General features: G+C 56.9%; 7 protein-coding genes across 19 annotated transcripts; 3 read left to right on the forward strand and 4 right to left on the reverse strand.

Annotated features, from left to right (window-relative positions):
- Window positions 1-207: 207 nt before the first annotated feature.
- MLST8 (MTOR associated protein, LST8 homolog) lies at window positions 208-4,258 on the forward strand. 3 transcript variants are annotated; one of them, XM_061208011.1, is made up of 9 exons: window positions 208-241; window positions 763-965; window positions 1,091-1,142; window positions 1,227-1,389; window positions 1,831-1,906; window positions 1,989-2,141; window positions 3,072-3,196; window positions 3,365-3,528; window positions 3,614-4,258. In XM_061208011.1, exons 2-9 carry the CDS (start codon window positions 837-839, stop codon window positions 3,730-3,732), a joined length of 981 nt encoding a protein of 326 aa, XP_061063994.1. In that variant the 5' UTR covers window positions 208-241; window positions 763-836; the 3' UTR covers window positions 3,733-4,258. The 3 variants fall into 3 exon arrangements, with proteins under 3 accessions (XP_061063994.1, XP_061063995.1, XP_061063993.1); XM_061208012.1 differs by lacking the exon at window positions 208-241 and adding an exon at window positions 248-393 and having other exon boundaries at window positions 1,094-1,142; XM_061208010.1 differs by lacking the exon at window positions 208-241 and adding an exon at window positions 249-393.
- On the reverse strand, window positions 4,208-5,678 carry BRICD5 (BRICHOS domain containing 5). Its single transcript, XM_061208013.1, has 6 exons — window positions 5,624-5,678; window positions 5,331-5,480; window positions 4,968-5,123; window positions 4,790-4,891; window positions 4,422-4,575; window positions 4,208-4,317 (listed from the first exon to the last, which is right to left on the reverse strand). Exons 1-6 carry the CDS (start codon window positions 5,672-5,674, stop codon window positions 4,223-4,225), a joined length of 708 nt encoding a protein of 235 aa, XP_061063996.1. The 5' UTR covers window positions 5,675-5,678; the 3' UTR covers window positions 4,208-4,222.
- A 1,032-nt stretch (window positions 5,679-6,710) lies between these two features.
- Window positions 6,711-9,507, reverse strand: PGP (phosphoglycolate phosphatase). The gene is made up of 2 exons (XM_061208991.1): window positions 8,861-9,507; window positions 6,711-8,761 (listed from the first exon to the last, which is right to left on the reverse strand). Exons 1-2 carry the CDS (start codon window positions 9,498-9,500, stop codon window positions 8,436-8,438), a joined length of 966 nt encoding a protein of 321 aa, XP_061064974.1. The 5' UTR covers window positions 9,501-9,507; the 3' UTR covers window positions 6,711-8,435.
- Window positions 9,508-15,265: 5,758 nt separating this feature from the next.
- E4F1 (E4F transcription factor 1) lies at window positions 15,266-25,457 on the forward strand. 6 transcript variants are annotated; one of them, XM_061208985.1, is made up of 14 exons: window positions 15,266-15,449; window positions 17,852-18,000; window positions 18,999-19,104; window positions 21,543-21,736; window positions 21,834-21,954; window positions 22,140-22,292; window positions 22,393-22,562; window positions 22,912-23,121; window positions 23,396-23,504; window positions 23,664-23,881; window positions 24,070-24,268; window positions 24,342-24,484; window positions 24,556-24,618; window positions 24,700-25,457. In XM_061208985.1, exons 1-14 carry the CDS (start codon window positions 15,290-15,292, stop codon window positions 25,054-25,056), a joined length of 2,352 nt encoding a protein of 783 aa, XP_061064968.1. In that variant the 5' UTR covers window positions 15,266-15,289; the 3' UTR covers window positions 25,057-25,457. The 6 variants fall into 6 exon arrangements, with proteins under 6 accessions (XP_061064968.1, XP_061064969.1, XP_061064970.1 ...); XM_061208986.1 differs by having other exon boundaries at window positions 23,399-23,504; XM_061208987.1 differs by having other exon boundaries at window positions 15,361-15,449; window positions 17,852-18,080.
- Window positions 25,452-28,318, forward strand: DNASE1L2 (deoxyribonuclease 1 like 2). 4 transcript variants are annotated; one of them, XM_061208994.1, is made up of 7 exons: window positions 25,452-26,541; window positions 26,636-26,724; window positions 26,803-26,886; window positions 26,968-27,068; window positions 27,148-27,260; window positions 27,404-27,655; window positions 28,027-28,318. In XM_061208994.1, the coding sequence occupies exons 1-7, from the start codon at window positions 26,398-26,400 to the stop codon at window positions 28,078-28,080; spliced, it is 837 nt and encodes a 278-aa protein (XP_061064977.1). In that variant the 5' UTR covers window positions 25,452-26,397; the 3' UTR covers window positions 28,081-28,318. The 4 variants fall into 4 exon arrangements, with proteins under 4 accessions (XP_061064977.1, XP_061064978.1, XP_061064976.1 ...); XM_061208995.1 differs by having other exon boundaries at window positions 25,452-26,096; window positions 26,441-26,541; window positions 26,636-26,886; XM_061208993.1 differs by lacking the exon at window positions 28,027-28,318 and having other exon boundaries at window positions 25,452-26,096; window positions 26,381-26,541; window positions 26,636-26,886; window positions 27,404-27,745.
- Window positions 28,319-29,380: 1,062 nt separating this feature from the next.
- ECI1 (enoyl-CoA delta isomerase 1) lies at window positions 29,381-39,337 on the reverse strand. The gene is made up of 7 exons (XM_061208996.1): window positions 39,244-39,337; window positions 39,027-39,140; window positions 36,198-36,325; window positions 32,482-32,628; window positions 31,554-31,675; window positions 31,264-31,442; window positions 29,381-29,886 (listed from the first exon to the last, which is right to left on the reverse strand). The coding sequence occupies exons 1-7, from the start codon at window positions 39,293-39,295 to the stop codon at window positions 29,720-29,722; spliced, it is 909 nt and encodes a 302-aa protein (XP_061064979.1). The 5' UTR covers window positions 39,296-39,337; the 3' UTR covers window positions 29,381-29,719.
- Window positions 39,338-40,533: 1,196 nt separating this feature from the next.
- On the reverse strand, window positions 40,534-50,213 carry RNPS1 (RNA binding protein with serine rich domain 1). 3 transcript variants are annotated; one of them, XM_061209145.1, is made up of 8 exons: window positions 50,124-50,207; window positions 46,949-47,136; window positions 46,563-46,718; window positions 45,710-45,901; window positions 45,416-45,518; window positions 44,956-45,109; window positions 42,061-42,202; window positions 40,534-41,458 (listed from the first exon to the last, which is right to left on the reverse strand). In XM_061209145.1, exons 2-8 carry the CDS (start codon window positions 47,017-47,019, stop codon window positions 41,359-41,361), a joined length of 918 nt encoding a protein of 305 aa, XP_061065128.1. In that variant the 5' UTR covers window positions 47,020-47,136; window positions 50,124-50,207; the 3' UTR covers window positions 40,534-41,358. The 3 variants fall into 3 exon arrangements, with proteins under 3 accessions (XP_061065128.1, XP_061065129.1, XP_061065130.1); XM_061209146.1 differs by lacking the exon at window positions 50,124-50,207 and adding an exon at window positions 49,732-49,878; XM_061209147.1 differs by lacking the exon at window positions 46,949-47,136 and having other exon boundaries at window positions 50,124-50,213.
- Window positions 50,214-57,135: the final 6,922 nt, after the last annotated feature.

Consider the following 57,135-nt stretch of genomic DNA (forward strand, 5'->3'; position numbering starts at 1 on the left):
GGGGAGAAGGCTGGGTTCGCTGCTTTCGTCCACCGGCGCCACCCGATACCGCAGAGGCCCGTATTGAGGAGACCCCTGCCCCAGAACTCTAGTCTCGTCCCCCGTCCCTGCTCCCCTTAACGCCCCTTGGTGTCGCCCTAATGGCCCATCGATAACTCTACGCTCGGCCTCGGCCTCTATCGACTTGCTCCGGCTCCGCTAGGCGTCCTGGACCGCGGCGGAACGCAGAGCAGCAAGTAAGGTACGGAGGCCGCGGGGCGAGGGCTGGAAAGCGGCTTTCAGTGGCCGGGAGAGCGCGCCCGGGGGAAGCTGGCTCAGCGGGACGGAGTCAGGGTGGTCGACGGAGCACCGAGGAGCTCGAGGGTCCAGCCAGAAAGCGCCCCCGCCCATCAGGTCCGGCCACCGGCCTGCTACGCATGCGCAGCCATAGCGTTCAGGCTTTTCCCTCCGGGCTGTCCGCCTCGCTGCGCATGCGCGGCCCGGCCCTGCGGCGGAGTGGCGCCCCGGACGTAACTGCCCCCTGCCGGCCGCGGGTAGGGTGGCGTTCCGGCGGGGTTCTTGGGACGGGGAACGGAGCATGCGCCTTGGAGCTCGGCACTGTCCTTCGCCGGGTGTCACGCGTATCCCTGAACCTCTCTGAGCCTCAGTTTCCCTGTATCTAAAATGGGGATGATTTTATTTTTTAGCACCGAGTAATCTGTTGTAACTTGTTTAGGACATAGAGGGTATTCCCTAAACACTGCCCTCCTCTCTCTTTTCCAGATGCTCTGATCTCTGACCCCTGCCGGTCAGACCTAGGGCCCTGTGTAGATCCGAGTCTTTCAAGCAGCCACACCATGAACACGTCTCCAGGTACGGTGGGCAGTGACCCCGTCATCTTGGCCACTGCAGGTTATGACCACACGGTGCGGTTCTGGCAGGCCCACAGCGGGATCTGTACGCGAACGGTGCAGCACCAGGACTCCGTATCCTCCACTGTGGAGTTGGGGCAGGTGGTGCTGGGCAGGATGCCTGGTAGGGATAACAGTCTGGGCAAAGGCCTCCGGTGGGAAGGATGGGCTCTGTTTGTCATCCTCCTTAACAGACCCAGCAGGTGAACGCGCTGGAGATCACACCTGACCGCAGCATGATTGCTGCTGCAGGTACCTGTACCCTCTACCCCAACCCCTGATTTCTCATAGGTCCATCTAGGCGCAGCCACACTTCAGTTTGGCCTGTGCCCCTAGGTTACCAGCACATTCGCATGTATGATCTCAACTCCAATAACCCCAACCCCATCATCAGCTATGATGGGGTCAACAAGAACATCGCATCTGTGGGCTTCCACGAGGACGGCCGCTGGATGTACACTGGTGGGGAGGACTGCACCGCCCGGATCTGGGACCTCAGGTGTGGGGTACTGGGCAGGAGGGGTCTGCTGCCTGGGTGTGTGGGGGTGAGGGCCAGGCTGGGAGACTTAGGTCAGGTCTTCTCCAAGCAGAGGCTGAGATGGGGTTTTCTGTGCAGGTGACTTATTGAGGGCAAGTGAGGAATGATAGGGCAGGGATGAAGACCCACAGAGACGAACAGAGCCTCAGCCTGATCCAACAGGCGGCTCTGGAATTAACTGCATCAAACAGTGAGCCCCGCTTTGAGGCAAGGGGCCACCCTTTATGCCCGTCTGAGTCACTTATTGGCTTCAGGCCGCCCCTGGGGAGGGCCAAACCTCCCAAGTATTTCCTATGAGACAGCTCCCATCGTAGAGAGACAAGATAAGTGGCCAGGGAAAGGGCCTTTGGGTGGAGTACCAATGGCATCCACTATAGACAGAGTGTGTCCCCCACCTCGAAGGTCCCGGAACCTGCAGTGTCAGCGGATCTTCCAGGTGAATGCGCCTATTAACTGTGTGTGCCTGCACCCCAACCAGGTGAGGGGGAAGCACAGGGCTGGGCACCCTGGGGCTTTGGAGGGCAGGGGTCCTGCCCCACCTCACCTCCCCTGCACCTCAGGCAGAACTCATTGTGGGTGACCAGAGTGGTGCCATCCACATCTGGGACTTGAAAACTGACCACAACGAGCAGCTGATCCCGGAGCCTGAGGTCTCTATCACATCGGCCCACATCGACCCCGATGCCAGCTACATGGCCGCGGTCAATAGCACTGTGAGTCCCAGGGACGGGTGTGCAGCTCAGCTCCCAGCCCCTTACCTCCCTTATTCCCTGAAGGTGGGCTTATTCCCCAGATGTCCCTCTGGCCCCTCCCCTCCCCCCCCCCCCCCACAGTCCTGCTTCCCCATCCTGGGCTCCAGCTCTGACCCAGCCACCAAAGCCAGAAACCTGGGTGTCACTCCTGATGCTGCCTCTCGCTACCTGCCATAGCCCACCCAGCAGTCCAGTCACCTCCATCTCCAGAGTCTTTCCAGTTGTCCGTTTCCCCCTCTCCTCCCTGTCTCCTCCTGGTCCAAGTTTCCCTCGTCTCTCCCAACAGTGGTTGTAGCTTCTCTGACCTCCTTCCTTCCTCTGTGACCTCCCCCTGCCCCTAACCCATTTTCCCTCTGCTACCAGAGCATCCTTCAGCAGTACCAGCCTGACTGCATCCTTCCCCGGGGTGAACTGCAAGATGCCCTAGGCTCCTTACCAGGACCTCAGGACACTGTGATTTGACCCCTGGACTTCTATCCAGCCTCATTTTCTTCCTTTAACGTCCATTCAGTCTCAGCAAATCAGTTGTTCCCGACATCCCCAGACCACCCACTTCCAAGCCTTTGCCCTGCTGTTCCCTCTATCTGGGTGCCCTCCTCTCATCTTGTTCTTCACATTCTTGTTGGCCAGCAGCATCCTTCAGGAAGGCCAGGCATGGCCTCCTGCCCTCAGCTCATCAGTTATGGCCCTTGGTTGGGGCCAGGTCACCCAGGTGCTCCCTGCAGGCAGGGCCAGATGTGCCTGTCACATGTCCCCTGGCCCCCAGATCCTTGTGCACAGCCACAACGTTGGATGGCAGCCCCTGGATCTAGGTTTTGCCGCCAGGGTATCCTTCCCCTCCTGTCAGACCGGAGGCTCCGGGCCTCCCGTGACTTCCCTCCTACCCCACAGGGGAACTGCTATGTCTGGAACCTGACTGGGGGCATTGGTGACGAGGTGACACAGCTCATCCCCAAGACCAAGATCCCAGCACACACCCGCTACGCCCTGCAGTGCCGCTTCAGCCCAGACTCCACGTGTGTGCAGGGCCTGGGGGGCCGGGAGCCCTTGCATGGCTGCGGGGAGGAGGCAGTGTGCCTGGGGCTGGGGGCCTAATGCGTTGGGCCTGCTTGGAGGACAGCAAGGGGGTACAGGATGGGAGTGGCCGTTGATGACACCCCTGCCACGCTCACACCCACCCCCAGGCTCCTCGCCACCTGCTCGGCCGACCAGACGTGCAAGATTTGGAGGACGTCCAACTTCTCCCTGATGACGGAGCTGAGCATCAAGAGCAGCAACCCTGGAGAGTCGTCCCGAGGCTGGATGTGGGGCTGCGCCTTCTCGGGGGACTCCCAGTACATAGTCACCGGTGAGCCCCGCCTGCCTGCCCTGCCTCCCCGCTCCCGGCCTGGGGCTGCACCCTGAGCTGCCACCCATGCTGTCCCTCCCTGCAGCTTCCTCTGACAACCTGGCCCGGCTCTGGTGCGTGGAGACGGGAGAGATCAAGAGAGAGTACGGCGGCCACCAGAAAGCTGTTGTCTGCTTGGCTTTCAACGACAGTGTGCTGGGCTAACCTGTGTCCCCTCGGGATTGCAGGCAGCTGTCCAGGCGGCACCAGCTGGATGTGTCTGTTCAGCTGCCCAGATCAGAGTGACACCCCATGGGTTGGCCTCTACCATCCTAGGCTCGCTGGACCTGACTGACCTACCCTGGTCCCTGGCCAGACTAGACTGGCCAGGCTGGTCCACCCTAGGACTCTCTCAGCCCTGGTTGCTTACATGGATGTGAGGAGGCTCAGGAGGCCCACCCTAGGCAGCTTGCATTCCTTTCAGAAATTCTGGACCCACAGGGCCTAGAGCCGCTGAGGGGGATCCGAGGCTGGTGCCCACCCCCAAGCCAGGGCCTCCTCCTTCCCCTCCCTGCCACTGTTTCGTGTCCCGAGGCCACAGAGGACACCGTCACGGCCAGGTGGAGTTGTTTATTAGCCCCGCCAGCGGCTACCCTCCATGGACTGGTGATTGCGCCGGCCAGCTGGCTGGCCTGAGGGGCTGCGCTGCAAGGGCTTAGTCCGGGAGGTAATAAAAGCAGACGGACATGCAGATGTTGCTTGGGAAGCAGATGTCGATGCATAGGTAGATCAGCCGCTGCTTCTGGGGCCCTGGGGGGAGGGGCCTCCATGATCCCCAAAGGACTCCTTCCCCACCCCGCCACCGACTGTCCTGCGGGAGCCCAGGCCCCTCCGCACAGCCTGCCCCAACTCACTCTCTGCTCGTCGGGCCCAGTAAATGGGGGTCTTTGCACAAAGGTTCCGCACGGAAGCCCCCACCTGGGCAGGGTCCACCTCACGGCTCCCAAGCACTGCCAGCAGCTCCTGGGCATAGTGGGTGTCCTGGCTGGGGCTGCGAGTCCCTTGGGGCTGCAGAGAAGGACACTCGCACTGCCCCTGGCTGGGTTGGGCCCACGTGTCCCTGGACATGCTGGCATCGTGCCAGCCCTGCCCTGGTTCTTGTCAGCAGCCTCAACCAAAGGAAGATAGAGCTTCTGTTCCCTTGAAACTGGAGCCCCATCCTGCCCCGGGCCCAGGCCACACACAGGACCCTTTGTCTGGCCCCTGGCCGGAGGCTCCTTACCCAAGAGGTGTTCACCAGCAGCTGCAGGGTCTCGCGGTCTCGGGGTTCCATCAGGCGGAGGAAGCAGGCCCGGTGCTCTGAGGGGCGGTAACAGACACAACCCTGGGAAGGCAGGCAGGTGAGGCAGGGCCACCTGAACATCCACCCCCACCCCCACCCCGCTCCCCAGGCCGCTCACGCTCTGCCCGTCGAACAGCACTGCCCAGCTGTGGTTGCTCTGAGCTGGAGTCACCCTGATGGTTGCCACGTTCTGGGCCACATCCACCTGTTCGGTTTGGTTGGTCCGGGGCACCCTGGGGCTCGGGAGGGTCAGACGGAGCGTCTGCAGCAGTGGCTAAGAGTGGGAAGCAGGAGCTCAGCTGGCCAGGCTGGAGCAGCCCCCGACACTCCCCCAGCCCTGCTGCGAGGCTTTTAACCCCGCCACCCCTCTGGTCCTCCTGCTGTCTGCTCCCAGCCCTGGCTCCACTGGAGGGGTGGGCTATACTGGTCTCCTCTTCCTCCCCACTGTCTGTGCCCTGCCCGGGTCCTGAGGGGGCCTCACCTTGAGAGGGCTGTGAGCAAAGCCAAGAAGCCCTCCAGCCACGGCCCCAGCAGTGGCCAGAGCCAGCAGCAGCAGTAGCAGGCCAGGAGCTCTCCAGCCCCCGTGGCAGGGCTTGGTCTTCATGTGGAAGCACATTGCAGTCATTGGGGCCTGGAGTGGAGACCAGGCAACAGGCTGGCTCAGGGAAGGAAGGGGCTGAGGAGGTATGGGAGGTGGACGCTTCTCCTGCCCCTGCAGGACAGGCCCTGGGTCTTTGTCCAAGGAGAGGGCACCGAGTGGTGAGAGGCACTCACCCCAACAGGTCCAGACGCGGGGCTCTCGGCCCGGCAGCTCCCCTGCTCCATGATGCAGCCCTGGTGACAATGTGCTGATTGTCTGCTGCAGCCCGGGAAACCTCAGGACACCTCCGATGAGTCAAAACAATCGTCCTGGCCCCTTCCCCTCCTGCCTCCTCCCCAGCCCAGCTACCTGATATCCGGGTCAGAGACAGGTCACCTGGGGGGGCTGCTCATCACTGTGCCTGGCTCTCCCAACACCTGGCCTGTGCAGACCAGAGAGCGCATGGGCATGGGAGGGCATGAGAGCGTGGCCACTGTGGAAGTCAGGACCCAGCGGCTGGCATAGAGGGCAGCTCAGGCCTGGCCAGGACGACTTTATATAGGGAGTCTAGTTGGGGGCAGATTTAATTTTTCCTAAAGAAGCCTGTTTCTAGTCTCTCGGGTTACCTCTACACTCCCAGGACTGGGTACAAGGCCTGGCACGCAGCAGCCCATCAACAAGTGCCTGTTTCACGAATGACAGGCATCGGATTCTGTGCCATTTCCCTTTCCTCCCCATGCACCCCAGCTGCTTCCCAGCCCCCACCAACACAGGGCACCCCCCAGGTGCCTGCCTGAGACCAGGATGGCTTCCAGAAGGCTCCACTGCGGTGAGGGCAGCTTCCTGAAATCTCCTGCATGCCCCAGGATGGTTACGTCAGCCTCATATCCACTGACCCCTGCCCAGCGTGGCTTTCTCTGACTGGTGCCGTGCATTTCTAGCTGCTTGACACTGTGGATCCCAACAGTTAGTGGCCCCCAGCACTGGCAGCTTTCAGGAAGTGCATTCCTTCACCAGCTTCACCCCATGGCCCTTTCATACTCTGGTTTTTTTGTGCCTTGTTTTTCCTGATTCTTCAGAACCTGACTCTCTGCAGTGGGCCTGAGATGGGGTGGAGTTGCTGTGGTCAGCGTCCCAACTCTGGAATTGGAATCCCAGAATGGCCTTGTACTGAGTGTACCCGGCCCTACTGCCCTCTCCACTGCCCGGCTGTGGTGAGACAGCTGCACCCTGTGTGTGAAGGCTGCTGTCCAGGCGAGAGCGAGGAACACCAGAGTCAGCTGGAGTTTGAGAGTTTAATATACCTTTGGGTTCACACAGTGCAATGGGGTGTAGACATGATGCACAGGGCTCCGGGGCTGCCGCCCAGCAGAAAAGGGAGGTGTTGCTGGCTGCTGCACCTGCCGCGTGTTCCTGGTGTGGGTGACAACGCCCTGACAGGCCTGCTCAATATCCAGACCCACCTTGAGCCGACCTCGCAGAGCCAACGTCAGCACCACCAACCTCACAGGTGCCCGCTGCCCTCGCGTTGCCCATGGCAGAGTCTGAACCCCAGACACCCAGGCCTGGGGGGAGCTGGAGGCTCAGGACACCCTTTATTGCTCTGAGTACTCTTACGAGAGTGAGTGAAGGAGCACTATGACCCTGGGGCTAGGAGAAAAGTCACAGGCTCTGGGCAGATGCCACTGTGTGCAGGGCGAGGCACCAGGAAGGAGTCGGCCAAAAGGAACAGCTTCCCAGGCCCTACCCTACAAGTGCGGCCAGAGGGTCTGCTTATCAGGCCTATTCTCAAAGGTCAGCAACTTAGGGAACAGGCAGAAAAGGCCACGGACCCCTGCCAAAAACCCTTGGCTAGCCAGTGGACCCTGCCAGTCCTCCAGATGGCAACTGACAAGGGACTCCAGGGTCAAAATAGGTGGCCTCATGGACCACTGACATATGACACCCATCCCAACCAAGACAGGAAAAGACTGGGTGTTCTGTAAAAGGACTTCCTGTTTTGAGGGACACCTCTTTCCTCCTCTACCCAGAGGGAGCCTCGGGTGACAAGCATTCCTTAGCCAGCACATGCCTTTGGCCATACTGCTAGCTGCGGGGCACGGAGACTTCTTCAGTGGGATTTTCCCTACAAGACAGAGCACAGCTATTAATCGACACGCTTACGGTTCAATTCCACCACTTGACAAAGTTGTTCAAAAGTTAAAAAAACTTTTGGTACCAATGCTGCTCTGAGTTCCCTGCACGGCAGCCCAGAGTTCAACGAAGGCATTTGTGCCCTCCTGGCGCTCAGCAAACAATATGCTCAGTCCAAGTCACCTGGGTTTATATGCACATTTGGAAAAGACGAGGTTTAGCCAGGCTGAGTTTACAGAACTGCACAATCGTGCATGACGAGTTGCAGCCCTGGGTATCTAAAATGGAACATACACTCAATTGTGACATCAGAGTGGTTTTTAAGGAAGTGTGGGGTGGTGGTGAGGGCAGCACCCCACACCCCATGGACAGGGAGACACCACCTGAGACCAGCCCTTTCCTCCACTCCCAACCTTCAGGTGAGGGGCTGAGGCAGCAGTAGGCTCCTCTGCTGATGACCACACAGACGGGGCCCTGGGTTTCTCACAACAGTCAAAATAATCAGCCTCTCCTCCCCCTGATCCCTGAAATTTTCAATAAAATACATGACACCCCTAGACCCACCTCAGTCCCATTAGCAGGCCCCGAGGTTACCTGAATCCTGGACACATGCTGAACCCAACAGCAAGACCAATTGGCACCTAAGGCCCAGTACCCCCACAATGCCCTCCAAGCTTAAAAGTGCATCTTAAAATATAAGCATTTGTAAAAATCGCCCCCCAAACATTTACTTACAAGGTTAACAATTAGTACCTTGGCTTAACTCCAAGTAAGCAAACTTGAAGCCACCTAACTGAGCGATGCTTAAGCCCCATCTATTAATTTGGGTGATTTTCAATTTTTTTTATTCTGGAGATTAAAGACACTAAATCTTTAACCTTGAAGGGCAGGCAAAAGGTCGGCTATGCTGTCAACATAGAAGTCAGGGACCATTTTCTTCTTAGACAGGCAGTCACTTTCCTGATTACTCTTCACATCCCGTAGAGTGGAGACCCCAGTGAGGGTCAGGATGGTCTTCAGACCACAAGTGACGCCCAGGAGGATGTCTGTGTCCAGGCGATCACCCACCATGATGGTGCGCTCCGGGTTGATGCCATATTCCTGGGACACGCAGTCGAAGATGAAGCGGCTGGGCTTCCCTATGATGTCGGCTTGGCGCTGCGCGGCCATCTCCACGGCTCGGACCAGACAGCCGGTACCTGCGGGGCGGAGAAGGAGAGGAGGAGAGTGCCGTGGGTCAGAGGCCGGGAGGCACCCGTCGCTCGCCCTCCAGCCTCCCTCCCCCGGGGCGCACGGACCCGCGATGAAGCGGCCGTTCTCGAGTGGGAGCCGGTTGTCCATGTTGGTGCCTACGAGCAGGCAGCCGGGCTGCTGCAGGTAGCGCACGGCCTTCGTGAGCTTCATGTAGCTGAAGTGCGGGTCGAAGCCCACCACGACGGCGCGCACATCAGGCTCCAGGGGCTCATCCAGCCAGGCGCTGGGACCGTCGCCCTGCAGCGGCTCGGGCCCCACGCCCACGCAGGAGACGCCCACGGCCTCCAGCTCGGCGGCCAGGGCCACGCTGCCCAGCACGTAGGCCTTGGGGGCCGGCGGACCGGTCAGGCGCTGGCGCAGGTAGAGCGCAGTGCAGTAGGCCGTGCCGAAGACCTCGCTGCCGGCGCCGGGCCACGTCGGGCCGCCGAAGCCCAGGCGCCGCAGCTTCTCGGCGTAGGCCTCGCGGGTCTTGCTGCTGTTGTTGGTGATGAAGCCGAGGCGCTTGCCGTGGGCCCGCAGCGCCGTCAGGGTCTCGGGCGCGCCGGCGACCGCCGTCTCACCGCGCCACAGCACACCGTCGCAGTCGAACAGCACCGTGTCCACGTCGGCCAGCAGCTCCTGGGCCCGCTCGGCATTCAGCCGCACGCAGCGACCCTCGTCGCCGCCGGCCTCCACCTCCGCCATGGCACGCCGCCGCCGCCGCCGCCGCCGCCGCCGCCGCCGCCACCGCCACCGACCGCCAGCTCTTCCTCGCAGCCGCCCGCCGCCGCACCCGCCCCGCCCCCGGCGCACTCATTGGCCACGCGCCTCGCACTTGCCGCCCATTGGACACCGCCTGCGCCAATCCGCCCCCGCCTCCCGCGGGCTGCAGGAGCGCAGCGCCAACCTTCGCGGTCCGGCAAGGGCAGGCGGGCGGCCATTGGCTGTCAGGCCCTAGGCGCCCCGGTGATTGGCTGGCAGGGAGCCAACCGGCATACGGCGTGGGACGCTCACTGCGGAAATTCGGCGGAGGAGCCGGAGAGTCGGCGCAGGACGTAAGCCTGCTGCTCATTGGCTGGCGCGGGGCAGCTCGCCCATTGGAGGCTCTTGGTCAGCCTAGGTGACGGAGGTCCTTAATCCAGTGACCACCCCCCCCACCCCCCACCGGCCGAGCCGGCTGCTGATTGGCTGGCTTGTCTCCGATCTTGCAGGCGGGGCTCTCCGCAGCACCGCGGCAGAAGGGGGCGCCGCAGTCCCCTTTTGGGTCGGAGTCACGTCCGCACCTTTGGCAGGGCGGCGCTGGGCTGTGCCCTCCGCCGTGGACACACTCCGGATAGTGTCTGCGCGTGGGCCGACTACGGCCATTCCTGAGAGTCAGCCCCAGGCTCCTTCGCAACAAGCGTCGCGTTGTCATTTCCTGTCGTTCGCAAAAACGCTTTCCTTGTGCCTTGGTGGTCATGTGGACGAGTAATTACAAGACAGTGGCATTAGGGTCTAAGAGAAGGGCAGTAGTGCCTAGAACACAGCACTCAACAGTTGGTCGCTATTATCATTATTAGGTATTATTAACTTTTATGGAGGTGTAACATACAGTAAAGTGCATAAACTTTAAGTGTGCAGCTTGATGGAATTTTTACATCCCTGTTATGTATGTGTAAACATAGCCCAGGACTTCCCTGGTGGCTCAGTGGTTAAGAATCCACCTGCCAATGCAGGGGACACGGGTTCGAGCCCTAGTCCGGGAAGATCCCACACGCCGCGGAGCAACTAAGCCCGTACGCCACAACTACTGAGCCTGTGCTCTAGAGCCCGCGTGCCACAGGTACTGGAGCCTGCGTGCCTAGAGCCTGTGCTCTGCAACAAGAGAAGCCACCACAATGAGAAGCCCACGCACCACAATGAAGAGTAGCCCCTGCTCGACACAACTAGAGAAAGCCCACATGCAGCAACGAAGACCCAACGCAGCCAACAATAAATAAATTTATATATGTATATAAAAACATACCCCAGATCAAGGTATAGAATATTTCCATCACTCCAGAAAGTTCCCTCAAGTCACTATCCAGTCCATAGCAGTTACCCCTCCCCGAACTGCTTTTCTGACTTCTGTCACCATAGAGTGAGTCATAGCCTCCTTTGCCTGTTCTAGACCGTCTTACAGGAGCTTACCCTGTGTACTCCTCTGAGTCTTGTTTCTTTTGGATCAGCATAATATCTGTGAAATCCATTCTTCTTTTTTTTTTTTTAATTGCCACATGAGTCATTGTAAGAATATACTCCCCTGATTTTTCTCCAGGTGATGGACATTTGGGTCACTTCCAGTTTGGAGCTATTTTAAATAATGTCCCTATGAAGGTTCTTGTTCCTACACACTCATTTGTGGATGTGGGCCCTCATTTCTCTTGGGTATATACTTAGGAGTGGAATTGCCAGTTCATAGAGTAGGTGTATGTTTCTCCTTATTACTTTCACTAGGGCCAGGTGGCAGAATAGCAGGCCCCAGCTTCCTGAGCGCTTACCCTGTGCCAGGCGATCCAGACCTCCAACTCCTAGCGTGTCAAATCCCTGCTCCTCTCTTGGGGCCATAATGTCTACTCTGGACCCCCCTCACCCCCAAACCCATGAGGTAAAGCCAGTAACCTCAGTACCCTTAAGGCCCTGATTGTTTACCTTCAGCCTGTTCTTTGGTCTTGGCTGGCCTGGGAACCCCTGGAGGGCAGAGGCCATGGCCCACGAGGGCAGGATATGCCGTGTTCCTGCCTGGCGCACCCACTAGCCAGGAGGGGAGCAGCACCTTCCTCCCTGTGTCTTCCCACTCAGTTTTGTTGGTGGAGCCGACTGACCCTGGGAAGAACTGGATTTGACAGAAGATCACAAATCCTGCTTTACCACCCAGAAACATTCAGTGTATGTGGTTCACTGGCCAGAATGAGAAAACACTGCTCTGTCCAGCCGTGGGCTGCCTGGTGCAATACTTGCCCGGTTGCCTTGGTTTACTGGGCACTCAGTAAGCACCTAGGCACTGAGTGCTGCTCCTTACCTGCATTACCTTGTCAGAATCACAGAACAACCCTGAGAGGCAAGGACAATTAGTGTCCCCATTTACAGATGAGGAAACTGAGCCACAGAGAGTCACCAGCTGGACAATGCAGAGTTGGGATTAAACTCAGCTGACCCCAAAGCTGAGCTCTGTTTGGTTTAACATCCCCTGTAGGTTGTAGAGTCTGAGCTGGCATAGTGGGAGAGATGGAACGGCCAGTATCAAGAGAGGGGATGGCTGTGGACAAGGTCCTGAAGGAGGCTGGAAAGGACAGTGCCCTTTATTGGGGAGGACTGTCCTTGGACACGGTGCCATGCATCTGGATGGGAGAGGAGCACAGCATGATCAATCGTTTTGTGTCCCTGACACACAGTAGGTGCTCATTATATACCTGCGAATGGACGGCACCAGGGTCCTCCCAAGTGAGGAAGCTGGATCACAGGTGGAGTGGGGCGTGGACTTAGGTGGTACAAGGACACTAATCTTCATAGCATTGCATGGATTTAAATTGTATTAGAAAATACCAATAGCCATTGAAACTGTTTTCACAGATGTTATCACTTCTAATGAGCTAAGCAAAAAAGGGTGTCATTGAAAAAGGACTGAAGGGAATTCCCTAGCAGTCCAGTGGTTAGGACTCCGAGGTTTCACTGCCAAAGGCGTGGGTTTGATCCCTGGATGGGGAACCAAGATCCCGCAAGCCGCACGGCGTGGCCAAAACAAAACAAAACAACAACAACAACAAACCCTTAAAAAAAAAAAAGGAAAAAGGACTGAAGTGGCAAAAAAAAAATTGGATGCAACCTAAATAATCTTCAACATGGGATTGGTTGAATAGATTTAAGTACATCCAATGAAGGGAGATTGAGTAGCCATCAAAAAGGATGATGGAGTTCCTGTCAGGCTCTGGCCACAGAGAAGCCATTATTGACTGTCAAACACACAGTGTGCAGCTGGAGCCCACGCTGAGGGCAGGGCGGGAAAGGAGGCCATCTGGGGGAAGGAGGACTTTGGGGAAGGGAGAAGGCCTGCCCCTGGCCACTCTGCCTTCCAGTGACCTCAGGCCCACTCCTGTTGCCGCTGGTCTGCCTGGGCTTCAGCTGAGGTGGGGCCTAGAGCTCACTGGGTCAGGATTCCCTTTTCTGACCCCCAGGGAATAACCAGGCAGGAGCCCTGGCCTGTCCCTGACAACTCTGTCCCACAGGCTCTGGAGCATGGAGCAGGGCAGGTTGTCTGTCTCCCCTGGGCCAGCTCCTCCTTATGTCCATCCACACCCAGGCTGTGCTCTGTCTTTGAAATCCACCCCCACTCCATTCCTCTGGTGGTCTTCCTCTTCCTCTCTGATGCTGGCTTTCCCATCACTCCCCCACACATCCTCAAGTGAGGTGTCCTCCTGGTCCTCTCTTCCCAGGTGCCCCCTAGATCCCTCCTGCTCCATAAGTACCCACCTGCTCCTCCGCCTGTTTGTCCCTCTCAGAGACTGTCCATCCTAGATCTTCCTTTCCTGCACAGCAGTCAGGAGGATCCTTCTGAAATGTTGTCACTCTCTGCTTAAATGCCTGCAATGGTGAGCAAGCCCCCTGCAGAAAGCAGCCCCATTTTTACCCCAGCCTGACTTCTGGTGATCCAATCTGTGCCTCACACATCCCAGCTCCTGACAGGCTAAGGGTCCTCAGTTCCTTAGCTGGGCAGCCCCAGCATGGAGACAGTCTCTGCTGGTGTCCTTCCCAGGGCAGAGATGCCCACTCTCTGTCCGGGCCCTTGTGTCGTGCTTGGTCTTCCCTGGAGATTGGTCTTCCTGGAGGGAACTGGGTCTGATTCACCTGAGTCTTTGGAATCTAGCACTGGGCTGAGCCACAGAGAATAACCAAGCTGGGAGAGCACGCCCTGTGGGTTTCTAGCCCATGACTCTTGACAGACCTGGGTTAGATCTTTGGTCTGCCCTTGGGCAAGTGTTCCATCAGTTCTGTGCCTCAGTTTCTTCTTCAAAATGGGGATGATTGGTATCTTAAATGAGAAAATCCTATAACGCACTTAGCTTCAAAGAACTAATACTACCTTAAAAAGAATAAAAAGAATCTGTATGCACATGTTCATAGCAGCACTATTTACAATCGTAGATTAGGTGGAAACAACCCAAATGTGCAAAATGAAAATCAGTCTATTCATATAATGGAATATTATTCAGCCACAAAAAGGAATGAAGTACTGCTGCATGCTACAACCTGGATAAACCTCAAAAACATCATACTAACGTGAAAGAAACCAGATGCAAAAGACCAAGTGTATAATTCTGTTTATATGAAATGTCCAGAAAATGCAAATCCAGAGAAGGAAAGTGGTTTGCTAGGGGCTAGGGGGAGGGGAGAATGGGGAGTGACTGCTAATGCGTACAGGTTTCCTTTTGGAATGATGACAACATTCTCTAACTACATGTTCGTGATAGTTGCACAACATTGTGAATGTACTGTCACTAACGGTAATTTTTATGTGTACTTACCACAACTTGAAAACTATGCAAAAGAATGAAAGGGTTGGGCTTCCGTGGTGGTGCAGTGGTTGGGAGTCCACCTGCCAATGCAGGGGACACGGGTTCGAGCCCTGGCCCGGAATGATCCCACATGCCGCGGAGCAACTAAGCCCGTGCGCCACAACTACTGAGCCTGCTATCTAGAGCTCGCGTGCCACAGCTACTGAAGCCGGTACGCCTAGAGCCCGTGCTCCACAACAAGAGAAGCCACTGCAGTGAGAAGCCCGCGCACCGCAATGAAGAGTAGCCCCCGCCCACCGCAACCAGAGAAAGCCCGCACACAGCAATGAAGACCCAACGCAGCCAAAAATAAAAATAAAAAATAAATAAAATTTAAAAAAAAATAAAGAATGAAACGGTTAGTGAAGCTACCCGTGAGCCATCCCCAACTCGGGTTTTCCCTTGTGACTGGGTCAACCATCAAGGGAGGTTCTGCCACCCGAGGGGGTCGGGGGCGGGCAGCGAGTACCACTCTACTGGTCCGAGCTGGGGCGGTGTCCCGGCAGCGGCCCACTCGAGTTCGGCCTACTCGAGCTCGGATCGCGGCTGGGCACCTGCGGCGGCAGCACCGGCTCAGGGCCGGTCAGTTGGCGCCGCCAGTTCGCTAGAGCCTTGAAGGAGCTGCCGGAACCCAGCCCCAGCCACGGCCAGCGGGCCCTCCCAGGCCCCGCGCCACCTCCTGTCAGTCCTCTCCACCTTAACTACACCACTCCCAGCAGTCCCGCCCCGTCTCTTCTCTCCCTGAGCTTGGCCCCGCCTCTGCGGTTCCAGGCCACACCCTCGGGCTCCGCCCCGCCTCCTGCCAATCAAACCCACCCTGGCCCCGCCCATCGTCCTCCTCCTGTCTTCTCGCTAGCCTTGGCGCGGCCCGTTGTTATGACGACACGGTCGTAAATCCGCCATCTTCCTGCGGCGCGTTGCGACATGGAGAGCGCGATGGCAGTGCGGGTAACGGCCGCGCATACGGCAGAAGCCCGGACCGAAGCCGGGCAGGAAGCGGGCGAGGGCGGGGTCGCGGCGGCGGCGGCGGCGGCCTTGGCCCCCGGTGGCTTCCTCGGCCTCCCGGCGCCCTTTAGCGAGGAAGGTAACAGGGCCGGACGGGGCCGGGAGCGGCCAGGGTGGGGACGGCTCAGCTTGGCTGGTGGAGGCCCCGACGGCCTGAGCTGCTGGCGCGACAGACCCTCCCAGGCCAGGTTCCTTGCAGACCTCACGGGTCCCCACGGGACCCCTCATAGCCTTCCACGAGCCCCCCGGTTTCCTCAGACCCTCAGGCCTAACCCTGGCGGGGCGCCCACCACCCCCGTGGGCCCCAGTGCCCACCCGCGGATACTCACCTGTGTCCAAGCCACCGGGGCTGTCAGTGTAGACCTCGGAGATCGCCTCCACTGCCTGCCCCGCCCTCAGGCCAGCGGCCCGGCCCCCCTCTGCCTCCCAGTCTCGACAGGGCCCTGCCCTCCTCCGCGCCCCCTCCCACTTCACCTGACGGGCCACTGGGGCCCTGGCCGCGGCGTGACTGGAGGCTCCGGGAGGGCGGGGCCTCGGGTCTTTACAGCACCCGAGGGGAGGCAGCAGAGCTCTGTCCCAGACCTGCCTCTTTCTAGCTGTTTGATCCTGGGCAGGTAACCACATACCTCTCTGAGCCTCCATTTCCCCTTACAGAATAGGGATGCTACTGTTGAGGATAATGTATCGAGCACTTACCATGCATCAGCCTTTTTCATTCTCAAGACAGCCCTAGATGCCGTTATTATTATTACTATTATTATTCCCATTTTGTAGATGAGGAAAATTGAGGTTCAAATATGTGAAAGTGACCAGGTCACCCAGCTAGTAAGTACCAAGGACTTGTTGGATACCAGGATTGTGTGACTCCTCAACCCACTCCCTTAACTTCTGGGTTCTGCCGCCTCATAGGATGGTGGTGAGAATCAAAATAGAGCATGTATGTGAATCTCTGAGAACAGTTTTGGAGACACACAGGGGCACTGATAGCTTTTGGAGACAGAATTCTGGTCTCTACCCTCTGAGCTTGTCCCAGGAAGCTTTAGACTGGGCCGGGCAGGAGGGGGTTGGTGGTGATATCGGGGTGGTGGTCTTTGTCCCCACAGGATTTGTAATTCTCAGTACATCATTTCTTGCTCCTTATTCCAGCTTGGGTAGGTAGCTTGGCATGGGGGGCAGTGCTATCCGCAGAGGGGTCTCTTTGGAGGTTGCTGTGCCCTGCTGGGCTTGCCCAGGGCCTTATCTCACTCAGTGTTACAGGGGCTGGGTGTGTCCCCTTCTGTGGTGGGGATTCCTTCAATGGCAACACGCTGGTGCTGAGTCAGACTTGGGGAGTGGGGTGGGAGGGTTAGGAGGGTACAGTCACCTCAGTGCTTGGCTTGTGACTGTGAACCATCTGGAAGGGACCGCCCTCTGTCAGGTGGCCTTCTGTGAGTCTCGGCTGTGGTTTGGCCCTTTGCTCATTAATCCAATAGACATCAACGGGGCTCCTTCTGTCCTCCAGGCCTGGGTTTGACCTTGATGTGGGACTGCACTGAGGTGGTGAGAACTGGCAGACTTTTATGAAAGCAGAAGGAGCATCTCCCCATCCCTTAGGGTAAACAGCAGGGTGTCTGGGGTAGACCCTCAAGTTCAGGTTCTGGCCCCAACACTCACCAGCTGGGTGGCCTTGAATCTCAAGTTGTTCTTCTAGAGAGGGAATAGTCACTTCTATTTCCTCAGGGTGCTGGCCGGATTTGCTGATGGCCCCAGTAAGATGCCCAGCACACAGTAGGGGACTCAGTGAGCCGGAAGTCTCTACTGCAGGACCTGGGGCAGGCACTGGCTGGTCAGCCCAGATGGTGAGGGGCTCAGGTGCGGTGGCCCATGGCCCTGGGGTGTGGAACCCCTCTGGGAAGTCCCACCCTGCGCGTCTTCACCAGAGTAGGGAGGTGCCGCCTGTTTGGAACCAGTGAAGCATGAAGTCAGAGTGAGAAAAGAGTGGTCATGGGTGAGGGTGCCCCACCTCTCCCATGTTTGCTGAGGACTGGCCTCTCAGCTAGAGCCTGTACACACACACTGAGTCGGCCCATTTTACAGATGAAGAAACAGACCCAGACCTGGTCACTGAGGTGCCCAAGGGCACATGCAAACCCCAACAGTCTTAAACCCTGGTCCTCCACTGTCCCCAAACCAGCTTGGCTGAATCTCTCTGCCTCCCAGCTGCTCCCTGGGCCTCTCTCCCCGCATCTCTGAAGTAGGGACTTTGGATCCCTACAGCCTAAGTGTATGGTCAGGGTTATCCCCTGCTGGATGCTGCTCTTCCTAGGGTGGGCACTGCTGCAGACCTCCGGAGAAGGGGCCTGCCACCCTGGGCTCCCAAGAGTGTTCTCAGCCCCTTTGGGAGGGCTAGGGAAGGCACCTCTGGTTCTGATGCCACCCTTGGGTGCATCTGCCTGGGGCTGGAATCCCTCCCAAGCCCCACTGACCGCAGGCTCGTTGCAGATGAAGATGACGTGCACCGATGTGGCCGCTGCCAGGCGGAGTTCACCGCCTTGGAGGACTTTGTTCAGCACAAGCTCCAGAAGGTCTGCCAGCGGGTGCCCCAGGAGGCCCTGCCTGCCACCACTGCTGCTGCGCTGCTGGGTCAGGAGGTAGCATCCCCCTACTGCCATTGCACACGTGCGTGCCCTCCACCCCGCCCCTCGGCGGACAGCAGGATGAGGAGGTGGAGGCATGTCAAGACGGACCTGTGCCACCGGGGTGGGCAGAGGGCAGGCATCCGGCTGTGGGTGGGGGACTCCTGGCGGTGCTCTGGGCTTTCCCGGATGGCCTGGGATGCGGGCCCTCTCAGCAGCCTCTGGCTGAAGCCTGCACAGTTGGGGCCTGGGGTCCCTCCTTTCTTGAAGCCTGAGGGCCTGTTCTGGCTTAGGGATATCACGGTGGCTTTTGTCCTTTTGTCTCCTGTCCTGTACATATGGTTCCTGGGGATCCCACAAACAAAGTGTGGCTCTGTGGAGCCCACAACTCTGTCATAAAAATGGTCAACTTTGTTGCACTCGGTGTGTACTCGGGCTGTACATGCACAGTCCTACTGAGGCCCACGGCACCCCTGTGGGCTGGGCGCTCTTGTCATCCTCATCCTATGGAAGTGGGAAAGGAGACTCCAAGAGAAGTCAGGTGCCTCTGGTCACCCCGGGAGTGGCCCAGAGGAGTGGGCCCAGAATTGTCTCACTCTGACTCTGTGCTCTTTTCCTGCCCCTCCCAGAGGTGTCCTCTACTCTGGAAGGCCCCCGGCCCCACATCCCTGGGGGCCCTTTCCCCTGATCACCTGGCTGGGCTATATGGAGGTGCTCACCTTCATCTCTGCAGAGCCAGCTGAGCCTCAAGCTGGAGCTTCTAGTCACTTCATCCTGGAGTCCTCCCTGAGGGTGCTCAGGGCTCCGCATGGGGCCCTTGGTGGCTGGAGGCATTAGAGTGATGGGGCCGACCCCTGGGCCTGGGGTGGAGGGTTCAGGCTGGGAGTCAGGCTCAGAGCAGTGGTCTGTTGTGGGAGATGAGAGGCCTCACCCCAGCCATCCTGCATGGACATAAACCCGAGCTCTGGAGCCCTGGAGACGAGTCTCCTCTGTCCCCTGTCGCCCAATGGCAGGTGGAACCAGCAGCAGCAGGCTCAGAGGAGCCCATCACTGTGGCCCACATCGTGGTGGAGGCAGCCGCTCTCACGGCAGACATCAGCCACGCTCCTGACATTGTCGGTAAGCTGGTTTGGCCCCACCATGGCTGTTCACGCGTGGCTTTCTCAGCGCTGAGGCATTGCTGACCTGTTAGTCATCCGCGGTCAAGGCTGAAAGCTGGGGACCTCTGCTGCCTGTGCCCCTCTGCTGTCCCGAGAGCAAGGCCTGGCCGAGGAGGGGCTGAGACCTTGTGTGCACCTTCCCCAGGGCAGGGCCTGCAGCAAGAGCAAGCGTTGGCCACCAGGCCCTGCCCTGCCCTGCCCAGAAAGCGGAAGCCCAGAACCTGGGCAGCCCTGGGGGACACCTGGGCCTCGGGGAGTCTTCACTTTGTGCATAAATCATGAGCTGGCTGCTCTCTCCTGCTGCTGCCCCAGACTGTCTCTGCCCTGGTCCTTCCGGAATCTTCCCTACTTTTTTGCCACCCCCCAACCCCAACCCTGGTTCCTACTTCCCACCCCACAGTTGGCTCTGGAGGGTCAGGCTGGGGTGTGTGTGGGGTGCACCTGCTGCTGCAGCTCCACCCTGACCTGCTGCCTGACCTTGGCCTTCACCTCCCCAGTGCTCACTCCCTCCGGCGTGGGGGTGGCGATTCCTATCCTGATTCTTACATGGCCTTTAAAAGCATACAACGCCAAGTCAGGCTCTTTGATGGCTTTTTTAAAGTGCAGTAGGGCAGGGAGTGTTGGGGTGTTGAGAGGTCTGGATTGGGTCACGTGCTCCTTAATAGGAAGCAGGTGAGCGTGCAGCTGGGCCATTCAAAGGGCAGCCCGAGGGAGCGGGGGGCTGGGTGTGAGCGTGGCAGTGGAGGGAGGCTGGGCTGGGCCTGATGCCACGGGAGGTTGGGAAGGGAATGGGCAGGGGCCTTGGCAGGGATGTGAGTAGGTGACTGGACAGGAAGCAGGTTTGGGCAACAGGTAGAACTTGGCCTTGGGAAGCCCTTGGGACCAGCTGGAGCAGGAAGAGGTGGGGAGGCGACCTGGGGGAGGGGAACCTCAGAGCAGGCTGTTCTGCCAAGGTCCCATCCCAGGGAAGCTACAGGACCTGTCCCTGTCTCCACATTGTCTTTCCCCCGACATTCCTGTGGACGAAGACGGTTGCCTGTTGCTCCTCTGGGATAAGAGGGCTGACATGTGGGAGGTGGGGCCATGCCCAGCCCTGGTGTGGCATTTGGCTTCTTGGGTGGTGGTGTCATATGGGAAAACAGGTTCCCTGGGTTCAGGCAGCATCTCCAGGCTCTGGCCCCCTGGCTAGCCAGGCCCTGCCTGCCATCCAGCCTCCAGCTGGCCCAAGCCCGTGGCTGGGCAGCTCCTTGTGCTCCAGGGGCTCCTCTCTGGGCACCCCCGGCCTCTCTTGCACCCTTGGGAGTTTCCCCTTTGCAGGCATCCTGGGTATCCCAAATGTCCCCTTGGCGTCAGCTGCTCAGCGATCTGGAGCCCAGGCCAGAGTCCTAAACCACCAGCTGCTGGCATCGCAGGGCTGGGGGTTCTCAGTCCTTGCTGGGCTGGGGGGTGCAGTTCCCAGGGACTGCACAGGGGCTGGATACCCACTGCAGGCTCTCCTGCCTCTTCCCTGGAAACAAATTTACATTTTATCTCTGGACTCAGGGCAGCCACGTTCCCCCCTTCTCTGACTCCTCTGTCTGCTGTGCCACACTCAAACTCAAGTCCTAGCCTGGCAGAAATCCCTGTTCTTTTGGAAATTCACTCCTGGCGGGGAGGAAAGATAAAGCTTCAAGCATGTCAGCCAGGGCAGGAGCGAGAGATGCCCTTAATTGTTTGAGTCACGGCACTTCCGTTCTGTTTTGGGAGAATGGTTTGTCAAAACACGATGCCAGCCTGATTGAGATGGTTTCTAAGAAGCGGCTTCACAACCGATTCCCATGTGTCATTTTCATGAGCAGAAATTGTGAAGTGTGTGTCAGATTTCTTCAACCCTCGTGAGAGCTGCAAAAGCACAGCCTTCCTTCCTCAGACTGTCCTAGGCGTGTCGAGCGCTCCCTCTCCCAGGCTGGGTCTCTTGCCTGCCTGCCTTGAAACCGATGCTGGTGGGTGATCCCCAGAGGCATTTCCTCCTCACGTTAGCCAGAGCAGCGAGGGGGCCAATGGTGGCGAGTTGGCCTGTCCACTGCCTCTGTGCCGGCACTCTGCCGCCCTTGGACACGGCGGGACCCCTGTGCACATCTAGTCGTGCGTGCCTCTTGGCTGAGGGAAGGGGGCATCCGTGCTCATGGTGGGTTTCCCCGCTGAACACATTCTGGAGGCCTGGAGCTCCTCTGGGCAGCTCCATGGAGTCAGAGCACAGTACCTCCCACCCTTTCAGGCTGAGCAGGCGCCATGTACTGGGGCTGGGGGTTGGTCAAGACAAATCCACTGTGCCACAGCAGTGTCCTCGGGCTGGGATCCGAGGAAGCGGCAGGGCCCATGGCATTCCAAGGCTCAGGCCCATCTGCCTCTCCTCAGGTGGTGGACACATCAAAGAGGTCATCGTGGCCTCTGAGGCGGAGCCGGGGGACAGCGGGATGGCAGAGGCCCGGGGCAGCCCCAACCGTCAGGGGCCTGGGCTCTCTGGGGAGGGTGAGCAGGCCCAGGTCAAGCTGCTGGTGAACAAGGACGGCCGCTACGTGTGCTTGCTGTGCCACAAGACCTTCAAGACGGTGAGGCCCTGGGGCCGCGGGCGCACTGGCTGTGGGAGCCAAGCCTTCCTGCTCCTGCCCAGGGAGGTGCCTGAGCCTCGCCGCCCCTCCCCCACAGGGCAGCATCCTTAAGGCCCACATGATCACCCACAGTAGCCGAAAGGACCACGAGTGCAAACTGTGTGGGGCCTCCTTTCGGACCAAAGGCTCACTCATCCGGCACCACCGGCGGCACACAGGTGAGCCGGCCTCGGGCCTGGGGCCGGGAGCTGCACAGCACGCTGCCGCTGGCCCTGGGGGTGCCCCGGCTCCTGGGCTTCGTGGCCCCTTCCTCCTGGTGGTACGGAGGCTGTGGCTCCAGGCCTGCCTTCCCCTCAGCACCAAGCCAGCGTCCTGCCCGAGGCTGACACCATTCTCTCTGCAGATGAGCGCCCCTATAAGTGTGCCAAGTGTGGGAAAAGCTTCCGCGAGTCGGGTGCGCTGACCCGGCACCTCAAGTCTCTCACCCCGTGCACGGAAAAAATCCGCTTCAGCATGAGCAAAGATGTGGTTGTCGGCAAAGAGGACACTCCCACAGGTCAGTGTGGTCGGGGGCTCCCTGCCCTGGCCCTGGCTGCTCTCTGAGTGCCACCCTGGTTGGGTGTTTCTTCATGGACTCTCTTGGTTCTGCCTTAAAGGGCCTGGTGCCTCCACCGTGGGGACTGTTACATCATCGGCAATGACAGGCGGGCCCATGGAAACTTCGCCTGTGATTCACCTGGTGACAGATGCCAAGGGCACTGTCATCCACGAAGTCCACGTCCAGATGCAAGAGCTTCCCCTGGGCATGAAAGCCCTCACCCCAGAGGTGGGGACAGGTCAGGGGAGGCCTTTGTCTGCTCAGCACCAGGCTCTGTTCTGGGCACTGGCTCCACTGGGAACAGGACTGACATGGGCCTGCCTTCCTGGTGCTCAGTCTGGTTGCCGGGTGGGGAGATGGGAGACCCAGGTCATGGCAGGGAGGGGCAACGGAGAGTGAGCTGGGGATGAGGTGGGGCAGGGGAAGGCAGGTGGAGCGGGCTGTGGGGCACCCAGGGGCATTCCTGAGTGAAGACGCCAGGTATGCATGGGGGCCCCTGGGGCTGCCCTGTGCGGTGGTGTCGGGTGGGTGCTGTGTGCCGGGCTGCCTGGCCAGCCTCCCTTTGCCTCCCCTGCAGCCCCCCGGCCCCGAGGAGCTTCCCTGTTCCAGCGAGGGCAGCCGTGAGAACCTGCTGCACCAGGCCATGCAGAACTCTGGCATTGTCCTTGAGCGGGTCCCTGGGGAGGAGGGAGCCCTGGAGCCAGCCCCTCCCACTGTGTCCAGTCCCCAGCCCCTGGGAGATGGTCCCCCAGAACTGCCGCTGCTGGAGGTGGAACAGGTGGAGACAGTAGGTGCCTGCGCTGCCGGCGTGCCCCTTCTGGGGGGCTGGACCTTGGGTACAAAGTCACCATGCTATCCTGGCCGCCACCAGCCTCCTTGCTGTGCTCCCTGCGGTGGAAAGTTGCATCACTGTATGCAGTGACTTTGTCCCCTTATCTGTTTATCGCCTTCCTTGGGCCCATTATGGAGCCTCCCAGGGTGGGGGTGCCTCGGTCTGGCCTCCACGGCGCTGCTCGGGCCCAGCCTGCAATGGGTACTGGAGGTGCGCTGTGGTCCCCCAGCAGGTGGCCAGTGAGGCCTCAGCTGTGCCCAGGACCCACCCATGCCCTCAGTGCAGTGAGACCTTCCCAACGGCGGCCACCCTGGAGGCCCACAAAAGAGGCCACGCAGGTGGGTGGCAGGTTGGTGGGGGTACTGGGCAGTGGACGGCCGTGGGTAGCCGGGAGGGGCTCTCGGGTGTGCTGTGGACGGTCAGGGTTGCCTGTGGGCAGGTGGCTAGGGTGGGGCCCTCGGGTGGTGGTCCTGGCCTGACACGGAGTGTGGCCCCAGGGCCGAGGCCATTCACATGCCCGCAGTGTGGCAAGGCCTTCCCCAAGGCCTACCTGCTCAAGAAGCACCAGGAGGTGCATGTGCACGAGCGCCGCTTCCGCTGTGGGGACTGCGGGAAGCTCTACAAGACCATCGCCCATGTCCGCGGCCACCGGCGTGTCCACTCAGATGAGAGGCCCTACCCCTGTCCCGAGTGTGGCAAGTGCTACAAGACCAAGGTGGGCCCCTGATCCCCCATCTGTGGGCTCCCCGCTCCCTGAGCCAGATCTGTCCCTTGTTCCGTGCCCCCAGACCTCCCTCCTCACCCCTCACCCCTCACCTGACAGCCTGCTCAGTCCCAGCCGGGGCCCTCAGAGGGGGCTGGGAGAGCCAAGGCCAGGCTGGCCCTGATGGTGGGTCTCCACAGAATGCCCAGCAGGTGCACTTCCGGACACACCTGGAGGAGAAGCCGCACGTGTGCCCGTTCTGCAGCCGAGGCTTCCGGGAGAAGGGCTCGCTGGTGCGGCACGTGCGGCACCACACGGGCGAGAAGCCCTTCAAGTGCTACAAGTGCGGCCGCGGCTTTGCCGAGCATGGCACGCTCAACCGGCACCTGCGTACCAAAGGTGGGGCCGGGAGGCGGCAGGGAGGGGGTGGGGGGCCGCGGCTGGCCGGCACTGACTGAGCTCCCCGCCACAGGGGGCTGCCTGCTGGAGGTGGAGGAGTTGCTGGTGTCCGAGGAGAGCCCCACAGCGGCCGCCGCCGTCCTCGCCGACGACCCTCACACCGTGTTGGTCGAGTTCTCGTCCGTGGTAGCCGACACCCAGGAGTACATCATCGAGGTGGGTGTGGGGCCACCGGGGTTCGGATGGGGCCTGGGGCGGGCAAGGCTGACCTCTGACCCTCCATCCAGGCCACTGCGGATGATGCAGAGACCAGCGAAGCCACGGAGATCATTGAGGGCACCCAGACGGAGGTGAGGGGCTGGGGGATGGGCGGGGTGGGGTGGCCTGGCACCCTCACCAGATTCATGGGCTGAGCCTTGAGCCACCCACAGGTGGACAGTCACATCATGAAGGTAGTGCAGCAGATCGTGCACCAGGCCAGCGCCGGGCACCAGATCATCGTGCAGAATGTGACCATGGACCAGGAGGCAGGGCTGGGCACAGAGGCAGCTGCTGCCGACACCATCACTATCGCCACCCCCGAGAGCCTGACGGAGCAGGTGGCCATGACGCTGGCCTCAGCCATCAGCGAGGGCACTGTGCTCACGGCCCGCTCGGGTACAAATGGTGCCGAGCAGGCCACCGTGACCATGGTATCATCGGAGGACATTGAGATCCTGGAGCATGCGGGAGAGCTGGTCATCGCCTCGCCGGAGGGCCAGCTTGAGGTGCAGACGGTCATCGTCTAACACGGGCGCCTGCACGGTCCCGGGGGGCTGGGCTGGGGCAGGGGGCGAGGACCCCGAGCGCCCTGCCCCTGCCTGCCTGGCCGAGTACAGAGAAGATGGGCATAGAACTCAGGTGTTCAGAGGAGATGCGGAAGTGTAAATACACAGAGTTTTTGGTTGCTTTACAATAAAACATGAAAACCCGCCGCTTGTGATGTTGCGGCAGTGCCAGCCTCAGGGGCTGGTGCCACTGCCCTGGCAGGTTCCTCTGTGGCAGCCCCTGCCTGCCCAGGGATCCCAACAGGGCTGGAGGCACCTTGGCAGTGTGTGGGTATCATTGGTATGTGGACAGGCAGCCTCCTGCTGCTGCCTTGCCCAGCTGGAGCTGTGACCCCAGCTTCCTGAGGCCCGTCGAGGTGGGTGGGAGGGGGTGCTGCTTCCTAGCCTGCAATCCTGGGGCCTCCCTGGGGCCGGGGAATGAGGCTGGGAGACCCAGGAGTCTCGGCTTTTTACCTTGAGGTGACAACGTGTGGAGAAGCAGCAGGAGATGCTGGGCCACAAATGGGGCCAGTCTTTCCTGATTGTGTTGCCTTAGTTTCCCTGAGGGGATGCAGCTTGAGAGAGATTCTGGGTGACCTAGTTTCTCGGGGGCAGGGACAGGAGCAAGACCTGGACCGTGGGCATGTCTGGTCCTCTTTCCCAGTTCTGATGCAGCTCTTGGGCTGGCAGGGCCTTCTGAGTCCCTGTTCTGACAGGCTTGGGGGCACCAGAGCAGTCTCAAGGTGGATCCCCTGCCGCCTTGCCCTGCGGGGGGGCGGTGGTCTCTGTGGGAATGGGAGCCAGGAGTTACAGTGCCCAATTTGTGGAGGGGGCGGGACCCAGTGCAGTCCCAGCCCCTCCCTGGACCAGGGCTTCAAATACGGAGCTGGGGCGCCAGAGCTGCTGCTAGACCAAGCCCTTGCAGTCTGTCCTGTGCCGCAGACACACCCCCAGCTGGGACCTCAGACTTCTACTGGGACCCAGATCCTAAGCCTCTGACACAGCCAATCCACATCCCTCAGGTGAGTCGGGGGGGGGGGCTGCTGAGCCGGGGGCTGGATGTGAATGGAGTCTCAATATTTGGGCCTCAGTTTCCCCACGGAGGAGAAAGGCCACGGCCGTAAGCCCAGCCCACCACCCTGGGGAGACCTGGAGAGCGGCAGGGGGAGGATATGCCTTCCTGCCAGCCACCAATGGGTGGCAGAACCTGCCCGGCCCCCGCGTCCCAGCAGCCGGGACTGAGAAGGGTGGGCTGGTGTGTCCGATTCCATGTCCGCGCTCACGCGGCCGTGTCTCTGCCTCTAAGCCCGCCTGCTTTGCGCCATGGGCGGGCCCCTGGCCTTACTGGCCACGCTCTGGGCGCTAGGGGCTGCTGGAGACGCAGCGCTGCGCATCGGAGCTTTCAACATCCGGAGCTTCGGCGACAGCAAAGTGTCGGACCCGGCCTGCAGCGGCATCATCGCGCAAGTGAGGCTGGGGACCCTGGGCGGGGTCGCAGCTGGGCTCCGCGGGCTAATTTGCTGCGCACACGTGACCCCGCACCTGCCGGCCCCTCCCCCAGATCCTGGCTGGCTATGACATCACGCTGGTGCAGGAGGTGCGGGAATCCGACCTGAGCGCCGTATCCACGCTCATGGAGCAGATCAACAGGTATGGCGGGCAGGGCCCAACGTGGGCCCAGGTCTTGGAGCGATGCCTTGACCCCGGGCTTGGCCGGTGTCTCCGCAGCATGTCCAGGCACGAGTACAGCTTCGTGAGCAGTGAGCCGCTGGGTCGGGACCAGCATAAGGAAACGTACCTGTTCATCTACAGGTGAGGGGCGGGGATGCGGGGGAGGGGTGCGCGGGGCAGGAGGGGGCCCGCTTAGGGCGCCCACCCACCCTCTACACCCAGGAAGGACGCGGTGTCGGTAGTGGACACGTACCAGTACCCGGACCCGGAGGACGCCTTCAGTCGTGAACCTTTCGTGGTCAAGTTCTCGGCACCGGGGTCAGGTGAGGCCCTGCCCGTCCCGCAGGCCCCGCCCGTCCCGCAGGCCCCGTCTCAGCCCCTGACATCTACCTCCTCCTGCAGCTGCCGAGGAGTTAATGTTGATTCCGCTGCACGCGGCGCCGCACCAAGCCGTGGCCGAGATCGACGCGCTCTACGATGTGTACCTGGACGTGATAAGAAAGTGGGGCACCGACGTAAGCCCCTATGTCCGCATGGCCCCGCCCTGCCCCACGTCCCCGGGTCCCAGAGGCGCACCCTGGGGGTCGGCCACAGGCGTGAGGCTCTGCGCGCGCGGCCCCTCCCACAGGCTCAGACCCGGTTCCGCGGTGCCCCACAGGACATGCTGTTTCTGGGCGACTTTAACGCCGACTGCAGCTATGTGCAGGCTCAGGACTGGCCGGCCATCCGCCTGCGCAGCAGCGAGGTCTTCAAGTGGCTCATCCCGGACAGCGCCGACACCACGGTGGGCAACTCGGACTGTGCCTACGACCGCATCGTGGTCTGTGGTGCCCACCTGCGCAGCAGCCTGAAGCCCCAGTCGGCCGCTGTACACGACTTCCAGGAGGAATTCGGCCTGTACCAGGCTCAGGCGAGTGCTGGGCCCAGTAGGAGCAAGGCCCAACCTCAGTACACCTGGCGCTTCCCTCCCTGCACTAGTGTTTCTAGAAAAGGCCCTTAGAGGTTCAGTTCTGGCTGAATGGAACAAATCTGGGATGGCAATACAGGAAGCTCTTTACCTCCCCAGAGTGGGGTCCCGAGGCCATGCTCCCACCCAACCCACGCAGCTGGGATGGATAGCCCAGGCCTCGCTGGTCTGTTCCCCCACCCCCAGATGCAGTGGTTTGTGGACACCCAGTGGGCCCCTTCCTGGGGGGTGGGGTGGGGCAGTTTTCTGGGGTGGAGCCTGAGGGAGGACTGGCTGCTCAGCAGGGCCTCAGGGTTGGCCCCTTCTCTCTCCAGGCCCTGGCCATCAGTGACCATTTTCCTGTGGAGGTGACCCTCAAGTCCCACTGACAGCGCTGAAGCCTGGCCAGGGCAGGCTGCCTGCAGACTCTGGCCACAAGGAGCAAGCCCCACAGGGCTGCAGCGTAGGGTCAGCTGGGCCTGGACAAGTGATGGGACTACTCGGAGCCTGTTTCCCCATCGTGAAATGGGCTGCCACCACTACCTCATAAGGTTGTGAGAAGCACCTCATAGAGCACTGGGCACACAGCTGAGCTCAATAAACAGCGAACACTCAGCCAGGACCACACACACGTGTTGGCTCTGACGCCTTCATGTCCTTTCTTAGGACTCAGCTCTTCTGGGGCACAAACCTTGGTCCTACAGCCCAGCAGGTCCCTGGTCCCAGCCCACTTAGGGGACAGGGACAGCCTGGCCTGCCCATTCCACATCCTGCTGGGAACTGACCACCTCCAGACCAGGGTGGCTCCAGAAGGCAGCTCCTGTGCTCACTGGCTGAAGCTCCCTGCTCTTTCTTTGTGCAAACTAAATGCTTTCAGGCACCTGTACTGAGTGCAGCTGGGGCTAAGTGCTCACACACAGGTAGTGTGGACGTACAAGGCCAACCTCCCAGTCCTCAGTGTTCCTCCTATGGTCCCGGTTCCCGGGCCTGCAGGCCACTCACAGGCACTCGTGTATGAGGGTCCTTTCCTACCCAGCACTGCAGTTGGCGGGGGTGGGGGGGCGGTCAAGAAGGCTGGCCCCCTGCAACCAGCTGGCTGGCAGCGCTGGGACATGTGGAGAGCCTCCTCACTGGTGAGCAGGCAGGTTGGGTTAATAAGGTCCTGCCCACAGAACCTGAACAGCTCACAGTGGTACAGCCCCTTCAAAGGTACCTTCCTGGTAGCTTCTTCCTCAGGAGCCCTGGGCTGGGCAAGGACTCAGCAGGGAGGACAGTGGCCTGCACCCTGAGTAAGCCCATCACCTGAGGATTGGGAACAAGCAGAACTGGGGTACACAGTGTAACTGACAGGGGCCCGATGAGGTTTCTGGTTTTCGAAGCATCTCACCTTTGGCAGGATTTAACTGGCCTGAATTGTATGGGAGGGAAAAACCTTTGTTTCAAGAATTTGAACAAGCTTTTCTTGCTAGATCTTTCTAAAGTAAGATTTAGGACACTTGTAATGTAAAATGCCTCCCTCCTCCCTCTCCAAGTCACCCAATTTCTCTGAAATTTATACAGGCTTTCCATCCAAACAAAAAACATGGCGGCCCAAGGGCTTTTCCCTTTTCCTTTTCTTGTGTGGCTTGCCAGGGCCCACAACTACCTGGCCTTATGCCTCCAGCAGTCAGCCATTCCACCAGCCAGGGATGGGAAACTCAAGGACTTTATTCTGCTCTGGGAGAGGAGACACTCAACGGTGACATCGCTGAGGTCCAGAAGGGTGCCACCTACCAGTTTATGATTCCCCAATCAAGACACTGCTTGCCAGCTGTGCCCACCTGCCCACCTGCCAGGCACAAAGGGTACTCGTGAGTGGTAACAGGCCTTGGGACTATGGCTACAAGGAACGGGCCTTTTAGGGCGATGAGCAAAACAAAGAGCTAAAAGTACTTTTAAATTGGAAAACGCCTTCTTTAAATCCCTTGGAACCATAGGGCCCCCAGAAGGGTGCATATGGCTAAAAACCCTGCATGGGCAGCCCAGCCCTTAGCCTTTCTTTTGTTTGAGCTTTTCTAAGTACATCTGCAGGGACTTCTGGATGGAGTCTCTGGAGATGAAACTGACAAAGTTCTGGATGTCCGTGTCGCGCTGCTTCACCAGGCGGTCTACCGTGGTCTTTCGCATCATGTTCTTGGTCAGCTGTCGAGCGTGATCTAAAGAAGATGGGTCCCACCTGTGAAAACCCATGCTCTGCTCTGGGACAGTGGTATTCCCAAGCTTTCCAAGAGAGTTCCAACTGAAACTCCAGTAGAAAACTTAGAAAATTCAAGTGAGCAAAGAGAAGAAAATGAAAGCCACCTGTTCCCTACTGTCCATCGATTTCCTTTAAAATCATACAGGACGATATTGTGAAAGTTGCCTTTTTAACCTGTTATTTTCCCTCAACTATATTGTCGGCAATATTTTCCATGTCACTGAATATTCTTTTACAACATAATTAATGGCTGCACGGTATTCAGGCATTTGTCTGTGTCAGGCATTGGCAAACCTGGCCCCCCAGAGATCAAGAGCCAAGAATGGTACATTTTTATATAGACGGAAAAAATTTTAAAAGGGTAATATTTTGTGATACGTGAAAATTACATGAAATTCAGAATTCGGTGGCCTGGTTTTATTGGAACACAGACACGCTTGTTAGTTCACGTGCTCTAAGGCCGCCCTCCTGCTCTGGTGCCGTAGTTATGGCAGAGACCATGTGACCAACAAAGCCGAAAATCTCCCTGGCTCTTTACAGACAGCCTGCTGATCCCTGGTTTCTACCATAGTTGATATAAGCAGCCTTATTTCTTTTTCTTTTTTTTTTTTTTTTGGCCACACTGCATGTGGGATCTTAGTTCCCTGACCAGGGATAGAACCTACACCCCCTGCAGTGGAAGCGGGCAGTCTTAACCACTGGACCACCAGAGACGTCCCAAGCAGCCCTATTTCTATACACAGACACACAAGCTGTTTCCAGTTGTCTGTGTAGTGGGTTGAACAGTGGACCCCAAAAAAGTATGTGCAAGAGGCCTTATTAGGAAAAAGGTCTTTGCAGGTGTAACTGAGATCATCTTGGATTCAGGGTGGGCCCTAAATCCAGGGACAGGTGTCCTTAAAAGGAGAGGGAGCTCTGAGATATAGAGACACACTGTGGGAGAAGGTCATGTGAAGACACAGCAGGGATGGGAGTGACGCAGCCACAGCCAAGGACGCCTGGAGCCCCCAAAACTGAAAGAGGCAGGAAGGAGCCTCCCGCAGAGCCTCTGGCAGGAGCGAGGGCCTGCCCACACCGATTTTAGACTTCTGGCCTCCAGACTGAGAGAGAATGCATTTCCCTTGTTTTAAGCACCCCACCCCCCGCAACTCCCCCTCTTGTGGTAATTTGTTACATCAGCCTCAGGACACTAGGTCAGTCTGCTATTGTGAATGGCTCATATGTGAATTGCTTGAGAACTTCCTGTCTCACCAGAAGCTCCAGGCTGGGGAGGGGACGGGGCTCTACTTGCCCACCGGTACCCACAGCTGTTGCCCCACCCCCCCATGCCCCTCACCTGGAATGGCCATCCACCGGGCCATCACCGAGAGCGCTGTGCTCAGCACCTGGTCCTCAGGCACCACCTGGTCCACCAGGCCCACCTGGAGGGCCTCTGCTGGCCGGAAGAGCAACCCCAGCTGCAGGGCCTGCTCTGAGGCACGGTGCCCAATGGTGTTCACAAAGGTGTCTTTGAACCTGGAAGCAGACACCCACTCACGGTGGGCTCAGGGCTCCCGGGAGATGGGGGTGGGGGGGGTGGGCTCAGCCCCGGGTCTGGTGGAGTGTGGGTGCAACCCCCAGCCTTACCAGAAGGGGGCGACGATGCCCAGCAGGGTCTCGTTCAGCCCCATGAGGTACTTGGGGTTGTCAGCCAGGATTCGGTAGTCGCAGGTGAGGGAGATAAGGCAGCCTCCGGCCGGGCAGGCTCCCTACAGGGGAAGCAGGACCACCGGGCTCTGGGTGCTGCCGTGGCTGGTTCCGGTCATCTTCCAGAGAGCCAGGGTCCCAAGAAAGGGCCTCAGGTGGCTGTGAGCTCTTGGGTGCCTCCAGCCCCCAGGATGCTGTACCAACACTGTCTGGGGGTGTGCGCACAATGGGCTCCGGCTCACCCATCAGCCTGAGGCCGTGGGCACTGGCAGGGCGGCCAGCACTCAGGCCCAGAACATCCCCTCTTTTCTCAGGCTCATGTCAGGGCAGCAAGCGGCCTCTCCTCTCCTCTCCTCCAGCAGGAGGTCCTCCGAGGCCCGACCTCACTCTGCCCTCATCTCACACATCCACTGCCCCAGAGACCGTCAGCGGCCACCACACCCCATGGAGTCTTCCTGACTCTGGCCATCCCTCCTTTCCACCCAGCTCAGGCTCTCCTGGCACCTCTCTGGCCTTAGCCCCACCCCTGCCTTCCCCAGGTTAGGCCAAAGTGATATTCCCAAATGTAGATCTGATCCCCCACTTGCCCCCACCCTCATAACCCTCCTGCTGGGCCACGTCGACCATGGGCCCTGGTTCCTGCCCCCACACTCACCCCCACCTCAGTGAGCAAGTCCCCCCCAGCCCCACCCCTAGGCCCCCCCCTTCACCTGGTCTGTAATGGCAAGCTGACCTGTGCACCTTTGAGGGTCTCCCGACTGCCCCCTTCCTCTCCGAGGGCTTCTTGAGGGCAGGGCCACGTCCACCCCCACCCTAAGGGCTGGCCTGCAGCGAGCCATGGAGGCCCCTCGGGAGCGGGGACACTCACGTTGATGGCGGCGATCAGCACCAGGTTGGATAGGTACAGCCGCAGCCACAACTCCTGCACCGCTTTCCAGTACTCGGCATAGTGGGCCGGGTTCTTCCCGCACATCTCCGTCAGGTCCAGGCCTGCGGAGAAGACCCTGGGGCAGTCCTGGGGAGGTGGGGGGTGGGCAGGGGCCCCGTCAGAGTCTGCCCCACGATGCCAACACAGCCCCAGGGCCCAGGGAGCCCACAGGTGCTCAAGGGACAGAGGAGCTGAGGCCATGCTCGGGCAGCACGATGCTGTCCCCAGGAGCCCAGAGCTGGGGGCTCCAGGGAGGCAGCCTGGACCTCCCTTGCACTCTGTTCCTTCTGCATCCTGGGATATTCTTCCCTTTCCAGCTTCAAACTGGAAGAAAAGGCAGCAGGGCCAGGTGCTCCTCCAAGGACATAAACACACCGGACTCTGTGCATACCTCTGTGCTCATCCTGGGCAGAGGAACTCAGGGGCGGGGGAGGACTCCTGACGGTCGGAGGGGACACACGTTCTGATTTACCCCAAAAGCAAACTGCAGACTCCGGTGCAGGCTGGAAGGTGCAGCTATCAGGACTTGGCCAGGGAAGGAGGGAGTGGTGAGCAGTCAAGACGACAGACCTCGGGACTTCCCTGGTGGTCCAGTGGTTAAGAATCTGCCTTCCAGTGCAGGGGATGTGGGTTCGATCCCTGGTCGGGGAACTAAGATCCCACAGGCCGCAGGCAACTAAGCCTGTGCACCGCAACGAAAGATCCCGTGTGCTGCAACTAAGACCCGATGCAGCCAAAAGTAAATAAAATAAAATGGTTTTTGTTTAAAAAAAAAAAAAAAAGATGGACCAACTTATGTCACTGCTGCAGTCTGGTCATCATGCAGTTAGCTTTAAAAAAAAAAAAAAGCAGACAGACCTCTGCCCTGGGCTGTCACACGTGAGACAGAAGCCTGGGGAAGGATCTGTAAGGCACGTCTGTCCTGTGTGGACGCCCCAGGCCCCAACACAGCCGCTGAAGTGGAGGTGGGGAGCACAGACCAAGGCAGAAGGTGCTTCTGGGCATGGGCACCAGGTTCTGGGTGCTCTGTCAAGAAGGCAGGCCAGGGGAGGGGCAGCTCCCCAGCCCTCACCCGAGAACACCGCACCTGGGGTTGCTGATCACTAACCAGCACTGGCCGCGGTCACCATGTGCTGCTGCAGCAACGACCAAACCCCCTCCCCTGCCTGCAGTGTCTGCGAGGAGGGGCAGCCACACTCGAAGTCCTCTACATCCTTATATTAAGCGACAAAAGCAAGTTGCAGTGCAGGGCACACATGCTGCCCCGTGTTTCTCATATACACACGTGCCTGTGTGTGCACTGATACCAGCAGGCTGGCCTTTTGTTTACGTGGAACGTGTTCCACTCCTGTCACTAAGAAGGCCCCACAGGGATGGGAAGACTGGTGGTTGGTACACCACGTCCTGCTGTCTCACAGGTCCTGCTGTCTCACAGGCCAGAGCAGGGACCCATGAGCCAGTGCCTGTGGGGGGTGGGGGGGTGGGACGTCAGGGGGATGGAGCTGCTCCCGCTCTGAGGATGTGGCAGGACTGACATTCAGCTTTTCAGCCTTCCTCCTTAATCTCTTCCCACCATGAGCTCCTGGCTCCCCCCTCCCCACTGCCTCCCCAATTCATTTTCTCAGCACAGAAGCTGGAGAGGCTGACAGCACTTGCCCACAGTCCTGGCGCTGGAGGGAAGCAAAGGCAAAGAACTCTATTCTGGATGCGAGAGAAACGAACACATTAATCCCAGCTGGGGATGGCCTCTGCCAGACAGATGAAAACGGATGTGGGTTGGCCTATTTCCGTGATTTCTGTGATTCAGCAACGTGTCTGTAGTGGGCCGAACTGTGTCCCCGAAGAAGACAAGGTCAAGTCCGCACCCCAGTACCCGAGAATGTGACCTTATTCAGAAATAGCGTCTTTGCAGATGAGATCAAGTTAAGATGAGGTCATACTGGAGTATGGGGGTCCTAAATCCTTTGACTGGTGTCCTTCTGAGGAGGATTTGGACACAGAGACAGGGCAGACGGCCACGTGGAGACAAGTACAGGACCCCAGGGGCCCCCCGAAGCTGGCAGAAGCAAAGGATTCTCCCCCACGGCCTCTAGATGTGATTGGCCCTGTTGACACCTTGATTTTGAACCTGTGGCCTCCAGACCGTGAGGGAATACATTTCTGTTGTTCTGCTCCACTGCTCCCCGTTGGTGGTCCTTCGTTAAGGTGGCCCCAACTAACACAAGTCCTTCCAAAACATTTGCTGAGGACCCACTTTGGGCCAGGCCTTGTGCTACGTACACAGGAGGCACTTGATACAGAACACGAGGCGCAGACACATTGCTGGGGGGGAGGACACTGTCGCAGGGAGAACGCAGGCTCCGGAGGGACAAATGCTGGCTCCCTGTCCCCAGAGCACAGGGGCTGGGGGCCTGGACAAGCGACGGGTCTTCCCCTCTTTTGTTCTAAAGGTCCTATCTTTGGTGACATGCAATTCTCTCATTTTCACAGCATAATAAAGAAAACGTCAGGCTATGAAATGACACCTTAAATGGAGTATTTTCAGGAATTATCCAGGGTGAAAAATTCCTAGGCAATTTCAGCATCTCTAGGCAGGTCAGAAAGTTCCCTCAAATGATCTACACCCAGTATCAGTCCTACACTTGGAGCAATAAGGTTATCTCACTCCCATGGGATGGGGCAAGGCTTGGCTCTGCAAACCCCAGCTTCACAGGACGCACTGGGTGCGTGCATCAGGCCAGCCCCTGAGGGTCCCCTGCTGGTCCGTGCCTCCAGCACGGTGATGGGTCCCCTCGTCAGAGGCAGCCAGGCTCTCCAGAGCTGCAACTCCAGGCCACCCCAGGACAACCTGAGGGTTTAAGGAAGCAGGTGCGAGCCCACAGTGGACATTCCAAACCTTGGCCTAAAAGGTGCAGGAAGCAGGCTGTGACTGTCTGCTCCCTGCACCTTTAATGACGGCGGGGCCAAGGTGTTCCCATTGGTCTCTAGTATCGTGGCACTTAGCTTTGGGGTACACTCATGCTGTCTGTGGCTCCTGGTGACCCCAGGAAAGGTGACCCCAGTGCTCTTCCTGACCCAAAGAAGTCCTGTCGTTACCAGCATTTGCTGGCTTGTAGGGGAAATGCTGCCATTCCCATTCCCCTCGAGAATTCAGAAGGGAAAAGCCTGCCCTCTGAGACCTCAACTCTAGGACCTGTCCAGACGGGAATGGAGGGCACAGCTTTTGGGATGGGCACCATCACTGGGGCTGGCCTGGGTGGGTGCCCCAGGAAGCTGCTGCCAAGTTTGCACAGGGTCCACCCTTCGTGAGGTCGCGTGGCCTCAAGGGTATCCTGCAGAAACGTCACCTGTGCTCACCTACATCCTGGCCCAGGGCGTGGAGGGTCGAGGCTTGCCCCAGGTCTGGCTCCACAACCGCATGACCTGGGAGGTGGCCTGGGAACTAGGGATCAGCCTCCTGTGGGAGAACCAGCTGCCCATGGCACGACCCCCTCGAGCCCCCACACCCAGGACTACAACCCCTGGAAGCCCCTTGTGGTGGCACCCACGCCTGGGCCGCCTGGGTTTTCTCTGCCATGTGAAGTGTGTAGGAGGGCTCCCGAGTCTGGACTTCGACCTGAGAACTTGGGGCCTTGGGGGAGCTAAGGAGCACCCACCGAAGTCAGGATGACGCCTCGGAAGGTCTTGTCATTCTCCAGCTTCTCCAGGCTGATAATGAACTCTGTCAGCAGCTCTAGGCTGAGGCTGTTCACTGGGGGGTTCTTGAACTTCACCACGGCGACCCCTAGTTTGAAAATGAAGAGGACAAAACTCATACCCAGCATGGGAAAGGTGCCCCCAACTACCCTGCACCCTCAACCAGGCCATGGGAAGCTACACAGATTTTGGGTTTTTTAAATTGAGGTGAGATTCATATACCTTATAAGAAAGGGAACCCTGTACCCATCAGCAGTTACCATTCCTCCTGTTCCAGTTCCTGGCAATCAGTTATCTCCTTCCTGTTCCTATGGATTTGCCAATTGTGGACATTTCACATAAGTGGAATCATATGTGACCTTTTCTGTCTTTCTTCCTTCATTTACTGTTTTCAAGGTTCATTTATGTAGCAGCATGTGTCAGTGCTTCATTCTTTCTTAAGATCAAATAACGCTCCATTATCTGTGTACAGCATGTTTTGCTTATCCATTCATCTGCTGATGGACACTTGTGTTAGTTCCACCTTTTGGCCATTGTGAGTAATACTGCTGTGAACATTCATGTACAAATTTTTGTTGATCTTTTTCTCCCAGATGTAAGTCCTACATCCTCAGGGGAGTAGGAAATGGCCTTAGTTTCTTGAGTAAGTGAGCAAACTCTAAGAACCAGATGTGCAAGGAGGAACTCCAGTGGGGGCCTCTGGTTCATGCTTGTTTAAGGATTGAGAGTAAGAATATCAGGGGTCAGATGTTCTTAAACGCTCCATCTATTCATTTATACTGCCAGGAGCAGGGAAAGCAGGAGTGGCAGGGCCTGCCCTTGTGGACAGTGCAGCTACTGGCCTGGGCCGGCTGGGGCCATCTGTTCTCACTGCCTGGCCCAAGGGCAGACCCCAAGGGCTTCAGAAATGCCACCATTCACTTAGGGTACATTCCCTGGTCAAGGCCTTGGAAATCTCTGGATAGTCAACACAAACCATTCTCTAGGAATGAGAATTAAGTCCTGAAGGCAAAGAGACTCTTTTGAGACCTATGATTTATGAGGAAGAGGTAATTATTAACTGGCTACAGGTATGTACATGTATACATAAGAAGCAATCAAAACTTTCAGAAGTGAGCTCCCAAACTTGGTTCGGAGGTAAGTTTCTTTTTTCTTTTTTTAAAATTTATTTATTTATTTTATTTTTGGCTGCATTGGGTCTTTGTTGCTGCGTGCAGGCTCTTCTCTAGTTGTGGCGAGCGGGGGCTACTCTTTGTTGCGGTGTGTGGGCTTCTCATTGCGGTGGCTTCTCTTGTTGCGGAGCACGGGCTCTAGGTACATGGGCTTCAGTAGTTGTGGCACGTGGGCTCTAGAGCACAGGCTCAGTAGTTGTGGCACACAGGCTTAGTTGCTCCATGGCATGTGGGATCTTCCCAGACCAGGGATCGGACCCCTGTCCCCTGCATTGGCAGGCAGATGCTTAACCACTGCGTCACCAGGGAAATCTCAAATGAAAACATTTTAAAAAGCACTTTTATTCCATTAATTCCTCCAAGCCTCAAGATGCCTGAAGGTTACCCAGGTCTGGCAGTGAGGACAGAACCAAGCCTGGCTTTCTGACCTCAAACTCAACCTTCTACCACGATAAGCTGTTGAAGCTAGCGAGTTCTTCCATGGTGGGGTGGGAAAGCACTTTGGTAAAAAATTGTCTCACTGATAATTTTTTTCTTACTTGTTTACATAACAGAAAGTCTACCATTCAAACCATTTTAAAGTGTACAATTCAGTGGTATTAAGTATATTCACAATCTTGTGCAACCACCACCACCTACTCCAATACTTTAAAAATGTGTTTTATGCAATTTTTGATATATATTCAAATCTGTCACAGAAATGATCCTTTCAGAAACTCAGGTTTGTGTTGGACTTGTAGTTGGGCCCCTCATCACCTGGCTCGGGCAGCCCCCAACCCAGAGAGGAGCTAAACTAGAGAACTGAACCAAGGAACACGATGGGTGCCCTGACAGCAGTCCAGGCACAGGCAGCGTTGCACAACCTGTGTGTGTCTGGGGTGCTCAGGGGGGCTGAGGCTGTAGCCCCATTTGGGGAGGAGCTTGGCTCCCTGCCAAGCCAGAGTGGAGTGGGGATGGGGGCATCTTGAAAGGCTGAGGCCAGGAGCTGGGAGGTCATGAGACAGCTTGTCCTAAAATCTGACGCTGCACGTCTCCGATGCCAAGCCTGCTCAGGACCCAGCTCTGAAGTGCTCTCTGGTAGAGAAAGCACTGGTTTCTCTTTCAAAAGTGCTTTTTCTATCTTTTTAAAATCCCCCTTGGAGACTTTTAAGAGGTGTTCTGATGGAGTGGGTAGGAGTGATTTCACTTGTGGCTCCTGGCTTTAATTAAAAAAATATCTACTGGGTTCTGTGCCACTTGGGAGTATTAAGAAAAATTAAAATATTTTATTCTGAAATACTTCCAATTATTTTAGTTCCCAATTTAATAGCTAAGGAGCACATGCCCCAAACTTTAAAAACTGAAATATTTTTATCTTCATAATGAACTGGGGGGCGAAAACACCTAGAATGATGACCCTTAAGCTTTGAACTCAACAGAAACTGCCTTTAAAATTGGGCTTTGTCCCGTGGCCTTTAGAAATTCGAGCGTTCTCCCGAGTCTGGATTCCAGGTCTGGGCCTGGAGCTGGGGGAGATCAAACGCACTGCCCAGTGAAGCCCGCTCTGCTGCCAGCGCCCCCCTCTTTCCCCACAGCCGGGCGGCCGGGCGCTCGGGAGACCGCGCTCCGGGCGCTTACCTGCGGCTGCGTCCGGCTCCACCAGCACCCGCTGGGTCCCGAAGCGCCGCGCGCTGTCCCCGCCGCCGGCCGCTGGCTCCGTCCGCCTGATGGTCGCGCCCTGGAGCAGGGCCCCTGCGGAGGGCAGCGTGAGGCCCGTTAGCCTGCCGCGCCCGCACGGCCCCGGCCCCCGGCCCCTGCCCCCTGCCCAATTCGACCCCCGCCCCGGGTCACGCACACGGGCGAGGCAGAGCACGCGAGAAGCCGCGCATTCCCACCGCCAGCGCCATCTTGACCGCGCTGGGTCGGGGTTGCAGCGCCGGGGTGTGGCCTTGCCGCCCGCCCCGCCCCCAGGGCCCAGGCCTCTCCTCCGGGAGGCGGGGGCTGCGCCCGGCCCAGGCCGCGGTCGGAGGCCCGAGCGGGCGGAGCCTCGGCATTAGCTGAGCAGGACGCTGGGGCTGCGGGGTGAAGGGGCGCCGGTAGGGAGGCCCGGACAGGCCAGACGCCGCGCTCCCCACGACCCGCAGCTGCGCCACCACGCAAAGATCGAGCCGCCCAGGCCCGGGACCACAAATAAGTCACGGAGTGTGCGAGTCCCGGAGAGGGTTGTGAGCTGAGCGGTAGTCAGGGACTGTGGGGATCCCGGCAGCTTGCGGCTCCGCAGAGCCCCCAGCAGACCTGTGGGCACTGGAAAGGATGCTAGAGCGAGTGCTGATGGGGGCCAGTGTGAACTCCGCCTCCTGCCTGCGGGGGGACCAGGAAATCACAGCTGGTGGTTTAGCCACAGGCATGGGGCAGCATAGCCTGGTGACTAAGAACTGACCCTTCACCTTCCCCAAGGGGGTGAGGCGCCCTCACACCACTGTGGGACTGCAGTGCTCCCCACAAGGAAGGGGAAGGAGACATCTCGTGTTTGTATTTGCTTGATCCTGCCTGAACACTGTTCTGACCATTCAGTTTGAACACTGGACACGGTAAGGGCCAAGGGCCAAGTACAGGGAGCAACTGAGACTTTTGTTTTTGTAACATCTTAAGTGTTTTCAATTGTTCCTTGTGGAACAAACCAGTTTTTGAGGTGGAAAATAGTTTTTCCATGGCCACCTAAAATAGCAGCAGCAAATGAAATCCACATTTCTGGTCAGGCAGAATTCAAAGCTCCCGGAATATAAAGGTGATAAAACACCTCTTTCTGGGACTTCCCTGGTGGTCCAGTGGTTAAGACTCAGCACTCCCAGTGCAGGGGGCAGAGGTTTGATCCCTGATTAGGGAACTAAGATCCTACATACTGCATGGCATGGCCAAAAAAGAAAAACAAAAAACAAACACCTCTTTCTAAAATGTGTCTAGCCAAGGAGCAGCCCAACACTCATAAACACTTCCAGTGTTTTTCTGGTTGAGAGGTTTTGGAGCTGTGACTTTGGGAATGAAACCAAAACATTTTTTAGACAATCACGTTTAATTACCTCACAACTGAAGCTGCCTTTGGGGCCAAGGGACAGGAAGGAGGCAGCGAACCCAACACTCGAGCTGCACTCTAATCCTAGGTTTATTCAACACAATTCTTTTCTCTACACAACAAAGTACAAACACAGTATTATCTAAAATGCTACAAAGTTACAAAACTCAAAACAGAAAATGTATAGTACTGACTGTACAATAAAAGCCAAAAAAGCAATGTACACGTTGCCAAGGTAACCTGCACAACCACCATGAATACCAACACAACGGGGGGTTCTGTGATGACCCGAAAGAGCTGGCTTTCAACTTACCAGTTTCAGAGAGAAAGGGAGATGTGGGTTTGTGTGTCTGTGTGTGTGCACGCACATGAGTACATGTGAAAAGAACCATTTTGGGTATTTGGCCCTAGAGGTCAGAAGAGGACTCGAGCAGGGGAGCAGGGCCAGGCTAACAGGAATGGCAGCTGCGTAAAAGCACACCCTTTCCTGTGGGACCCTGCAGGCCAACAGGTTAGGGCACGACCAGCCCACCAGATGGGCCCCACGGCATCTGTGAAATGGGAAAACATGCTCCCAGGCTGGGGCTGTACCACTGCCTGGAGCCCCCTGCTCATCCCTGCTGGCTTTGCCACTAAACTGACTCTCAGGAACTAGAAATGTGGAAGCTTTCTAGCCAGAAAACTGGAGGGCATCTTTATAAGCACGACCCCAAACCAACAACACTCCTGCAGCCGGAACTCTGCCGCCAGGGGAAATGTAGCAATTAACTGCCTTCACCTTCGAAGCCTGCCCCTGAGTGAGGGATTTCTTTCCTACTGATCCTCCTTCTGCTAGGAAAGTGACAAAAGTGAGTTGGATGGGATACAAGTCACAGGGCAGAGCTTCGGTGGCCCTGCTTATCGGGAGGAGTTGGAGCTGGAGCGGCTCCTGTGGCGGCGGCGGCCAGGGGAGCGGGATCGCCGGCGCACGGGGGACCTGCGCCGAGGGGAACGTGACCTGTGGGAAGAGGAGAAACCACATCAGACACGAAACCCACGCCCCGGGAGCAGCTCCGCATCTGGGACCGCAGTGGTAAAGCTGCCTTCTTTCGGGAACAATTCTACACAGCTTCACACTCCAACACTCCAGTCAGGACAGCTCCCTTTGGATGTCACTGACACAGAACCCTTGGGAGACACACAGATGTTCCGGAGACCAAAGGCACGACCCTAGGCGCTCTCCTCTTCTTCGAGGGCTGTGCAAAGTGCAGCCTGACACCACTAGCAGAGGACGGCCTGACACTGGCCTCTGCCAAGGGTGTTATGTTAGCCTCTCCCCTACTCCTCTGACCTTTCCAGTTTTCTCATGGAGGGAGGGGAGGGGCTACACCTCCCGAGGGTCCCTCAATCAGGCAGCTCCTCCTTTCCCCAGCTGGAAAGAACACGATGAGCTCTGAAGGTTGCCTGTGCCAATGCTGCTTTCCCACCCCCATCATGAGGCACAGGGGACAGGCAGGGCTGGACAAGTTCCCAAAGTCATCATCCTCACTTTATGTTTGTAAATAAGATAAACGGAAACTGGCCCTAATCAGTCCCCTGTGAGACCCCAAAGTGATTCACCTTCTCCTCATCCGTGGGGGTGACCTGCGCCACATGGGAGGCGGTGGCAGCATTCTCCTGGGAGGGCTGAATCGCCTGGGGGGTGGCCGAGGCCAGGGGGCCAGCACAGCAGTGGCAGTGATCTCCTGGCCATCGATTTGTCCTGTTGAAAAAAGGATAAAGTCACAAAATATCTAACAAGCACCTACCCTGGGCCAGGCCCAATGCCAGCTATGGGCATACCATGGTGAGTGAGACACAGAGGAGCCTGGGGGGACAAGGACAAACTACTCTGGTCACAGAAAGAATCTCATAATTACTGTTATTGGAGGTTTCAAGAAAACTACCAGGAAGCAGGGAACCTAATGGGGGACTCATCTTAGTGCATTGGGATAGCCTTCCACGGGAAGCACCATCCAAGTCAACACCTAAAGAACAGCCTGGAATTTGCTAAGTGAGGGGAAGAGCTGTGCCCCCGCCCTGAGCTGGAAGGTGGTATTGCACTTGAACTTTCTTCTTAAGAGCAATGTGAAGGGGGCACTGCAGCGAGGAGACCTGGCGGGGAGCTTTGGCAGGACTGAGATGGGGGAGAAACATAAGAACTCAAGGGATAACGGGGAGGTACAATCACCAGAGCTTGGTGATGGATCAGGTGAGCAAGCCCAGGGGTGGGGTGAAGGATGATCAGCACCAGGGTTTTGGATGAGCTGTGATCTCCTGAGAGGTGCGGCCCGAGAGGAAGAAGGGACTTCTGGGGTGGGGAACAAAATGAAAGGATGTTCAAGAGTTGTCAAGTCTGTCTAAAGAGTTTGAAAAAAGTGCCTCAGGGAGGTGAGTCCGCGTGCAGCAAGTACTAAAACCACACGTGTGAATGAAATCGTAGAACGGCAAGGGGAGGCAGATCAGAATGGAGGCACAAGGAAACTGCAGGACCTCAGGGAAAGAAAGAGCAAAGGAAACTGAGGCACAGACCCAAGAATCCCAGGGGATAAGGCACCCCAATCCAGTCCAGGGACTGCTCAGGGGACCAAGCACAGCCCGTGTACCCCCAAAGGGTGGAGGGTCTTCTATCTTCTCAGCTCCTACTTTCAAGGGAACTTGAGATACTAAGGTGGCTCAGGAATTTGGACCTATGTTCAGAACATACTTGAAAGGCTCAATTTAAGTAAACACGGCTTAAGGTGGCCCTGGCCCATGGCCAAAAGCCAGTCCAAATCAGGGATTTCACAGGCACTATGTAACAACAGAGACAAAGTCATCCTCTGGCTAGCTGCCAGTAAAGGCCAAGCCCTCCCACTTTCTGGAGACAGTGTGGAGCTGTTCCATTCAGTGGTGCACAGCACAACACGGGGACACACAGAAAAGTCCTACTTTAGAATCTTAAGACAACGTGGAATATTTATAATCACACACATCCTGAATGTGCCCAAGTCTCCTAAATTTTTAGCAAGTGCTCAGACTCTATCAAATACACAAGATCGACAGTCTCTAAAACAAAGGCGTGACTCAACAAAGCCAAGAGCTGATGTGTGCAGAGGGATGGATCATAGTTTATGCTTAACTCCTAAAACACTCCAGAGGGATTTAAGTAGATTGAAAGAGTTGTACCTAAGTACCAAGGAAAATTTTGTAGTATACAAACTCTACCAGAGCTCAAGGGCAATTATCCAAAGACCTGTGAGGCTATTTATCAAATGTGTAAGAGGGCCTCCAAGGATGCCAAGATTCTAAGGGGTTCAGACTCTCCTTCCCACTTGGCCTGGCAGCCCACACAGTGCTGTGGGCAGTCCCGGCTCAGCTCCAGCTGCCTGGAGTACAGCAGCAGTGAGCTGGGGCACAGACAAATCCCATATTCCTTCAAATGCAGACTATTCGAAATTTGAAGCTATTCACAAGCGTTCAAAGGTTGACAAATCATTCTACCCAATAAAAAGTGGCTATGGGAAATGGGTAAAATTTGTGAATTCAGCAAAGTTATCCTAAAAATGCTGAAATGTTAGCAAAAGACAAAATGATTCAGGACTTCCCTAGTGGCGCAGTGGTTAAGAATCCCCCTGCCAATGCAGGGGACACGGGTTTGAGCCCTGGTCCAGGAAGATCCCACATGCCGCAGAGCAACTAAGCCCATGTGCCACAACTACTGAGCCCGTGCTCTGCAACAAGAGAAGCCACCGCAATGAGAAGCCCGCGCACAGCAACGAAGACCCAATGCAGCCAAAAAAAAAAAAAGGAGAGAAAATGACTCAGAGGGGATTAAAGAAAACATTTCCATATAAAAATGATGCTTCGTTATATTCATAATATACTCCTTGTGGGGGGGGGGGAAACTGTTCATTTGATCCTTAAACTTTAACAGATTGATATTCATATTTGATGAATTTTTTTCAAGAATCATGCTCCACAAAACATGTTTTTGGTAAACACACACCCACTGAGTAAGAACTGGAATCTTGAAAGAGCTCCAGGGAGATTCTTTCATGCAGCCAGGTTGAAAGTCGGTTTTTTTTTTTTCCCAAAGGAACTCCTTTATTTATTTATTTATTTATTTATTTATGGCTGTGTTGGGTCTTCGTTTCTGTGCGAGGGCTTTCTCTAGTTGCGGCGAGCGGGGGCCACTCTTCACCGCGGTGCGCGGGCCTCTCACTATCGCGGCCTCTCTTGTTGCGGAGCACAGGCTCCAGACGCGCAGGCTCACTAGTTGTGGCGCACGCGCCTAGTTGCTCCGCGGCATGTGGGATCTTCCCAGACCAGGGCTCGAACCCGTGTCCCCTGCACTGGCAGGCAGATTCTCAACCACTGTGCCACCAGCGAAGCCTGGAAGTCGGTTTTAAACATACTACGCGTGGTGGGTAGCTGGTCTTGGACAGGGGACAAAGAAACGGGGGTTCAGAGGGGAGCTGGCAGGGCTTAACTCACCTCCGTCCATGTGCTTCAGCGCCTTCTCGGCCTCATCTGGATTCTCAAACTCCACATATGCATAGCCTTTAGACAGATGGGGGTGCATCCTTTCTACAGGCATGTCAATCATTTTAATTTTCCCATAGGTGGAGAATATCTCCATGATATGATCCTAGGGAGAAAGAAGGGTCACTAATGCTCACCCACTAATCACTTGTGTAAGAGTCAGAGAACCCACCACACAATGACTACAACCTTGGAACCTGGGGGTAAATCTCCTAAACACATACATATAATATATTCCATTAAAATGAATTAACCAGTGCTCTACTTGGTCACGCATCACCAAGTCAGCCCTCCGAAATGCTACATTCTAAGTTCACCTTCTGGCAGAGGCTTGCTTCTCCAGTTTTCCACTTTGAAAATTTGCAAAAGAGACGCACCCCACTGTCCACTGGACAGAAAGAGGATTCCTCACCTTGGTCACATTCCTGGTGAGCCTTCCAATGTGCACTTTGGTGGGTTTAGGGGAAGGGCTCCGCCTTTTCCTTTCCTTTTCATCTCTTTTGGGTGGTTTGGATCTGATTGAAAAAATTAAAAATCCTATTAAGACAGTAAAAAACTCCTTTTTCGGTCTATCTTTATAATAACTACGGTAACTTTACAGCCCCCGGTTTGTTAATTTAGGTCCCCAGATAATTCACAGGTTTTGGGGGAGAGCCCCCAAACCAATTACTCCCGGGTGGAGAAGTGGTGCTGGAAGGGAGCTCACTTGGAGCGGGAACGCCGCCTGTTGTCATGCCTGCGCCGAGAAGGACTCGGAGAGCCAGAGGAGCTGCTGGAGCTGGAGCTGCGGGATGTGCTGGAACTTCCTGAGCGGCTTGATGCTGAAGATGAGCTGGAGCCGCTGCTGGAGCCCGTGCTGGTGCTGGAGCCCGAGCTGGAGGTAGAGCTGGACCGCGACCTGAGGGGCAAGAGGGAGGGGGTCACAGACAAGTGGTGGGAGCAGCATTTCTTCACTGAACAGACAAGCCTACACATGCTCCCAAGAGGAACCGCTGGCCTCGTATTTTCAAGCCCCACTGCTTTCCCCAGCGGGGCAAACACTAACATCCTCCGATCCCCGCCCTAAGCCAAAGCCCTTGGTAGGGACAGAAAACAGCATACATATTGTGCAGTGACAGGGAAGGAAGAATGAGCTGCTTCCGACCTACACAGAAGCCTTGCCTACTGGGAGGTAAAAGAGGAGCCTGGCAAGTCAGAGCCACCAACTCAGCTTGGAAGGCAGCTACTGACTAATGCAGGCTGGTTTTCAACAGAAGGAAAAGGAAGCTCCAGGCTAGGGTAATCCAATCACAACTCCAAATCAAAAGCACTTGAGAGAAACACATACCCCAAGATGTCCCATTCCTTAACATCTCTAGAAAAGAAAAAATCCCAACACCATCCTCTGTATATAATCAGAGCAAACCCCAAACCAGTTTGCCGTAAATTAGAGTCTCTATTAAAAATCTGAGTGTGTTTCCTTTATAAGAAGACAGAGCACTCTGCGGGCTCTTTGGGAAGGAAGAGGGACGTGGCTGTGGACACGAGGCCCTGGCAATGCTCTAACCCGTCAGCCCCACCTGGTGCTGCTGCTACCACTGGAAGCGCTGCGCCTCTTTCGAGTTTTATCCCTGCCACGATCCTTCTCGCTTGACTCCTTGTTGGCCCCCTTATCTTTAGAGCGATCCTTGGACTTCTCATCAGAGCGGTCTTTGCGTTTGGTAGGAGAAGGAGCCCTGGATAGTGAGGAAGAGTATGAGATTACATGCCCCTTTGACTGAACCCTGAAACAACAGCACAACCCCAAAGGGCTACACAAATCCCAGACAATCACAGAGCAAAATGATCTGTGGCTTAGGACACTTTCACTGTAAAATTCAAGACATTTCCAATTTTCCCCTTTCTGAGGGTCCCTAGCAATGAGCACCCCCAAAGTAGCACTAGAAAAATCTAACAGAAGGATTACCTAGTGCTGGACTTTTTATTATTTTCTTTGACTCCTAGCAAGCTCTTCTTTTTCACTCCTGATAAATCCATTCTCCCCTTCTGAGGTGTTCAAAGCAGCAATGGCGGCCTCACTTATCTGAACTCTCACTTCTAACTTGAGTCTGAGAAACGATCCCTAATCGATTGCAATTTACGCCAAAGTGCAGCCTAATAACAAGATAAAAGGATTTACAGAGTAAATTGGCAAGGCAACATATCTACTTTGCAGTCAAAAGCTGAGCACAGGAGAAGGCAGCAAGGAACACAGTAAGCAGCAAGCATCCACAAAGCCAGGAACACACGGGGGACCAGCACTGTTTCCTCAGGGGGGAATCCCGCCCCCACAGGAGGCACAGGTAGAACCATCACCTCAGCTTGTCTTTTTCCTAAGGAACGGTGTGGATGGTGGTGTCCTGTTATTTTACAGGCGGTACAATACCCGTTTTTCATTCGTAAGTTTGATGATGAGCCCTCCACAGTCCTTTAAAATACTACAGCACCACATTTGCATGCAGAACAGAGAAAAACCCAACTGATAGGATTAGATTTCTTGTTTCATTGCTGTAATCTTTGTAGGATACATTGAATATATGATATGACTAGAAGCAAAAACCATTTCAAAAGTGACTGGTACCGGCATCAAAACATTTAATACCCAAACACAAACAAATGAAACGTCCCCCATGAACATTTAAAAAGCAGTAAAATAAGCCGTTAAAGAGTAGTCATTGTAAACATTGACTAATGTTAATGATATGCACATGAAAGTGTTATGGGGGAAGTATACCAAAGTCTGCAACTTACTTTGAAATGCAAGAAAAAATAAGATTGATGGGTGGCTAGATATAAATAAAACAAATGTAACAGAAATGTGTAGAATCTAGGTGGTGGTGATGTGGCTATTCACTGCACAAAATTTTTTCAACTTTTCTGTATGTTCACATTTTTTCAAAAATAAAATGTTGGAGGGAAAAAAGTAGACATTGGAATTGGATGAGTTACCACATGTAAGGGTTTAGCCAAGTGCCTGGACTGCAGCATGTACTCAGTGAACAAGCATTAATAAATATTACTCAAGAACAAACAATTAATTATGTGCCCCGTTTCCTCGGGACTGTTGTCTTTAGTATTTCCAGTGAGGTTTTGTACAGTCTGCTTGAGTTGCAAGCAAAGATCTCGGGATGTCAGCCTCAACTACCTCTAGCTCACCTTCCTGTAAGTAACTTGGACACAGCACACCAATCGGGATCCTGTTTCCATGTGAATAGTGCTGCCAAAATGCTGGATAAACATTCTGACTGAAGAAAAGAGTGCCCAGCTTTGGACATGCAAGTGAAAGTACAAAAGAGAATATCACCTTTGCTGCTCTTTTCCAGGGCTATAAAGTTTTTTAAGATGTTTTGTCTTAAAATAATAAGGTACTATAGACACCCAGCAGGCAACATTGGATAAGGTTAGTGTCCTTGGACAACCAGTGAGTATAATTCAATGGTTAAGAGTCTGGAGTCAGCCTGCCTGGGTTTGATTCAAAGCTCTGTTGTGTGACCTTGGACAAATCACTTAACCTTTCTGAGCCTCAAGTTCTCATCAGCAGTACAGTGACACAGACAGTTCCTACACCTCATAGTTATCAGGGACATAAACCAAATTAACCCATAAAGGAGTTAATCTGGCACCTAGTTAAGGCTCAATAAACTTTAGCTAATGTTAGAAGAGAGGCTCTGGAGGCTCTTCTCCCACATAAACTCTTGACTCTAAAGTCACACACAGTCTCTGAATGCTCAACAGGGGTCCCTGGACTGCCCCCATTAGGGTCAACAAGAGCAGCACTGTCCAATAGAAAGAGTGCCAGCTTCAGGAGTACTCTAAAATTTTCTAGTAGCTGCGTTACAAAAAATCTTGGTTAACAGATAAAATTAACTATGAGTAATATATTTATTTGACCGGCTACACACCAAGTATTATCTTTTCACCAATCAGTATACAAATTCATTAATAAAATATCTACACCTCCCCATACTAAGTCTTTGAAACACCTCAATTTGAACTAGGTATATTTCAAGTACTCAATAGCCACGTGTGGCCAATGGCTACCTTATTGACCAATTGGCCCAGAATGCAGATTCCTGGGCCCCACCGCCTTCCTAAAGATCTGCCCTAATGTACTTTGTGAAAACAAGCACCACCGGTTATTCTTAAAACGCTAAAAAATTAAGAACCACAGAGTAAGTGAACGCTTTGCTGGGTGTGGCCTGAGTACTCGAAAGCAAAGGTTTAGGTTCTCTGTTTACACAAGTTCAGGTAACAGCACAGGACCTTGATTACCTCCCCCATCCTCCGGAAAGGTGCGCGTCCAACAGCCAGAAAGAGGAGAGAACAATTAGTTAAATCTCGAGTAGATGGCGTTTCAGCTTACATCTTCAGAGCACCTTCCCCATTTAAAAGTACATTTTAGGCACAATTCATGCGAAATAACAAAGAGAAAAAGCCACGCCTCTCCTCCATCGATTTTAACCTTCCCGTATCCTCCCTTCTGGGGGTTACCCGTCAAACTGAGCTCCAAGACATTAGGGGCCTATCCCCAAGGACTAGCACCGAGAACGGCACACAGGAACCCGGCAGACGTTCGTGGAGTCGATGTTTGAATTAACGGCTTCGAAGGGAGGGTCAGTCGGTCACCCAGGGCATCCCAGAAAGCAACTCCGCACCCACCGGCACCGGTCCCACACGCGACCTCGCCGCCCCCCGTCCGCGTTCACTCACAACTCCCCAGTCCAGGCGCCGGGCCGCGAGCACTTCCAGGGTAGGGCCCGGCGTTGCGGGCCTGGGTCTCCAGCCCGGCGAGAGGGCCCCGAGGGCGGAGGCCGAGTTCCCGGCTGCTCCGAATTCCGGGGGCCTCACTGGGCCCGCCGCAGAGCGGACGAAGCGAGGGCGCCCTTCCGCCCGGCGCGGCTCCGACCACTTCCGGGCCGCGGCCTCGGCGCCTCCCACTCAGCCCGCCCCGGGCCACACTCTTTATTCTCAAACCCTGTGCCGCGCCGCTAGGCCGCCGTCGTCACCGCGTGGCCGAGGAGCAGGCCGGCTCCACGATGCGCCCCGCCGAGCCTGGCGGGCGGCCCCCGAAGCTTGGATGGGGTCGGATTCCCCCTACTTACATCTTCCCGCCGCCGCGACCTCCTCCCGCTCTCCTCAGTCTCTGAGGCGGGCGCCGCTCTGGCGTCAGGATTAGGGAGCGGGAAGACACCGTCGTCCGGCGCGCAGCGATGACGTAGACCGCCTCAGCCAATGGGCGCGAGCGAGGAGAGGGTTAAAGGGCCAAGGCCTTTTTGGGGAGAGACGCGTCGGGGTGCTTATACTCTGTCTCCCTCTCTGGAGGGGCGTCTGGAGCTGCCCCGGGCTAGCTGCACCCCCTCATGGGGCCGGCAAACTGGCAGCTCTCTGGGGCTGGGAGGGCTGCGCTGTGTGGGCAGCTCGCGAGCCGGCGCGGAGTGGGTTAAGGGGGCCGCGGCCCCGCCCCTATCCGTGCGCATGCGCACCGGGCTCGCGGCGTGCCTCCCGGCGTGCCAAGGTACTTGGCTCCAGACCCCGCAGCTTCGCGCTGGGAGAGGCCGGGCGGCGGGGTTAGGGGAGGGGTGCGCAGGTGCTGCGGCCTTTGGCGGCCGGCCGTGGGGACCCGCATCGCGGAGGCGGCTCAGCGGGCCGGGCCCATTGCGGGAATGGGTTTTTGCGATTACCACTCGTGGTGTGAGGGGTGACCGTGTAGACTCAGCTTGTGCGCCGGCGGAATTCGGCCTGGTGGGCAAGACGGGGTTGTGCAGCCAGAACGCACGGGCAGCAAACTGCAGAGTAGAAGATAATGTGCAGAAAGGGAGGCGCTTCCGAGGAGGTGACACTGCAGCTGAGACCAGAGTGGAAGGGCGCGCCCGGCAGAGGGAACAGCTGGTGCGAAGGTGCGGAGGCTCGCTGGAAGAAGCCAGGGCTAGGAAGGTGGAGTTTAGCGTTGGACGGAACAGGGAAGATGTGCAAGATACGGCGCCATGGCGTCATCCCCTGGCCGGTGGACGGTGCAGGCGGGGAGGCACTGTCAGAGCCTTCTGGCGAAGGCAGGAGGGTGAGGGTTAGAGGCCCAGGACCAGGCAGGAGGCTGTCGGAGTAAACCGGCACTGAGGGCATCAGGGCTTGCAGGTTTGTTTACCGCCATGTCCCTCTTCTTCCCGCTCTGTGCCTGGTAAGCAGTCAATGCTGCGTGACTGTTAGTTGGGGGCAGGGAAGGTGCACCCCCGTCCCAGACGCCGTGTGAACAGGTGGGTGTCCCAAGGAAGAGAAGGGAACAGATCCAAGGTGCTGATTTGGGGGGAAGGAACCAATGAGGCTTGGAGATGGATGAAATGTCAGGGAAAGGACAGGAGAGTCCAGGATGCGCCTTAGTGGCCCCGATGGATGGGTATACCTGTGTTTGTAGTCTGCAGGTCATTGCTTTCTGCTCCATGTGGTTTTCCCAGCCAGTGGATAGTGACTCCTTTCCTTCATCCAGTTCCTCTGGCCCTGTCCAGGGTGTCAAGTGTGCCCCTAACACCTCACCCTGGGCCGAGGGGTGTCTGAGAAGTTGGGGACCAAAGAGAGTCCTGGAGGAGCGGCCTGCCTTTTGAATCCTCTCTGCCGAGGCACCAACACACTCCTGGGGGTGGGGGTTGGCAGGCAGAGTCAGTCTGGGTCCGGGTTCTCCCTTTGCATTTAGATTTGGGGAGGAGGGGGCCTTTATCTCTGCATCACTGTCACATCTGCCATGGCCACTAATGGAGGCATAAGTGGAACAGAAGGGTAGCCCTGGCCCTGCATCAGTGAAGAGACCCAGAGGGTCGGTGTTGGGGATGGTGTGGCCTTGGTGGGCCAGGCCTGCAGCACACGGAAGTCTGTGAGGAGGCCACGGCAGCACATTGGAGCCCCACATATTCAGGGCCACGTCAGTGTGTGCCCGAAAGGCCCCGAATCCAGAGCCTTTGCCCAGGGACACAGTGACACCCTAGGCGGGGATGGGGCAAGCCCATGATCCCCACTGTGGCAAAAGGAGGATGGGGACACAGCCAGCTGGGCAGACAGCCCCTTCTGGTTTCGGGTTTTTTTTTTTGGCTGCTGCCACACAGCATGCGGGATCCTTAGTTCCCTGACCAGGGATCGAACCCGTGCCCCCTGCAGTGGAAGCATGGAGTCTTAAACACTGGACCACCAGGGAAGTCCCCCCTTCAGTTTTTTTGTTGTTGTTAATGCTCTAAAGTAGTAGAATTTGGCACGCATATAAATTTTAACACATTTCATATTAAATTTAAAAGCATGATTTATTCATTTATGAATTTAATCAAATTTGTTTCTAAATATTATTGATTTTATTATCAAGTGTGTTATCAGCTGTTGAGCTTTAATATTTGAGCATCTTGGCTTTTGCCATTTTGAGAATCAGCAGAATGTGTTTGGAAGGAACATGAGAAAATAAAACTCTGGAGGGCCCCCGACCCCAGCCTTCCAGGAGTCCTGGGTTTCTCCCCTCCCAACCCCCAGTGCTAACCTGCTGAGGCCATGGGAATTGAGGGCCAGGGAGCTGTGGTCTTCGGGGACCTCAGGAGGTCTTTGGCCCAGGTTTGATGGAGGGGGTGGGGCAGGGCTCCTTGGGACAGGGCACTGGGCAAACGAGCCCCAGGCCTGGAGCTCTACACCACAAGCATCCTGTGGGCTCTGGCCAGTGTCTTGAGCCCCCCTCCCTTTCCCCCAGGGCCGAGGGCCACCTGCTGACAATGTGGGGCTGCACTCAGTTTGAGAATATACCCACATCAAGGCAGAATATCCCCCTGCCTTTATTCTCTATGGGCCTGGAGGCCTCCGCAGTGCCTGCCCTTGGAGGCTGGTAACCTGGCACACTGAAAGGGCCAGGGATGGCCTGCGTTGTGTTGGAGGTCACAGTGGGCCACACAGGAGCTTTGAGCAGGCATTGCATCCACTTGTAAACCATGTCAAGGAAGCACTTCTACCCATTGCTGACAGGCTCCGTGCCAAGGGCAGGCATGGTCTGGCCAAGTGGAAGAAAGGGGTTTGGGTGGGGTCAGGGCAGTTGTGATGTCTAGGTGACCCTGGAGGAGGCATCAGAAGAGGCCTGGCTTCTGTCTGTGGTGGTGAATGCCTGCAGCCCCTGAAGGAGCCCAGAAGGAGGCACTGGCCTGTCCTGGGTGGCCAGGCTGGATTTGAAAGGGCCAGCCAGCCAATGAGGGTCTGGAGTTGTGGTGAGGCCTCCCTGGCTCTGCGTCTCCAAGGTGTGGGGGCGTCAGGTCCTGGGGCCCCATGGGAACAGGCTGCCCGCTGGAGCGGCTACAGGGCCGAGGGCTGCTGAGCGGTGGGCTTGGGAGCTTGTGCTGGTTTTCATGCCCTAAACCCCATGTCCATTTCTGCCCTAAGGAGGTCAAGGATAGTGATATCTGAGCTGCCCACCCTGGGGCTGTCACAGGGGACAGGGAGAGGCCCGGCCAGAGAAGGGGAGCAGGTGTGCTGGGCTCTGGGTGAGCTGCTCAGGCCTGCCCCATGCCTACTCTGGCCTCCGCAGCCAGTGGATTTGGGGCTTCTCCGACCTTGGAGGCATCTAATGCTGGCATCTGTGGGGTGTGGGCCAGGCCCCAGGAGCGGGGCCTGGGCGGCCCTGTGTGTTGAAGAAGGAAGGCAGGGCCCCTGCCCCCTGGGCCCGACCCCCAGCTTCAGCCCCTCTTCCAGCCTGCTTGAAGCCCAGGCCACGTGTGCCCATCAGGTGCGGATGAGACTGCAGGGCCCAGTGCTGTGCTGCCTCCTGGCTGTCTCTCCTGGGGGGCCTGTGGGGACCTGGACTGCCGTCTTGGTGCCCTTTCTCGAGCAGTCTCCAGGCCCACCTTTACCCTGAACCCCCCTTAGGGTGCCCTGCCCTCCACTGGGGATGGGAGAGGGGCTGCGGGAGCTTGCACAGGGTTTGGGGTCAGACCTGAGCTAGGGTTCAGGGAATGGGGCCTTGTGTCTGGAGGGGTGACGTTGCACACTCGGCCTGCTGGCCTCAGCTGTGGGCTCAGGTGAGCAGCCTAACCCTGACTTCGGTGTTGGAGGTACCTCATGGAACCCCTGTGGGTCTTTTCCTTGATGGAGTGGGTGGAGTTTAGCCCCTCTGGACCCAGGTGGGCCCAGGCTGTCTACCCAGGAGTGTCCCTGTCTGCAGGTATGGATCTGGCACTTAGCACAGCCAGCAGGGTCTGGATGAGCATGGGTGGTGCTCACCTTCACACTGACAGATCTGTGTGGGAGTGAGGGTCCCACAGGGCCTTGCTAGCTTATGCTGTGAGCATTGCACTGGTCCCCAGAGGTGAGCTGAACAGCAGCTGGCACAGGGTGTCACTCAGATGGAGCAGCAGGAATCGGCTGCCCTGGCTGGCAGTCTAGCCCCAGGCTAGCCTTTTGGAAACCTTTCCCCCATCATTCCCAGGCTCTGGCCCCACAGGTGTCAAGTCTGACTCCCCTGGGGCATGGGCCATCACCGCCTCTGTGTTCAAGGAATGGCCTGAGTTCAAGCCGGGCTGGGGGTGAGTCCAGGCCAGGCAGGCAGGGCCAGCTCCTCCTCCACCTGGTGGGTGTGGTCATCCCCAGACGGTTTGTGGCCACCCCCAGACCTGCCTTCCAGCCTGCCCTCCAGGTGCTGGCCTTGGCTCACTCCTCCATTTTGCTGGGCTCTCTGCCTCAGTCTTGCCTGCTGCTTTGTGAGGCTGGGCCAGGGGTCCCAGGGACTTGGGTGACCTTGGCTTCACCTCAAGTCCTAGGCTAAAGATCTGGGATTGGAATTTTCCCAGAAAGAAACTGTCCAGTTTGTTTTGCTTTTCTGAGCCCCTGCAGCCAAAGGGCTAGGGCACTCTGTTGGCGGGGTGGTGGATGGGGAAATGGACCCTGGGGTATGGCCACAGAGCGGCCATACCCAGGTCTTCCTGGCTGAAGCGGGGTCTCACCAGCTCAGGTGGACAAGGAAGGCATGCATGGGGGGACCAATTTCTTGAGGAGGCCAGCCTGCCCTCTACAATCACGGTGGAGACTGCAGTTGTGTCCTGGTATCAGGGGTTTTTTTTGGGGGGGGGGGTGCCCGGCTAAATATAAGACTGCATGTCCTAGCGCCCTCATCTGGTGCAGCCATGTGCCTGCATTCTGGATGATGACATAGACGCAGAAGCACGTTGATGGCCAGCTGTGCCCTCCCGCTCCTCACCCTGTTTCCTGCTCACTCCATCTGGAAGTCTCACTGGCACCTTGGCCCTGAAAGGTGACCTTGAGGAGGGAGGCCTGCACCTGGATGGAGCAGGCAGATGGAGTCTGGCTCCCTGAGACCTTGACCACTGGTGATGGAATGCCTAGATTGCCTTCTCTGGACTTTGTACTTGGCAGAGAAATAAACTCTTGTCTTTTGTAAACCACTGCGGTGTAGTTTTCTGATGTGTGCAGTAAGGCCACTGCAGAGTCTTTGTTCCACAGGACCTGTTCCTGTAACCTGCTGCCTGGCAGCCCTTCCCCATGGTGAAGGCAGAGGAGGGGCTCCCCTCCTCCCCGCGAGGCTGCCCTCCTCCTTCCTCAGGGCCCTCGGTTCTGGGTACAGCTGTCAGGCTGTAGGACAGCCCATGTGTCCACTGACTGTCTCAGTTGAGCCACCGTGGGGCCGGGCAGGACTTTTCCACAGGCCTCGCTCTCAGCCCTGACGTGGTCTCTAGACCTCCAGAGCCCTGGCCCAGACTGTGCAGGGCAGGGAAGGCAGGACCTTGGCCCTGGCAGATGTGGCAGCTGTTTGGGGCCAGCACCTCTAGGGACCATCTGGGCCTGGAGATCTGAGTAAAGTGGAATAGGCATGGAGCAGGAGGTGGCAGGGGTATGGGTAGGCCGACTCTCCTGTTAGGGAGCTGGTGGGTCCTGCCCTGCCCCTGGGCTTGGAGGTGCCACAGCTCAAACCAAACCACCAGGGCTGGGGCCTTCCAAGGCCCCAATCCTGGCTCTTTGAGGACACTTGGCTCCAATGGTGGGTTTCCAGCAGCCTCACAGATGACCCAGGGGTGCTGCGTGGACCCTAACAGCGGCACCCCTGTCTGCTGCTCCTGGGGTCCTTGCTAACTGTCTCTCCTGCAACTGCCCAAGCTCTACGCGCGGATGCAGTCATGGGCTCCTCTCCCCTGACTGCCGTGTGCCTCCCATCTTGTCCCCACTGCTGCAGCCTTGGCTGTGACTCCATCATCCTCTCCACGGCTGCTGACTTGTCTTCCAAAAGGGGTTTCCGATCATGACAGCCCCTGCTTCCATCCTGCCAGTCTCTCCACCTCATCTCCCGTCAACAAACCCACCTCTCCCTGGACCCGTGCAATCTGATCTCATGCGTGTGCCTCAGATATGCTGTTCCTTCAGTCCTGAGTACCTTTCCTCACACCCTGTTTTGTGACATTGAAGGGAAAAATGTCAAATTTCTAAATCTTTAACACTGAAAACAAGGCCAGGATGCCCTGCAGGAGGGCTGCTGGGGGACACGTGGCCAGGCCATGCTGGCCTCTGCCCTCCTCCCTTGACCAGCAAACCTACAGCAGTCACACACCTGCAGACAAGTCACAGCCCACCTCTCAGAAGATGCTTGCTGCTGGGCAACGTTTAGGACCACAACCACCCCTAAGTTGTTACTGTTGTTATTTTTTAATAATATGGAACTAAATGATGATGGTTGGAAGAATCTTAAAGGGAATAAAAGAGCTACTAGAAACTATTTGCAACGTTCATAAACTTTGAGAGAATGATAAAAATGCAAATTTGAAACTGTACGAAATGAACCAGAGTGATGAAAACAAGTCTTTTCTAAACCTATGAATTCTAAGGTAATGTAAAAGGCACAGAGATTCAAATCACGGAAATTTAGAAAGCCATAAGAGGACTTCCCTGGTGGCACAGTGGTTAAGAATCCGCCTGCCAATGCAGGGGCATGGGTTCAATCCCTAGTCTGGGAAGATCCGACATGCCACAGAGCAACTAAGCCCCTGAGCCATAACTACTGAGCCTGCTCTCTAGAGCCCGTGAGCCACAACTACTGAAGCCCGTGCGCCTAGAGCCCGTGCTCCGCAACAAGAGAAGCCACTGCAATGAGAAGCCCGTGTA

Source organism: Eubalaena glacialis, chromosome 13 (genome assembly GCF_028564815.1).
Source record: "Eubalaena glacialis isolate mEubGla1 chromosome 13, mEubGla1.1.hap2.+ XY, whole genome shotgun sequence".
Classification (NCBI taxonomy): Eukaryota; Metazoa; Chordata; class Mammalia; order Artiodactyla; family Balaenidae; genus Eubalaena; species Eubalaena glacialis.

Coding starts and splice junctions, on each gene's coding strand:
- ECI1 (XM_061208996.1), bottom strand. CDS start 39,295: ATGGCGCTGGCGGTGGGAATGCGCGGCTTCTCGCGTGCTCTGCCTCGC. Junction 31,443..31,553: donor GGCATCGTCGCCCCCTTCTG/GTAAGGCTGGGG, acceptor GTCTGCTTCCAG/GTTCAAAGACACCTTTGTGA. Junction 29,887..31,263: donor CCGGTGGATGGCCATTCCAG/GTGAGGGGCATG, acceptor CATCTTCTTTAG/ATCACGCTCGACAGCTGACC.
- MLST8 (XM_061208011.1), top strand. CDS start 837: ATGAACACGTCTCCAGGTACGGTGGGCAGTGACCCCGTCATCTTGGCC. Junction 966..1,090: donor CGGTGCAGCACCAGGACTCC/GTATCCTCCACT, acceptor TAACAGACCCAG/CAGGTGAACGCGCTGGAGAT. Junction 3,529..3,613: donor CTCCCAGTACATAGTCACCG/GTGAGCCCCGCC, acceptor CCCTCCCTGCAG/CTTCCTCTGACAACCTGGCC.
- DNASE1L2 (XM_061208992.1), top strand. CDS start 26,398: ATGGGCGGGCCCCTGGCCTTACTGGCCACGCTCTGGGCGCTAGGGGCT. Junction 26,887..26,967: donor ACGTACCTGTTCATCTACAG/GTGAGGGGCGGG, acceptor CTCTACACCCAG/GAAGGACGCGGTGTCGGTAG. Junction 27,261..27,403: donor TAAGAAAGTGGGGCACCGAC/GTAAGCCCCTAT, acceptor GGTGCCCCACAG/GACATGCTGTTTCTGGGCGA.
- PGP (XM_061208991.1), bottom strand. CDS start 9,500: ATGGCGGAGGTGGAGGCCGGCGGCGACGAGGGTCGCTGCGTGCGGCTG. Junction 8,762..8,860: donor GAACGGCCGCTTCATCGCGG/GTCCGTGCGCCC, acceptor TCCGCCCCGCAG/GTACCGGCTGTCTGGTCCGA.
- BRICD5 (XM_061208013.1), bottom strand. CDS start 5,674: ATGGAGCAGGGGAGCTGCCGGGCCGAGAGCCCCGCGTCTGGACCTGTT. Junction 5,481..5,623: donor CCGCGTCTGGACCTGTTGGG/GTGAGTGCCTCT, acceptor TCTCCACTCCAG/GCCCCAATGACTGCAATGTG. Junction 4,892..4,967: donor TGCTGTTCGACGGGCAGAGC/GTGAGCGGCCTG, acceptor CTGCCTTCCCAG/GGTTGTGTCTGTTACCGCCC.
- RNPS1 (XM_061209145.1), bottom strand. CDS start 47,019: ATGGATTTATCAGGAGTGAAAAAGAAGAGCTTGCTAGGAGTCAAAGAA. Junction 45,110..45,415: donor TCACCAGGAATGTGACCAAG/GTGAGGAATCCT, acceptor CTTTCTCCCTAG/GATCATATCATGGAGATATT. Junction 41,459..42,060: donor CCCCCACGGATGAGGAGAAG/GTGAATCACTTT, acceptor CTCTTCCCACAG/GTCACGTTCCCCTCGGCGCA.
- E4F1 (XM_061208985.1), top strand. CDS start 15,290: ATGGAGAGCGCGATGGCAGTGCGGGTAACGGCCGCGCATACGGCAGAA. Junction 19,105..21,542: donor CCACGCTCCTGACATTGTCG/GTAAGCTGGTTT, acceptor GCCTCTCCTCAG/GTGGTGGACACATCAAAGAG. Junction 23,122..23,395: donor AGGTGGAACAGGTGGAGACA/GTAGGTGCCTGC, acceptor GTGGTCCCCCAG/CAGGTGGCCAGTGAGGCCTC.